Below are 72,089 nucleotides of genomic sequence, written 5' to 3'. Positions count from 1 at the left end.
CACCCTGCACTGGAAGCCATGAAGAAATATCACTTGGGTAGACAAAATCTTCCCCCTCCTCCAGCAAGCACCAAACTTCAGCTTCACTGGTACTCAGGGACCCCTCTCATCCTGACGAGCGTGGCCCCTGGAACACAGGTGATACACCCAAGTGACCCAGACTGTCCAGTGGTCCAACTTTCTGAATTTGGAGGAGGTAAGTCCTTGCCTCCCCTCCCCAGACAGTAATCCTGTGCACCGCGTGACCTGCAGCTACAAGGGCTTCTTTGCACATTTCCAAGAAATCCTGCATGCACATCCGAGCCTAGGTCCCCATCACTCTGTCCTGCGATGCTCAGCTCCCTGAGCTGTCCTCTGGTGTTGTGGGACCTCTCTTTGCACTGTTGAGACGACCGCCATGTTCAGTCTTCTTGAACCTGTGTTCAAAGACTTCTGCTGGTGCTTCCTTCCTGTGCCTGGGCTCTCTATGTTGCTGAGGGCCCCCTCTGTCCCCTCTCCCAAGTGACGACATCCAGGTCCTTCCTGGGCCCAGGCAGCACCCTTTTTCTCTAACCATGACTCTTGCAGCTAGCAAGGCTTGTTTGTGGTATTTTGCCAATGAAACAAATCTGAATCCTCCAGCATGCCGTTGGGCTTCTTTTGCATGAGGAAGAACTTCCTACCTCCTTTCGTTGTTGCAAAACATGCAGCGGCTTCCTGAGGCAGCCATTTTGCACCTTCATCCGCGGTTTAGTGGGCTCCTGCCCCCCCTGGACACTTGAGCGACTCCTGGACTTGGTCCCCTTCCTTTGCATGTCTTCAGGTCCAGGAATCCGTCTTCAGTGCTTTGCAGTCTGTTGTGGTCCTTGCAAAATCCTTTATCATGACTTTAGTGTGTTTTGAGGGAAATAGTAGTACTTTACTCCAACTTTCCAAAGTCTTGGGGTGGGGTCTCCTATACACCCTTAGTGTTTTCTTACACTCCCAGTGACCCTCTACCACACTACACTTGCCTAGGGGTCCATTCGTGGTTCGCATTCCACTTTCTTAGTACATGGTTTGTGTTCCCCCTAGGCCTATTGCATCCTATTGTGTTTTAAAGTGTCTGCACTATTTACTGACTGTTTTACTTACCTGATTTGGTTAGTTGTGTATATTTTGTGTATCTTACTTACCTCCTAAGGGAGTATATCCTCTGAGATATTTTTGGCACATTGTCACTAAAAGAAAGTACCTTTATTTTTAGTAACCATGAGTGTTGTCTTTCTTATGATATATTAACTATATGATATAAGTGGTATTGCATGAGCTTTGCATGTCTCCTAGTTCAGCCTTGGCTGCTCTGCTATAGCTACCTCTATCAGCCTAAGCTGCTAGAACACTACTACACTCTACTAATAATGGATAACTAGACCTGGCACAAGGTGTAAGTACCATTGGTACCCACTACAAGCCATAAATGGAACTATGGCCATGGCGGGCACCGCCAACACATACCGCCACTTTAACACTCCGACCACCAAGGCCGTAGCAACAAACACCGCAGCGGTAACCGCCAACAGCCAGGCAGAAGACATTGTACCGCCCACTGTATTATGACACACCAATCCGCCACCTTTTCCGGGGCTATAGCAACACCATCAAAAGCACAGCAGAAACAGTATACAGAACGGAAACGACTCACCTCTCGACACTCAAGGAAGAACCACAACGCCATGGAGCCTAAACTGCACATATTTCCAATTCTAGTCTACCTCCTCCTACACCAGGAACACAAAAGGTGACGAAGATGACCACAGTGAGTACCGCACCTAGCACACAAGGTGAGGGGGGGGAGAATGACACACAGGCACCCTAGGGGGGCGGGGACCTGCAGTGTCCTGGGGAGTGCAAAGCCACAGTCTCTCTAGTGGATCGCTTCTCCACTGGTTCAGGAGGGGGCCTTGTGCTCAGTGTGCTTTATCCTGGCAAGGAGGGGGTGAGTGGATGCCTTCTTCCACTGGTTCTGGAGGGGGCCTTGTGCCTTTTGATGCTGAGCCTGGATGGTGCAAGGTTACAGTCTCTCACCTGGGTGTCACACCTACAGGCGCCAGGATGCACTACAGCCCATGTAGTCATGACTACACACTGCTCGCTGGCAGTGATGCCTCCTCAGTGGATGGCAGTTGCGGGGCTGGCCGCGGTGTTGAGGTGGGGGGAGGCTGCAGCCCTTCCCCTGTAGCCTCAGATGGCTGCCCACTGGGGCTGCTGCTGCTGGCAGCAGTGCAGGTGGCGGAGTTGGCGGCGGTGCTGGTGGCGGTGCAGGTGGCGGTGTTGTCAGTGGTGGGGGAGGCTGCACCCCTTCCCCTGCAGCCTCGGAAGGCTGAAGTGCCATGGCTGGTGTTGTTAGCCCAGATGCTGCTCCAGCCCCAGGCACCAGATCCATCCTGCCTGCAGCGTCAGTTCCTTTTACATTGGCCTTGGCAGCTGTTGTCCCCTTCCTACCTTTGCCAGATGGAGGTGCCTCCTTGCTTCTGCCAGCTGGTGTTCCCTTCCTGCCCTTGCTGGCTGGTGTTTCCTCCTTCCCCTTGCTGGCTGGTAGTGCCTCCTTCCCTTTGCTGGCTGGTGGTGCCTCCTTCCTCTTGCTGGCTGGTGTCCCCTTCTTGCCCTTGCTAGCTGGCGGCCCCTTCTTGCCCTTGGCAGGTGGTGGAGGCACACTGGCTGTGCTGATGGGTCCCTCCTTGGATCCTCTCACACCTGCAGTAGCTGCAGAAACTACAGTGGCCGTGGACTGGGAGCTGAGGTGCTGGGCTGGGTTCTGGGTTCTGGGTGGCAAGTAAAAGCCTTTTAGGGACACTGGGGCTGGAAGAGGGTGAAGGTTTGAGAGTAGAGGAAGAGGGAGTGGTTGTAGGAGGTGTCTGTCTGTTGTGTGTGAGTGCAGGTGCATGGGCTGGATGCTGTTGTGAGGTGGATGGCTGTTGGGTGTCTGAGTGCTTGTGTTTGTGTACTTTGGGAGGAGGGGGCACAGAAACAGTGGGAGAGGACACAGGGGACAAGTGCAAGTGTGCACACCTAGGTCAGCTATGAAAGGTTGTATAGATATTTAAGACCCCCTAGGTGCTAGCGTGCAGGCACAGGCCTGCTACAACAGTCTGGATAGAGGTTTAAATCACCAAAGGTGCTAGTGCGCACACCCAGGCATCTTATGACAGGCTGGATAAATATTTGAAGACACCATAGTGGCAAGTGCACACCCAGGACTGCCATGACAAGCTCAGCACATGTTTGGTGCACCAGTGAGCACATGTGCTTGCACTGGCCAATACAACTTCATCATATATCTAGGAAGGTGTACCCACTTACACACTGTATTGACAGGGAGAAAGAGCCCAGGGCCCTAAGGCCACCATGTAGGGAATCAGCAAAAATCAATAGTAAGAGCTGATACCCCCAGGAAGGGAGAACCCATGTGGGGTCTCTTTCTTACCAGGCTTGGGACACTCATGATGTGTACCTGCCCAGGCTTCTGTCTACCATATGCCCTTTATATGGTTCTCTAGGGGTAGCGGAGGTTCCCCTCAGGATTGCTACAATGTCAGTAGTGCCAACCTAAACCCAATCCATTGGCAGGCCCACTACCTGATTCACAAGCAATTCTAGTGGGTGGTACACTCAGTGCAACGTCTCAGTAGTAGCCCAGGTTTTTGGTGTACATTTTTACCGGGCATTCCACGGTACAGAAACTGAACCAATCACATATGCACCCCCTCCTAGTAAGTGTCGGCAGAGCACACAAACTTTACACACAAACTTTACAACTGCAGTACAGTGCAAAAGTGCCCAGCGTACTAAGGCCATGCAAAGAGAGTCAGCAAAATGCTGGGAGGAAAAAGGAAAAAAATTAAGGGAAATCCCCATCTCCAACATATATATACTGAAAAAATGTTATACAATTTGCTATGGATAGGACAATAAATGTACATTCAATTATTACATATGGATGTATTATATAGTATGTAGATAACATATATGCATAAGTGTCTGTATATGGATTTTATGCTTTTTTGTATGATGTCACATATAGTAAGAATAGGGGCAAACCCTGTAACTCCTGCACCCAGGTAAGTAAGTGTAATAAAGACAATCCTAAAGGATTACGAATTTCAGTGGTTTCTTTATTAAAATAAAGAATATCCCATCCACACATGCAGGTACACAAGCTCTGATGTCTCCAACCACTTCCTTCTCCAATCTCCTCTAGTCTCTCTGAGGAATGTAGAATCCTCTTACATTCTCACTCTCAAATGATGCACAGCATGCATTTCTCTCCAGATACCACACACCTTCCCTCCCAAAGAGTATGATAAGCAACATACAACCAAAAAACTAAGAGTCTTATTACAAAAAAATATGATGTTAAAAGAACCTCAAAAGAACACAACTAAATGAGAGAATGAACCTTGCAGGTATTAATAAACTTTCTTCCTGAAGAACACAACACGATTGAGATTCCCAAGTAGGATTAGGAAATTTTCTTCCTGGAGATCACAACATGATTGAGATTCCAAAGAAGGATTAGGGCATTTTCTTCCTGGAGATTACAACACAACTGAGATTCCATATCCTCCCATCGTTAATTTTGACAGAATCTTTTAACAGCTTAGTGACTACAAAAGGACCCAAAAATGTACTCCCACTCTTGCTCAGAGTGGGTTTCTTAATCAAAAAATTTGTCTCCTACATTCACTCTGACAGTACTTGCCCCCTTTTTTTTAAATCAAAATACACTTTCCTTTTCTTCATGCAAACTTTTTCACAACCTCTGTCAAACTCCTCATAAGACCAGGAAACTGTTTTGTTCTTGTCTCCAGACACCCATCCTGGAGCTAACATGGTATTTACCTTTCTACCTCTGAACATTTCAAAAGGGACTGCTCCAGTGGTGGAATGCGGGGTAAATCGGTATGCCACTAGAAATGTTTTTAAACCTTCTTTCCAATTTCTCCCAGCAGCTAACTCTAGTTGCACACATTCCTTCACACACTTGTTAAACCTTTCTACAGTTCCATTTCCTTCAGGATGGTACAAGGAACATAATTTATGCTTGATCCCCAATCTCCTAAAATATTCTTCCATTTCATTGGAGACAAATTGCGGACCATTATCTGTCAAAATAGAGTTGGGAAACCCTTATCCTCATTGTTTCAATGCTGCTGACCACACCAATTTCAACCCACCTGGAGAACTGATCCACCAAAACCAAATTGTAATTACTTCCCGCTTGTCCATGAATTGGTCCAACAAAATCCATTGTAACTACATCCCACGGTATGCTTGGTAAACTCCTGACACACATAGACAGTACTCTCGTTTTATAAATCTTGTCACTATTACAGCAATCAGGGCACTCTCTGATTACCCTCTCGATACTCAAATCCATTCCTGGCTACAAATAGTTGAGGCGAATTCTAGATTTTGTTTTGTTCATACCTTGGTGTCCCAACTGAATAATTCCGTCAGTCAAGACACTTGGAACTACCAATCTTGCTCCCCGAAACAATAACTCATCCAACACGGATAATTCATCTCTTACTTTCCAGAATCCTCTAACTGCTTCATTACTCTTCAACTCAGCACCCCAAGAATTTTTGAGAGAATGACACACACGTTGTAACACTGGATCACCAGCAACCGTCTTCACCCACTCGTCCTGTTCAATAATCCCTTCTGTGACACTACACACACTAAATTCATCTTCTTGACAATTGTTCAAGTTTTCCTTGGATTCAGAAGTGAGCCTTGATAAACAATCTGCAGTTTTGTTACAAGCTCCTGGCACATAAAACAATTTGAAGTCAAAATCTTGAATATTAACAACCCATTTACTGATCCTACTCGAGATTTGGTCAAGTCCCTTTTTCATGAAAACTTCCACAAGAGGTTTGTGGTCAGTGTAAACATGGAACTCTCTTCCCCAAACAAAATTCCTGAATTTATTGATAGCCCAAGATACTGCTAAAGCCTCTCTCTTGATAGATGAGTAATTGATCTCTGCTCCTCGTAACGTCCGTGAATTGTACACCACCGGTTTCAACTCCTGACCATTCCCCGCTTGTAACAGAACTGCTCCCAAACCTTTGGTGCTGGTATCCGTCATGATTACACACATTTTTTTTGGATCAAACGACTTCAAACTTCCCACATTGGACAACTCTTTCTTAATACTTCCAAACTACCTTTCACATACTTCATCCCACAAAAACTCAACCCCTTTCCTCAGCAATTTACGCATATGTTCCGTTTTAGAAGCTAAGTTGGGCAAGAATTTGGCATGAAATTCTACCATCCCTAAAAATGACAATAGTTCTTCTTTTTTTCATGGGGCATGCAGATTTAAAATATTTCTAACCAACTCTTGTTTTGGATACAACCCTGTTGAGGTGACTTTATCACCAAGGTATTCTATTTCCTCCTTTCCGAAAGAACATTTCTTCAACTTAAGCGTCAGACCATGATTTCTTAGGATGCTCAAAACCTTCTTAACTCTCTCTACATGTTCCTCCTATGTATGGGCATAAACCAAAATATCATCTTGGAAATATTTAATTCCTGGTTCAGAGCCAAACAAATTGTACATTAAACGTTGGAACACTGAGGCAGCTGACACTAGCCTGAAAGGCATCCTTACAAATCTAAAGGTACCAAAAGGCGTGATAAAAGTGGTGTAGTCCCTCGAATCGGTATGTAATACAACCTGGTGGGATGCTGCAGCTAAGTCTAATGTGCTAAAATATTTTGCATCATGTAATAAAGATACCATCTCCCTTATATTTGGTGAGGGGAACTGGTCACTAATGACCGACTTGTTGAGACTTCTTAGATCTACACATAAACTAATCTCACCGGAGGATCTGCGTGCAACAACTATTGGAGATGCCCACTCAGAGGATTCTACCGGTTCAATTATACCTTCATTACACAGCCTCTGTATCTCTTTTTCTACATCATCTTTCATTGATATAGGAATGGGTCGCACTTTGGAAACTACTGGAACAGCCCCTTCCTTAATCTTAATATGATGCACATATTTTATTAAGCATCCTAATTTGTCACTGAATACATCCCTAAACTCATTGACAAAATCGGGCATAGGTTCAACTTCTTTTTTTTTTCCTTCCCAGAAACTTCACATACCTCCCTCAACTTTTGTATAAAATCATTCTTAATCATAACTGGTGTGGGGCTATTGGGATCTAAAATGACCTTCAGTTCCTTCTGATGTGGCCAACTTAAAACACTGTCATCTTTCACTGGAACATACATTTTCTTACTATGGTATTAGATTTGAAGGTAATTTCTGATTCAAATAGCCCCCTCAGGTCTATGGTTTGTCCCCATAACCCCCAGGAATCACATAAGGATCTTGCAGCACCACACTTTGACTGAAATACTTATCAAATGTATAATTGAACATTAAAGTCAAAACATGCCCCTGAATCAAACAAAACTTCACTGTCAATCCCACCAATGGTTACAATGTCCTTCGGATGTTTCTTTTTCTTTTCCTGTGTATCGACGGTCAAAATGCAATCTTCCACTAGTTTCACCGAAGGAGAGGTTTTGTTGGACCTGCAACACTTTGCAAAATGTCCACGTTTGTTACACAACTTGCAAATTGCATTGACAGCTGGACACTTTTTATAGGAGGCATAATGTCCAAAGTTTCCACACCGGAAACACTTGGTATCTTTGAACTTAGACTTCTGAATTTGATTAAGCTTGCTATCTTCTTTCCCACCTTCACTGTCTTTGTACTCACTTAGTTGCTCATTTTTCTGAACTATTTTATTGACCACCGGACTCCTGTTCCTCTCTAATTCCTCTACACAAGCCAAAGTGTGCTCCACACCTTTAGCTATTGTCACAACTTCCTGTAGAGGAGGATCATCTTTGCTCCAATGCTCCTGTCTGACCTTGTCGCTGGAGCATTTCAACATAAACTGATCTCTTATGCGTTCCTCAAGTGTTACTCTGAACTTGCATGTAGCTGCCAGTTTCCTCCATGCTGTAATATAATCCTCTATAGATTCACCCGGTTTCTGTTCTCTCATACCAAAATGATAACTTTCAAGGATAGTGCTGATTTATGGTAGGTAGTGCAAGTCAAGCTTTTTCAAGCAGAGCTCAAATTCGTTCAAGTCAGCTCCATCATCATCTGGCTCTGGTAATGTTTCAAAAACTTCTTGCCCCTCACTCCGTAAACAATGCATGAGAAGAGAAGTTTTCCTTTCATTGGATAGGTTTGTGCCACACACTCTTGTGTAATGTAGAAAGGATTTTTTCCTCTTAGACCAGATTATTGGTGCTTCACCTGGGATCGTTAAAAAGAAAGGAGGAGGTGGTATGTTCTGCATTGCTAAGATTCTGCTAAGAACCTCTCATCAAATGAATTATTTATTTATTCTAAAAATGTTTTAATGTACATTGCTTCTTTATAATGTTTATGAACATCCTTATTTAATGTGAGAAGCCAAAAGGTGTTTTTTTACAAGAAGTTCTGCTTGTTTTCCTTTTTTTTTCCCTTGGTTTTCCTTCGTGCCTCTACTCAGAGTTCCGGGGACCCAAGAGGCAGTCAGACAAACTCTTGGCAAAGTAAGTCCAGAATTTATGCTCAGAAATACACATGCAGGGGAAGCGCGTCACTGCTGCCGGGGACCAGTTACTGAAGGGCAGGAGCCCTTTAAATTACTCTCGCGCTCTCGCCACCGCGGGAAGCGCGTCACTGCTGCCGGGGAACAGTTTCTGAAGGGCAGGAGCCCTTTAATTTACTCTCGCGCTCCCGCCGCCGCGGGAAGCGCGTCACTGCTGCCGGGGACCAGTTGCTGAAGGGCAGGAGCCCTTTAAATCACTCTCGCGCTCCCGCCGCCGCGGGAAGCGCGTCACTGCTGCCGGGGACCAGTTACTGAAGGGCAGGAGCCCTTTAAATCACTCTCGCGCTCCCGCCGCCGCGGGAAGCACGTCACTGCTGCCGAGGACCAGTTACTGAAGGGCAGGAGCCCTTTAAATTACTCTTGCGCTCCCGCCGCCGCGGGAAGGAAGCGCGTCACTGCTGCCGGGGACCAGTTACTGAAGGGCAGGAGCCCTTTAAATTACTCTCGCGCTCCCGCCGCCGCGGGAAGCGCGTCACTGCTGCCGGGGACCAGTTGCTGAAGGGCAGGAGCCCTTTAAATCACTCTTGCGCTCCCGCCGCCGCGGGAAGCGCGTCACTGCTGCCGGGGACCAGTTACTGAAGGGCAGGAGCCCTTTAAATCACTCTCGCGCTCCCGCCGCCGCAGGACGCGCGCGGGCAGCGCCCGGGCAAAGCCCGGGCCAAGGGCGGGCCCGTCCTTCGCCTGTCAGCGACCGGAAGAGGCCGGGCTGGGCCATATTATTTTCATCTTGACTTCCGAGGTCGGTGACCAGCGGACGAACATATTATAACCACCCGGACACCTCCTTAATATAGGTGAGCTGCATTTCTGGCCCCCCTGGTGTCTCAGTTTTTTTTTCTTTTTTTTTTAACAAAGCCCTAAGTAGAGCCAAAACAGGGTGGGAGCAGGAGAGGAAGGGCACCCACGGAAATAAACTGCTAAACTTTGGGACTGGACTTAAGTGCCTTATTAAAGCAAGATGGGCAGACGGAAGGGGGGGATGCCTTTGGTAAAAGCCGACAATAACAAGACTCTAGATGGCTTCCTTCAAAAAGCGGTTGGGGCATTAGAAAAAGAAATTGAACTGGTGGAGCGCCGTTTGACCGCCCCCCCACCAACCGAGGCTCTGTCGGAAACTCCATTACAATCTTTTGACCCACCAGCTCTCCAGCCTGCCCCGCCAACTCCACCTTCAACTACCCAAACTACCCGAATGCCCGTCGTAGAGCCCCTGGTCAAGATCATATATTCTTCAGAAATTACACAGTCTATGCCAGAAAGGCCTCCACCCTCACCAGAGCACAGCTCAAAGGGCAAAAGGAAACGAGGGGAGGTAAACCTAAAGAACAAACGGGCCCGTGTTTTGAACTCCCCCAATCATGCCGTGCCTACTCGGACCAAGGACTGTACACCTGCCCAAGCTATTAACAACGGCAGCCTAGACATAGCCTTCATAATAGATTTTATAAAAGATGAGCTCTCCAAAAAACGTTACCCTATAACAACTCGCCTATCAGCTATTGAGGAGAAACTTGACGTTCTTACCAAACTTAATCAGCCAAATACCTCTTCCTCATTAGATTTACAATATTCACAACAATATTTTCCCCCTTGCCCTCCAGTCAACAGTGCCAGTAACCCTCCTCCATCACCAAGTACGGCCCACATCTCTCAACCATTTTGCCCTGATTCTTCGCATCAACCAGTGAAGGCTTCTACTGCTAGACTGGCCAACCCCCCTAAAACATGGCACCCAAAGAGAGATTCCCTCCTCCCAAGGCGGACTGATGAAATTGCTCCTTCTACGAATATGGACACAAAACTGCTCAAGGCCCATACAAACTCTCCAGCAGACCGGATGCATAGGGATCTAGGAACCAATATGACAACTTTACACCTACCACCGGAAGCTTGTCCTTATGTGCTTGTTATTACAAATGTTCCTAAGCTTAAGCCTAATATTTCCGAATCATTTACAGAACTGAAAAATAAGGTCATCCACTGGCTTCATAGATATGCTAGATTTGCTTTTCACATGATACCCTCAATATTAATGGTGAGGAGGGTGGGTTGGGTGGGCCCACTCAAAAACCCCGGTACAGGGGACTGTATTGTTATTAATTTCGATGCGCCTTCCCTTGTCCAACAGCTCTCCTTGAACGTGTGTCATTCTAACCCTCTAGGGGGAGTAACCTCACTTTGCAGGCTCCAGGCCTTTTACCCTCACAAAGCTGTACCAGCCATTAAGGGGGCAACAATGTCACACAGAAGTCTCACTAGGGCACAGATGCAGCCCGATTCTCAACCAAGACCCCGCCCTTTTTCGCTCTCGCTTTCTGAAATTGATTGACTAAAAGACAGCACTAAGTACAGTTCATCTCAGCCTCAGGGTTCAAATAATTGGGATAAAAAGTACTCTATAGTCAGAAATAATAAAACTCATGCAATAGGGCAAGGTAATCCCGAGGTTGAACAATCCTCCACTGCAGACACAAGAGACCCTACACCAATCTCTATACTTGCCCAGCCAGATCCTACTAAGATGGAAACTAGCATCTGGCTTTCCCCCTGTGCCCGGAGTTCTGAAATATGTATTGGGGGTGTTAATAAGGAGCGCAAGGCGATTGAGACTAACCCAGCCATAGATTTAGTAGACCCCAGCAAACTTGGATATCCACCACCATTTCAGACACCCGAACTGCTCACGTCATCCCTTGATCTAGACGGGGCAAGAAATATCTTGGGAAATGCTGTTGCGGGAAATCCAAATATGGCTGGTATAAACACAACTGAAAAGGGTACAAAACCTCCCCATGATATTCCATTTGCAAGAGAGAACCCTGCGGTTGAAGCTCCCCAAGACATAATAGATGGCCTAGACACCATCCTTAGTTGGAATATTGCAGGGTTGGAGAATAAAATGAACAACCCTGAATGGGGCAAATTCATAGACAAACATAAAATATGCCTTTTTCAAGAAACATGGGCACTGGAGCCCAAATACAGAATTGGCTACAAAAGTTACTGGGTCCCAGCAACTAAGATGAATTCAGGGAGACCCTCAGGTGGGCTACTTATATGGCTCAGTTGTTCCTTTAAATGTCGGATTGAAACAATTGACTTGGGCTGCCCTGATTTAATGGGGTTATCAATACCATCCCTTAGCGAGAAACCACTCCTAATAATTAATATTTATAATAGGAGCCTGGGTAGTAAATATGAGTCCGACACATTGACTATTTTGGACAGCTTTCTTTCGTGTAAATCACCTTCCCACTTTATTCTTATTGCTGGAGATTTTAATGTCACTTTTGAACCCTACTCGCTGGCCCAGGAGCTATATAAAGATGAAGACGCCTACTGGGGTATCCCTCAACTGGTATCTAGTAAAAGACCAAAAACAAATAGATTAACACATCAGGTTGTGGATATTACACTGGCACATGGCTTGCGGGCTTGCAATGGCCGTTCCCGCTCGGATCCCAATCTTCACCTTACATTTAGGCGCGGGACACAGAAGAGCCAGATAGATTATATTTTGCTTGATATCCGCCTGTGGGGCTATATGGTTGACATGAACATTGTAGAACATGAGGAAAGTGACCACGAACCCTTGATTTTATTTCTTAGGAACCTATTACCCCTACTTGAAGTCTCTTGTTCCAAGACCCATGAACAACTGCTTGTATTGTCCAACAATAGACGAAATGTTAGATGGGAATCCCTGAGCACCGACATAGCCACCTTGGCATCTGTGTTCAGGCAACTGGCTGAGCATATGGATCATATATCTCAGCCTTTAGAAGATAGTGGTGTGCTTATAGCAGCCCACACGCAATTTTTTAACTCTCTAAAAATTCTCTTTACCAAAGAATCTGCAAAAGAAGTTAAAAAAAAGTGCAACGCAAGGTGGTTCAACGCCACATGTAGGGAAGCACAACACAAACTCCTGAGAGCTTTAAGAGGAGACCAATCAGACCATATAAGGGAAGCCAGGAAAGATTATAGACAGGAACAAAGTAGAGCCCGTAGGACATGGGATGAATCTAGATGGGTTTCCCTCCTGGAGTCTGCTAAAACAAACGACACCTCGAAATTTTGGAAAATAGTGGCTGATGCCAGCGAAGAACTTAACTGTTCGCCTGGTGCTTCAATACTCCCTGTAGAGTGGACAGATCACTTTTCCCGATTATATTCTGGGATTACTGGTGTTACTTCTAGGGAACTGACCCATACCATGACTACTGAGAGTCCCAAAATTGAATTTACCCTGGCAGAAACCAAGGCTGCGATCGCGTCACTGAAATGGGGAAAGGCCCCCGACCTTGATAAAATACCTGGCGATCTATATAAGACAAACCCAGATATATGGGCCCCATATTTGAACCTCATTTCTAATGCGGTAACTGCAGGAGCACCTGTCCCGAGCTCCTGGATGGGAGCAGAGATAGTTCCCATCTTTAAGAAAGGTAACCCCTCTAACCCTGTTAACTACTGTCCAATCTCCTTACTTGACAACTTCCAAAAACTTTTTGCCAAGCAAATTTTGTCTCGTTTAGAAGAATGGATTCTGGAAACCAATACCATTTCTGATCTGCAAGCAGGGTTTAGGCCCGCAGTTAGTACCATAGATCAGGTGCTAAGATTTTTAACACTAAAATGGAAGACTGTAGAAGTAGGCGGAGGTAACTTTTTCGTAGTTTTTATTGATCTTAGAGCCGCATTTGATTTGGTCCCCAGAAATCAGCTATGGCTGACACTAGCTAATATGGGTGTCCCACATGGCCTCCTGAAACTCATTATCCGACTACACGAGAATACTTATGCTCAAATCAGGAGTGGCAAGAATGGTGACCTAACAGAAGCAGTGGCTATTGAGAGGGGAGTCAGACAGAGGTGTGTTTTGGCCCCCACCCTTTTTCTTCTATACATAAATAATTGTATTAAGTATTTAGCAAACTGCACTAATGATTCCCCAAAGCTGGCCGGGACCAAAGTACCATGCCTACTTTACGCAGATGACACTATCCTTTTGTCCAAATCATCCATGGGAATTCGGAATCTGGTCATCCAGTTCGGTGTTTTCTGCAGAGATCACGGGTTAGACATAAATCTTAAGAAAACTAAACTCATGATATACAGTGCCCCGAATAAGAAGCTTAGAGCAAATATTAGGATGGATTCAATTCATTTGGAGAGGGTAACGGAATATGACTATTTGGGTATCAGACTATCTGATAAGGGCAGCTGGGATCCAGCTATAAGGAAAGGGTCATTAACAATTAGCCAAAGATGTGGAGTGATAGGACGTAAGGCTAGTACTGCAATAAGTCCCCCTCTGATCCTCATCTCTGAAATCTACAAAGCTCAAATTCGTGCCGCGGCCCTATATGGAGCGGAACTTTGGGGATTTCACAGACAATTGGACACTCTTCAAATTAAAGAAAATAATTTCCTTAGACACATATCCAGACTGGGGAAGGGCACGCCGATGCTCCCCCTAAGACTGGATTTGGGTCTAAATAGTATTAAGGACACAGCATACCTAAGACCACTTCTGTACTGGGTCAGATTATGGAAAACGGAGGAACTTGAACCCTTCAGATTAGCAGTTAAAGAACTTTTGCCACCTTGCTATGGATGGGAAAATGTACGGTGGCTTAGGGAAATGAGGGTGGCTTGGGTTAAACTGAACTTAGCCCAGTATTGGGAGAATCCCGAGATGATCCCTGGTAATGCTAAACGCCTGATCAAAGACCGCTATTGGGAAAAGATCCATGAGGAATCTCTCGGCTCAATTGGGTTGGGTCGGTTGACAGCAGAGTTTCTGCTGGTTAAGCATGAACCTCTGCCTGAAAGCTTCCTGGATCTCCCTATCCCAGCCCGTGCTCGTTCCTTATTACTTCAGTTCAGATACGGAACATTGGCAGTCAACAGCTTTACAGCTTGCTGGACAACCAATAGTTCTTTATCTGACAAATGCATAAATTGCCATCTATGCAAGGAAACTTCTTAGCATGTCCTATTCTTCTGTCCTCTATACAAATGCCCTCGTGGGAAGTGGATTATCCCTCTGTGTAAAACACTGCCATCACAAAACCGAAACAGTGTATATAGAATATGCAAATATGACACTTCCATACTGATAGTGAGTTCTGTTTCCAAATATTTGGCAGCAGCATGGAAAATCCGCAGTAGGATTACTACAGATCTTAACCCATCGGTCGAAGAACGGTCTAGAAGTTAGCAAACTAGTACCCTGTTATATTAATCTGGGATTTTAAATAAAATGATTAGTATGACCCTCCGACGATAAAAGACTGTAGCCCCGCGCATGATGGCTAGAGACTTATAGTTCCTTAGCATATATAATTTTATAAATCGCAAGTTACAATTCACCTGATCAACTTATTTAATAGAACTGAGTAACTTATGGCATTATTTTCCACTGGTTGACCTCTAGCCTCTCCTGATAGGAGCTACTATATGCAGTTTGTATGCCTTATTTTATATATTAAACTGTTTTAGAATGATCTTCATGTTTTTAACAACTGGTTAGCACTATTTTAGCACTTAGCCTTTTGCACAGGGTAAGATCCAGAAATTATTTATTTTGTCTTAATTATTTATGAAACTTTTTATGTAATTTTATGAATTTTTTCTCTCTGTACTAACTGCCAAATGTTTTTTCTACTAAGTGATGGTTTATGGTTTTTATCTTTTTGTATGTATGATCATTTCTAATTTTTCAAATGGTCCAAATTTGGACCGAATAAACTATTGATTGATACACATGCAGGATGGGATTTGAAAAATGTATACGCGAGTGTGGGAATACACGCGTGGGTAAAAAGCCGAAAATTACACGTGTGTGAATGTATACGCCGGTTAGAACACGCGAGGCGCACGAGTTTCTTTCTTGTGCAACTAAGTCTTGCGGTAGAGTTGTGCACGCGCGAAGGAGTCGCACGGACTGAGTCTGTTTGAAAGCGCGTATGGTTTAAAAAATGCCAGCGCGCAGAAATGTACATCCTAGGTGACCGCGCGTATGGTTTAAAAAAAAAAATGTCAGCACGTAGAAATGTAAATCCTGGGTGAACGTTGTTGAATTTTGTTGCTGAGCATAAACGACGATTGAAAAAGTGTCACACAAAGGTTTAGAGAGATAAATGGGAAGAGTTTCTCCTCCTAGCGTATAAATAAAGTATACGACAGACTCACTAGGGAGAACAGTCTCTTTAAAAGCGTTCCTCTTCCTGCAGTATTGATAAAGTATACGACCAGGCTCACCAGGGAAGACAGTCTCTTTTAGAAGGTTCGATATGAAGTTGTAAATGCAGTCCAATTACCATTTCTGTCCAGACGGAGGTAATTTTGATGTGTTGGGATATTCCAAAAGGTCCAGACCCTCGTCGCCAGTGTAATAAAGACAATCCTAAAGGATTACGAATTCTAGTGGTTTCTTTATTAAAATAAAGAATATCCCATCCACACAGGCAGGTACACAAGCTCTGATGTCTCCAACCGCTTCCTTCTCCAATCTCCTCTAGTCTCCCTGAGGAATGTAGAATCATCTTACATTCTAACTCTCAAATGATGCACAGCATGCATTTCTCTCCAGATACCACAGTAAGTCTATATACAAAAAAGTGGGCCACATGGGGAAGTGGTAGCCTTGAATACCATGGCAAAAATACACCCTCCCTGAAGGTAAGGTATTTTTATAACTGTTTTTATTTAGATAATTCTTCTTTTTATTTTGAAAATCACATTTTTATAAATAACTACTAATAAAAACAAAGTTGCATTAGAACATCAGGAATATCAATAAAAAACACTTAAGACTGAAAAAAAGAATGTAGTGCACTTACAAAGTGGTGGTGCAGTGAAAAAGAGAAATGAAAGGGCACCAGTGTGGTAGAACCATTTAGAATTGGAAGCGCTTGCCCAGCGCAACGTTGAGGTAAGAAAATGTTCACTTTGATGAATTAAGTAAGTTTTAGCTGCTTTTCTACAAATGTCCAGCATTGGCGTGTTGCTAGATTCTCAAGCGATTTTGCAACACATGGAACTTTGGCGCTTACATGCCTACCTCTGAGGGAACAACCAGAGCCCTTGAACTATTTATATTTAAAATCTCTTACTTGTTTTACTCCGTTACGGCATTGACGACTAACTAAGCTTTTCAGGACCCACCAACCAATTGGTTGGGAACCATTTGGGTTCTCTTTTAAGTCACATTACATTGAAACAATGCTTGGGGATGATCCAAATACTCTTTGGAATTATAAATTAAGTTTCTAGCTACCTCACTACATGACGCCAGTTTTAGCTTTTTGCTATATGTATAAGCATTTTGTACACATGTGGAACCTCGGCACTTACATGCCTACTTCTGCGTGGAACAGCCCGAGTTCTTAATACTATTCACAAGCTTAGCAACCCTAATTTTGCTTACTCCGTTACTGCTTTGACAATAAATGAGGCTTTCTAGGACCTTGGACACAATATCCAATAAGTACGACCCATTTGGGCTCACATGTGGGGTCACGGTACGTCTTAATACTGTCTGGAAATATTCAAATCAATTTTCTGATACCACAAGTTTATCCTAAATTGAGTGGGTAATCACACTACTTGCTCAGGTTTTTGGTTATACAGTCCGGTACTCAAACTTTTCACCCCCTTTTTTTGTAGGACTTACCAAGGTCCCTTGACTCTTCGCTCATTTATGACTCTTCTCCTTTCTGTACATACGATAAATACTGACCCATGGTGGCCTTATACTATATGATACTGGAACAACGTACTCTCTCACTCACTTAACTAGGATACAGATACAGGTACCTTTACGAGTAATTATTTGCCTTTATCTACCTTATCATAAGGTCTACATACTTGTTTCTCTTATTTTACATTTGGGCTCTTTCTTTTCTCTGTTCCTGCTACAGCTCCCTTATTCTTTTCTTTTTTCTCGTTGTCTACTTGTCTACAGTCTAGGTAGGTTCTTAACTTCAGAATTTTCCTTCACTTTCACGCGTGCCAACTATTTCAACACACTTGGCGTTTTTAAATTGTCCATATGTAACCTATGGAGCTCTTGCTCTCTCTGAACACTTAGGGTGTCCATGACTGCAATACAAGGAGATTTGGTATTAACTTATTCTCTTAGTTTCTCTCACCTTATGACAACTCTTACTGTACTCACAGGTTTGCAACTACATCTGTCTGTGATTATACAATCAGTCACTTTCGTCATGTCTGTAACTTCGCATGTCTGTTATTATATTTACATATGCCATTTCGATGTACCAATGTGAAATCAAAACCTCTGTACAATGACTTTTACAGCCTTGAAAAATTCACTGTGGGACAAAACACATGTTGGCCGTGCTTGATTGGCTGTGTTTGATTTAACACAAAACCGTTAAGAACTATCACTATACATGGCCTATGAACAATCCAACTACTGATCCAAATAAATATCTTTCTGGAATACAAAGAAGAGTATTGTACCATTCATCAACAGATCTGCCATACCAGAGTTTGCACTTATATTGTACTACCATAGATGTTTTGTGTGCTGTGGTCATATCTGTTCATTGTACATTGTGTATACCCATATACACTATTCATGTGCCTTGGGGTAGTAGGGCACCTGACCTCTTGCACCACTTTTTGGACTAGTGTATTAACTTAACTAGAGTAGACACCACAAGGAGGTTCATGATTCTTTGCCATTACTACCTTAGATTATTGGATACATAGGTTTGCAAGTATATACACAAGAACATGTGGATGTCGAAAGTTCTGTGATTTCATAATACAACACCCATTGTTGGAGTGTTATAAATCGTCAACAATATTTTCTTGCAAACAGTCCACATTAACTTTTTTGTGGATGTTTCAACACCAGCAATAATTGAATTACCATTGGGTCATCATCAAGACCAAAAATATGTAGGAAGCACCGACAAGGCACTGTGCAGATTAATCAGGCCAAAATCAATCTAATATTCTGTGCTTGTATCCCCATTATTGCAGGCAATGACTGGAAAATAATTTGTGGGAAAACCAGAGTGCAATTAATATCACTCCCAAGGCCTGTCTCCGACCCTAAACCTCTCGAGGCACAGACGTAGTAAATTCTGCTCTCCATCAATCAGGGATGCTGAAAAGATGTTTCCAGCCATTGCCTGCGTTTATGGGGATACAAGCACTTGATATTAGATTACAAAAACAGTCTATGTATATTGCATACAATAAACACATGTGAGTCTGGCAATGTGTATATTAACACATGTAAGTACATATGTATATGTGTGCACGTGTTTATGCCTTGCATAAAGATATGACTAAGTAGAATTGGAATATGTGTGTCTATGGCTATCTATACAAATATATGTGTGGTTAGATGTAGGTGTGTGTTTGTTTCTATACATTTATATGTTAATTATTTATTTATAAACAAATATGTATATTTACACAAAAAAAAGTCGTTTCCTTTTTCCTCCACTCCCTGGCTCATCCCAAAACACTTTGACTACTATGAACTAACAAACATTCATTCCAAACTCTTCCCTCTTTTCCATCCAATTCATCCAAGTGACAGGCTCACATGTCCACCACTCCCGATACTACCTCGATCCTTACCGTCAGTAGCCCATGTGAATTAATCTATCCCTATTAAGAGCACTTGAGTATGTGCATGAGATTTCAAGAGCACAACGTTGACACAACTAATCCCACAAGGAAAATGAACACACATAACGAATCTACTACCTATTTACCTTGAACCTTGGGTTTGGAGTAGCATGCTACTCTCAGCAACGCGCTTCATCAGTGTGGTAAATACTATATACACACAAATTACAGTTAGTTACAATTACACATGCTTTTTACACCCGTACACTATTTGTATATTTTTTTAATGTTATGTGGAAATATAGAACCAACTAGAATACCGTGGTGGATGCATGGACAAATTATACCACTACACCTATTTAAGCTCTGCAGTTTAAATGCACCTTATAGTGTGTATTAGGTGTACTGACCTTTACAACGCGAATTTTCGTGTTATTCAAACATACATGTTTCTAGGATATGAAATTGTACTGGACAATTTTAAAAATATAAAAACAGAACAATAGAACAGCCAAACATTAACTCTACGCATCTACTCAGACATAGTACGAGCATAAATGAATGACAAGCTTGGAATGTGCTAACCGGTTTGGTATCGATTCCCGAGTTTTCAGTTTTCCGAACACTCACTTCATTCAATTATTCGTTTCTATGGTATATGAGTTTTGCGCATCTCACTTTCCGTCTTCGGGCTATTCATATTTCTGCTCGCTTAAATTGGATTGCTAAGGTTTTTTGTTATGCACAAGAAGATGAGCTGTCGAAATACCGTCATTGAGCGGTGTATACATTGTTTAATGTAATCTTTCCTTAAGAAACACAAGACACGCTTAGGCACCTCACAACTGCCAGCTGTTGCCCTTTCGCGTTTAATGGAATAAAGTTCGCTTTGAGTGTGTTCCTACGAGTTTGGGCCAAAAGCCGTTTGTTAATATTGATGTAGTGAACATGCAGATGGATGGATGAGTGTTAAGGACGCTTTATCTGGTATGTATGTCACCCCATACAGCATCATAAACGCTTTGGGAGGTACTCTGTACATGCATTCCTTGGTCGAGCGTGTTCTTGACTGCGCAGTGGAATTCATTTTCTTCGAATGTAAAATGGTTTCCTTTTCCATAGCATCGTCATCAGCTCATCTGAATGGCAGAGTTGCAACAGCTGGGGCCTCTATGGAGCAAACTACTTTGTATATGAAACAACTATTTTTAGGCATCGATGTGGTAATGGCACTTCTTTGTTATTTAGGACAAGTGCCTTGTCAAGACAGTTTTGAAGTTGCTTTGAACTTTAAATGATTTCCTGGAACTAATGAAGAACATTGTGGAGCCATTGTCTGTTTCCGGACGACATGGAGATGACAACTGCTGCCAGTCTGCCACTTCTCGAAAACCCCTCTTCACCCTCGAGACGTGCTTGGCTTTGGACATGCTCCTGAATTCTCTGGATGTGAGGTACTTATTTTTCTTTTACATTTAGGTGGGACTACAAATGAAAGAGGACACTGTTTCAGTAATTCTCTAGTTAAATCATATACCCTTGATTTACTACTCGGGAAACTTAAATTTCTCAATTCGTGTCAAACTAAAATAATAATAATAAGTGCAATAATAGTAATACTATTTCACCTTTGAACTGCATGCTATTTCCGAGGGTTGTGAAACACAACTTACTACAATCTAATGCATAGGTATCCAAATTCCGAAACTAGGTAATATGGAAAGCCGTATCAGCCTTTCCAGGCTTCAAACTTGTGATCTTACAGATTGTTACTGCATGTTTCTGTACAGGGCTTTCAACTTAAGCCAACCTCTTGCCTAAAGTGATATCAGTTTATTATTCAGCGGAATTCAGCTCTTCAGGAACCTTTACTCACTATTTTCTTGTCACGTGTGTTTGGACGAGATGGATAGGCGATGTTAAGAAAACACTTTTTAATTTCCTAATGGCTCCTTCCTGTGCTTTACTTTGTTCTCTATGAATTGAATAGATTGCTTGGGTACTAACAACCTAACTTTTGCATCTTGCAAAGTGTAATTGTTCCTTTCTTGAGTCTATTTTGCTGTACCCTAATTTCTGGAATATCACGAGTTTATCCACTTATCACGCTTTTCTGCTATACGATTCAAGTCAAGCAAGACGATTCTGTTCTTGAGTAGCGGCATTTTTAATTGCCTAATGTTCAGCTCTTGCTTCAGTATTGTTTCTCCAAACTCTTTAAATAAGACTTCAGCTATAACAATTCATCAATGAATGGTCTCTTCTTTCCTTCTTTTCACTTCCCAGCCATCTCACGCTGTTTTAATTAATTTCTGTTCCATTCCTTTGTCCACTTGCCATAGGCATTTTACTATCAATCTATTTTTTCTGTTTTTCCCAAGGTTTGTTTTATATGATTGATGATTCTGGATAAAAATGTACAGTTAAGAAGAACCTATGAATGCAATTTCACAATGCTGAAACTTGGGGTGAGTACTTACTAGCCTAATCATCTCATTTTGGGGATGGAATAGTATTGTCTCTCTTCTACACGTGTTAAGAATCAGCTTCTCTTTTCTGCTTTTAAATATTGACCTTGCATATTTGCCTCACACAGGGTGATATGTGCTGTCCCCCCAGGTACCTTAAACCAGATGTGCAAAGTCCTTTTGTGTTCACAAACCCTGCAATTCACATAGTTACATAGCTTGCGACCACCCAGAAAAGTTTTTTTCTATATACTAAACGTGAGAAAGTGGATTATTAGCTAAAGTGGATGGTAGTACTGACAAGGTAGGTCTCAATAATTTTAACCTGATCTCAACCCTTGGTAGCTGTAGCACAAAGCAGAAAGGCTTAACTTAGGAAAAATTTATAAAAACTGTCTCTGTACCAAAACAGTTCAATTCAATTCTTCTTTATTCGGTTGTATAATATTCACCATAAAGCACATAAATACATAACATATAAAATACAAAACATTCAAAAAATAATAAACACTCACATATTTAAAATCTTAAAAGCTTCCAATTTCATTTACAGTCAAAGTTCGAAATTAATGTAATAATTAAAAAGAATTCACACTGTCCTGCCAACTTATAGCTACTTTTAAGAAGGACCCCACCCCCTGACACACCAACACATCCGGGACCCTACGCAACCACAAATAGGCTGGGCAGTACTGCACCAAACCCTTTTTTCTCAGTAGGGGGAGTAAAAATCTTTGTCTAAACGGTGCATAAAAATCACAAAACATGGTAAAATTTATTAAAGACTGCAAGGACACCCCATCACATGGGCAATTTTGTGTGGATTTAAAATCGTACTGGCCAAGTGGGAAGCACTAATTACTCCTAATCGGAAGCGAGTAATGAGTGACCTTTCCAACACATTTTGTAGCCTCAAAAGATACAGCTCCGGACCCACCTGCCCCTTTAGCATTAAGAAATCCCTCACCATTGGTTTCCTTAATACCTCTGCCTCCCCTTTTGCGCCCAGAATTTAAAAAAAGTTTTCCTTTGCCCATTGTTTATCGGTACGTATTAAAGATTGTGGGGCATAAAACATTTCCATTCAACCAAGGAATGTGGCAACCTCTTTAATATATGCCAACCAGGGGCATCACATGCCGAACAGTCATGCATCATTTCCCTATTTAGGGAGGCACAATCATTTGACCATATGGAAATTCATAGCATAAGGGACGCAATCGTAATCCTATCCTCCACAAACTCCAAATTCAATTCCTCGTGTAGGTAAAACCCGGAGAAATTTTGTCCCATGCCCAATAACCTTCTGTAGAAGCGATTTTCCTCTATCTGGAGTGCTGTGCTACCCGAATAGCCCCAGAGTGGTGCCCCATACATAAGAACCAGAAGGCATTTACATCTATTCACCTCAAGCAGGGGCTGAATAGGTTTATTTCCCACTCTTACTGCAAACTCAAAAGTAGCTCCTACAGTGGCATTAAAACACACACATCGCCTTGAAATGCAGGGCTTCCATGTTCCTTTTTTCATCTAAAGTTACCCCTACATAAGGAAATTCATGCACATGCTGATGATTTGGTCGTTGATCTTCAATGCACCCATTTTGCTCAGTGGCTTGCCACAGACCATAAAATAGCACTTACTGTTGTTAACCTCTAAGTCTAAATCAGACATAAAATTGCCATACCTCTTAACCATCTTGTGGAGACCGTTCATAGTACGGGCCAAAAGCGCTGCATCATCTGCATATATCAGGGCTGGCAAACTCTTTCCATTTATTATAGGAACATTCTTACATCTTTCCACCAGATAATTGTGCAAACAATTTGTGTATAAAAGAAACTGGGTGGGGGCCAAAACACACCCCTGCCTCACACCTCTTTTAAAATTAAAACATTACGTGCATTCCCCATGAGTCCCCTATCTCACGGTTGCATTTGTCCCCGAGTGTCAGTTTTGTAGTACTTCCACAATTTGGGGCTCACAATCCATCAAGGATAAACTTTCCCATAAGTTGCTGCGGGTTACTTTGATAAAAGCACAGCTAAGTTCCATAAATGCAAGAAACAGGGTACCCTTCTTTGCCTGCGTGTATTTACTGATCAACATGAGCAAATTCAAACATTGCTTCCCTAAAACCATACTGCACATTACTCAGCACATCATGCTCTCTCATCCATTGCTCAATATGCCGTAAAACAATTTGTCCCAATATTTTTACAGGGGAGTCTAAGAGTGAGATCAGGCGGTAGGATTTTTGATCATTCTTGTTTCCCTTTTTGAACACTGGGACGATAAACACAGATTTCCAGGAAGGAGGGATTCCTGCACTCACTGCAGCATTTAAGTAATTTAGCATTATAGGTGCCGACAACTGAGGATCACTTTTATAAAGGTCCATTGGGTTTGCATTAGGGCCCAGCACTTTGTGGCGCTTTAAGGCCCTTTGTGGCGCTTTGTGGCTTGAGCTATCCTGCATATCTGCCAACATCTCATCAAGTGTAAATCTAATGGCCAAATTTGAGGTATGACCTGCCAGCTCATCCATTTCCTTCCCTTAGGTTCCTCCCAGGAAAAGCATGCAAAAATGACTCACCCAGAAGTCAGGGGGAATATTACAGCCCATCCCTTCTGATGTTTCTGTCTCAAAGGTACCCCTGGTAACTATCTTCCAGAACAGGCTTGAGTTTTTAGTGTGTGACGAAGGCTCCAAATCCTCCCAAGCCTGCTCATTGAGCTGCTGTTTTCTTTCCTTCAGAGCAGACTTATACTGAGCCCATACACAACCCACATAGGCCTTATCCCTGGGCTATGCCTTCAATGCCCTCTTCAGGGTTTTCCTTGCCACATAACAGGATTTGCTAAATCATCCTCACTGATGCTTAGGAATGGTCTCTTCATTTTTGGTCATGAATTCCTTGATAGTGTCATTTACTTTACTCACCACACCAATCACTTCCCCAGATGAGGGGGATTCAGCCAAAAGAATCCTTGTCATCAGATTTCAATTTTGGCTCACCACCCTCTTCCCTACCTGTGGGATGCTCACCTGTCTCCAACCAATTCTCCTGCCCTGATCCTCTGTTCTCAAACCTACCGGCCATCAATCATCGATGTGCACATGTTGCATGGAAAGTTTAGGGAGACTGTGAGGGGGTTGTGATCACTAAAGTGCTGCCTTTTCACTTCTCCATGCTGGACCAGATTTCTCACCAAAGGGGATACAACAATATAATCAATTATCCACCAAGCCACTCTCCCCACAAAAGTTGGTACCTGATTTTCACATGCAGATTCTAGGTCAAAAGTATTCTGAAAACCTAGGCTCGGTAACCCCTTAATAAGGGATTTTCCCATCGCATCCTGTATATCCGCAGTTGCAGGGACACCATAATCCAGCTCAAAGGGATTCTCTACAGTATAATAGCTCCCTATCTTTGCATTACAGTCTCCATATATAATTACATAGAATTCCATACCACAGGCCTCCAACCTTCCCTTCAGTATCTGCAACGCCGGGAAAAGGGCCCTGATTTGGCAATCAGAATCCCATATTGCATTGTAGAAATTTACCAAAAGGACAAATACGTATTTGGGAAAACCACTCAAATGATTAGAAGACCCGGATTCCTACAATTAATCTGATACGCTGTAGCAATCTTAGAGATGCGAATCAGGGTGACTAAGCCTCCTTTTGGGGCGACAACCAGGCACCCGTTCTGCCAGAAAGGCAAAGCTTTGCAATCCATCCCATACTGCGGCACCTTCTGACCAAGTTTCCTGAATTAAAATAAAATCATAGCCTGAAATAAACTTTTCCCATTGCCCATCTTGCAGCTTAGAGTCATATCCTGCCACATTCCAAGAGATTAGCTGAGTCTGGGAAGATACCTCACCCAACCCTTCCAAACCTTGGGTTGTAATAGGTGACCTTCATGAAACTACCTTATCTTTTACCTCCTGAGTTAACAGATGCATCCGCTCATACCATCAATCATTCTCCTCCAGGTCTAAGAGTGCAAAAATCTACTTTCTACTGTAAGTGGTTGTCGACCCTCCTGCAGTTTGGGAAGGCCCCTGCCTCGGAAACCATCTAAGGGCCGGGTGTGCCTATAAAGGAAGCCTAAAGGGGCCATACCAATCTTTTCACTTGCCTGGGGATCAGTATATCGTGACAAGAGCAGACGTTGGGGTAGACCTGGGTATCTACAGTTCACTATTATACAGTCCCCTTGTCCTTCCTTTTCCAGGGAGCCCACCCACCTAATCCTTCTACCAAATACAATATCTGTAATGTCCTTGCAGTTAAAATCACAGTTTTAACTCAGCCAATGTCCTGTCTGGTTTTTTAGCTGTTCAGTGGATTCGCTTACATGTGGAGCTAACGGTGGAACATTTGTTAGTATTGCTACATAGGGGGCACAGTCAGTTGGAAGCTCCAAACAGGCACGTGGGAGACCATTTGTGAGAAAGTAGCCTCTTTTCTAGCATGGTTACCCCCACATTTGGCCTGTTTGTGAGTGTGGATCAGTGTGTTTTTGCTGTGTCACTGGGATCCTGCTAGCCAGGACCCCAGTGCTCATAGAAGAAAACCTGTATGTCAGTTTGCTCTGCCTGTCTCACTGGGATCCTGCTAACCAGGGCCCCAGTGCTCATAATTTGTGGCCTAATGTGTGTGCCTGTGTAGTGCCTGTGTCACTGAGGCTCTGCTAATCAGAACCTCAGTGCTTATGCTCTCTCTGCTTTAAAATTTGTCAAAATTGGCCAGTGACTTAATTTACCAATTTCAATTGGCACACTGGACCCCCCCCTTATAAGTCCCTAGAATACGTTACCTAGGTACCCAGGGCATTGGGGTTCGAGGAGATCCATATGGGCTGCAGCAATTCTTTTGCCACCTATAGGGAGCTAAGACAACCCCTTACCCAGGACTGCCATTGCAGCCTGCGTGAAATAGTGCACACACTATTTCATAGCCAATTTCACTGCACTTAAGTAACTTATAAGTCACCTATATGTCTAACCTTCACTGGCTGAAGGTGAGGTGCAAAGTTACTAAGTATGAGGGCATAGTGTCAGGGCCATTTCCCCGTACTTTGTGAGTGCGGGGAAGCCATTAAATGCGTGCACTACATATCGGTCAATAACTATATGTAGCTTCACAATGGTAATGCTGAATATGACCATGTAACATGTCTAAGATCATGGAATTGTCCCCCCATTCCAAATATGGTATTGGGGAGCCAATTCCATGCATCCTGGGGGCTCCACCATGGCCCCAAGTACTGCCAAACCAGCTCTCTGAGGCCTGCACTACAGCTACAGCTGCTGCCACCACACAGACAGGGTTCTGCCCTACTGGGGTCTGGGCAGCCCAGTCCCAGGAAGGCAGAACAAAGCATTCCATCTGAGAGCAGGGTGTTACACCCTCTCCCTTTGGAAATAGGTGTTACAGGCAGGGGAAGGGTGGCCTCCCCAAGCCTCTGGGAATGCTTTGAATGGCACAGATGGTACCCTCCTTGCATAAACCAGTCGAAACTGGTTCACTGACCCCTTGTCCCCTGCTCTGGTGGGAAACTGGACAAAGGAAAGGGGAGTGACTACTCCCCTGTCCACCACCACCTCAGGGGTGGTGCCCAGAGCTCCTCCAGTGGTGTGTCCCAGACTTCTGCCAACTTGCTTTGCAAGGTGTGGGGGCACTCTGAAGGGCTCTGAGTGGCCAGGGCCAGCAGGTGATGTCAGAGGCCCCTCCTGATAGGGACATACCTGATTAGGTAGCCAATCCCCTTCTCAGGTCTATGTAGGGTCTCTCCTGTGGGTTCTCTTCAGATTCTGCTTGCAAGTTTCCTTCAGGAATCCTCTGCAACAACTTCAGCATCCTCTGACCTCGGATCAACCGCAGCCTGTTCCAAGAAACGCTGTAACTGCAACAGAGTGTCTACAAGAGACACTTTTCTTCAGCGACCTCAGCTCCAAATCAGCAACTGCAATGGTTTCCATGGTGTGCATGCTCCTGTGGAGTGATGGAGTCACTCCCCTGCTCCAAGAAGGCACCTTCCAAGGTGACGAGCGGTACCCTTGTACTCCTCCCACAGCAACAAGCGTGCTCTTAAGGACACAGACGGTGGACATCATCAACATAGATTGTCCTGAGGTCCTGCTGACGCAATTTGGAGGAGGTAAGACCTTGCCTTCCCCGAAAATGATGGTACCCCTGTGTTTTGTGTCTTCTTCACCTCCTGAGGCCTCTGTGCACTCTATGCAAAATTCCATTGTGCAAAGACTGGCCCAGGTCCCCGGTACTTCAACCTGTGACACTGAACTTGCTGAGTTATTCTCTGGCTGCGTGAGACCTTCATTTGTTGTGCTGCAACAACCATGTCTTGCACCTCCTTTGAACCCAGATCTTGCGGCTTCTGGGGGTTCTGGCTGGCATCCTAAGGGCTGTCTCAAGTGCTGAGAGCCCTCTATTTCTCCTCTAACAGAGTTGAGGCCCCCAGGTCCCTCTTGGGTCCATCCAGCACCATTTTGATGGAAAACACACTTTTGCCGTAGCCAAGGCTTGTTGGCGCCTTCCAACACGAAATCTCATCTGCAACAATCTTCACGTCCTGGACATCTTTTGCATCATGCAAGAACCCGCTGGCATCTTCCTAGGGTGCATTTCTGCAGTTTTCGACTAACGGGACTGTTCTTTTGCACCCTCTTCTGGGTTGGCAGGGTCTCCTGTCCTTCCTGGAACTTCTTTTGACTTCTGGACTTGGTCCTCTTACTTTGCAGGTCTTCAGGTTCAATAATCCAGCAGTTGTTCTTTGCAGACTTGGTTTACTGCTGCAGCAAAATCCCCAAAACGAGGTGTAGTATGTCCTATGGAAACTTGCAGTACTTTACTCCTGCTTTTTTGGGCTCTGGGGTGGGGTAATTTACTTACCCTCACTGTATTTGTACTCTCCCAGCAATTCTGCACACCCTATACTTGTCTAGGGGGAAATTAGGGATTCACATTCCACTTTCTTAGTATATGGTTTGTGTTCCCCCTTGACCTATTTTCTCCCATTGCATTCTATAGGATTTCCTACTGTTTGCTTTGTTCTATGACTATTTCCGTGTCTAATTTTGGTGTCTAGTGTATATATTCTGTATAATACTTACCTCCAGAAGGAGTATTGTCTCTAAGCTATTTTTTGCACCGTGTCACCCAAATAAATACCTTTATTTTTGGTAGCACTGAGTATTGTCTTTACTTGTGTATAAGTAATGTGTAACTATAAGTGGTATTGCATGAGCTTTGCATGGCTCCTAGTTCAGCCTAAACTGCTCTGCTATTGCTACCTCTATCAGCCTAAGCTGCTAGAACACTACTATGTTTCACTAATAAGGGATAACTGGACCTGGTATAAGGTGTAAGTACCCAAGGTACCCACTACAAACCAGGCCAGCCTCCTACCGTCAATAATGTTATTCACACACTTATGAACTGCATACATGACTCACCTAGGCTAGAAAGACTATCTATGTCAGCTCTGCTCCTCGCTGATGGTACTTTGAATATCTTTAAAGCCCTCACAGACCTTCAGAATGAGCTTGACAAATTTTTTATTATACAAAGGGCCTAGACATTATCATACAAAAGGCACAATATGTGTATGGCCATCCAACTTCTCAAGTCTTTAAGGGGTGGATTGAGGTTGATGGTAATGTTACTAGAAGTTTCCAGAAGAGTTCTCTGAAGTTCCAGTAATTCCCTGCCTCCCCTACCCTGGCTCCTAGCTGGATGCACTGACAAAGCAGAGTTGTTAAGCCTATTATGAGCAGCAGAGCTCAGCCATTTAGGCGTGAGTAGGGCTGTGCTTAGTTCTGCCCCCCTCCCCATCCTGTCTCTGGAAATGCCTTTCAGGCTTTGCTAATCCCCTTATTATGCAACTGTCCGGAGTGAATCCACAAGAACCCAATTGTCAGTTACACGTGGCCTAGGCAGGCTGCAGGTACAGACAACTAAGGGCAGGAAAATTCAAATTTGGAATAATACTTCCGGCTTTACCATTCAAGAGGGTCTATTTTTAAACGTTTATAGGTTTCAAACATGGAATATCTACCACCTCTGGTCTGGGAATTATAACCTATTAATTTTAATTTTAATAGGAAATCCCCTTTGTGACCCTGTGGAATGTGTAGGCCTCTCAGTAGGGGGAAAACAAATTTAGGAGTTTTTCCCTACTAGAAAACTATAAAACTAAAACGTCCATGTCTATCATTTTAATTAAACAGCATCCTGCCCTATGGGCTAGCTAGGGCCTACGTTTGGGGGTGACATGTGTAATAAAAGGGGAGTTTGAGGTTTGACCAGGGGTTTTAAATGCTAAGTTGACATGGTAGTGGGCCACTGCATTCAGGCTGCAATGGCAGGCCTGGGACATTAAGGTGCTAATTAAGTGAGTGACACAATAAGTGCTACAGGCCCACTTGTGGCATTTCATTTTCAGGCCATGGGTATATGTTATCCCACTCAATAAGGGACTCTCATTTAATTTAAATATGCAAATCGGGTGTATACCAGTCAAACCATGTTTAGGGGAGTGACCATATCCCCTTTAGCACTGGTTAGCAGTGGTAAAGTGCACAGAATCCTAAGACCAACAGAGGAAAAATTCCAGACAAAATAGACGCAAACATGCAAATGTTTTGGAGGAGGCTGACAGGTCTAACAAGTACCCATGGAATCGTAATAATAAATCCTCTTTAATGGTAAAGTCAGATTTTTATTACAATTTTGAACATGCCACTTTTAGAGAGTTAAAAGAACAGATGATGGATGGAATGCTGAACAATGCAAACATCCACCCCCAGTTACAAAGATCTGGGTTTAATCCATCTTTCTTTGCCCACCAAACCACCCCAGTTTGGATCCAGCCTTATGTTAATCAGTCTTGATCCTATTGCCCATGGAAACAGTCCAGCCGAACTGCCATGCCAGGCCCTCCTTGACCAAAAACAACCAATCACCCTGCATCATCCGGGTTAGCTAGAATCTAGTGGCGCAGTGAGCACGGGACCCATGTCTTTCCCACATATGGTGACAAAAGCAAAAACAGAATGCTGAACAATGCAAACATTCACTACCAGTCACAAAGATCTGGATTTAATTCATTGTTTTTTTGCCTACCATGTCACCACAGTTTGGACCTAGCTATATATGCAAATCAGTCTTGACCCTGTTCCCCATGGGAACAGTGCAGCCTGAACTACCAAGCCAGGTCCTCCCTGGACTTGAAACAGGCATCCTGGTAATGGTTTTGGGTTATCACCCTTCATCAGCCAAGCTAGCTTGAATCCATCAATGGGACCACAGGGGCGGCCTTTAGGTTTCCCTATGGTCCCAGATAACTCGTAAAGGGTTTTTTCTTAAATAAAAATATATAAATTTAAAAAACCTGTAGGGGCCTCAGGAGAGCCCTTGAGGGTTAGACGCTCATGCACCCACTCACAGCCCCAGTGAGACCCTCAAGCTTCCACTCTCAGACCCACTCAGATAGTTCTGCACCCACTCAGGCACTCCCACTCACAGACCCACTGACAGACTCATATACCCGTGCACAGACCCGTGCACACACTGACGCAACCATTAAAACACTGATGTATGCACTCACACACCCAGACACTCTCACAGCCACTCTCACCCCACATACACCCTCTCAAAGGGCTGTGCACAGCATGGGGTTGGGTGGTTAGGGGTTTGGCCACAGGGTCTGGCTGCAGGCTAGGTCCTGCGGGAAAACTTTGCTTTGCATGGGTGAATGCAGTGCACAGTGCAAGGTTGGGTGCTTACAGGGGGGTTGGCCTCAGGACCTGGCTGTGTGCGGCTGTGGTTGGATTAATGTATAGTAATGAAAATTAATATACATTTTAAAAAAACATAGACATTCACTACGTCCCTGTAACCTTTGTTTTATTTTAAGTAAAAAAATATATATATATTTATGTATCTGTTTACTCAAAAACAAAGGTAAAAGTGATATAGGTGAAAATTTCAGTGAGAACGCAGCATTTAAACTAAAAAAAAAAAAAACACTGCAATTCACCAGCTATAGCTATGTCTTTTAGATATAATTAGTGCCCTAAGGAAACTATAACTCATGGCCAGTCATGCACAGCCTTGTCATCGATGATGTAATTTTAAATGTTGCAATGATGTCATTGAACACATCATGAGCAATGTAATATGTGGAGTAACTAGCAGTGCATTGCGGTGACTCAACTTATCGTTACCCTAGGGCTTTTATACATTTTTCAGATCAGTGGGGTTAGTACTGTGGAAATTCTATGCTTGAAGACTTCACTGTAAAAATATCAAAAGGCTTTGCCACTTTCTACCTTGATATGGATAGTACTGTGCTAATCCTATGCTTAAAAGCTCTGCTAGAAAGTCAGACATTTGAGGTGAGCAGCTTCACATTATCACTGGTGTTGTATGGTGCTTCGTATAAAGGAGCTGGACTCCACCTTAACTTGAGAACTACACAGAGTTCTCTGCTCCCTTTTTGGAATAATTTATGCAGCACTCTAAACCTCAAAGGATACGGTCTTGACTTATACTGGGTGCTGCCTTGTGTCTGGATAATGCTGTTCCTCTCTGAAGAGCTCCAACTAAAGTAAAACACATGTCAGGGGTTCCTTTTATTCTTTACAGATTGGCTTGATTGGTATTTTACCAATTCAAAGTTGTAATACTGTGCCCTCAGAGATAAAAGGCTTTCGACATTTTTCAGCTTGGCATGGATGGCACTGTGCTAATCCTATGCTTAAAAATCTATTTTTGAGGTGAAAAGATTCAAAGTGTTGCTGCTGTTGTAGGGCGCACTGTGTAAAGGAACTGCTCTCTGTTTAAACTTGGGAACTACTCAGAGTTCATTGCTTCCTTCTTTTTCATAAATATTTTTTTTTTAAGATTGCGCATGAGACATATCCCCAGATATGTTATGTTCGGTAGGTTCCTTAAATCTTGTGTGCCAGTATATCTATTTTCTAGATAGTTTGTCCATTATTTTCAATTTATTTACAGAATTTGTGAACAATAATACACATTGTTTTGATAAACTATAACCCAAGTCCATTTTCTTCTGTTACTTTCCATTGCCATAGCTATATACTAAGATTGAAGGCATTTTCTGGGTCAATCAGAATCATTGCCATGGGAGAGCTGTGATTGTTCACTATGTTTATGAGAGAGATTAACCAGTTTATAGTATCTATAGTTCTTCAATCACTGACAAAGCCATTTTTCTACTGTGACACCTCCCTGGCAGTGTTTCCAGCTAGAATTGTACAGATGATTTAGGAGCAAACCTTTAAGTTCCTATTAATTAATGATATTTATTAGACCTGACAGCCTTTGTGTGGTCACCCCTAACTTTTTTCCTGCCTGCCTCCAGTTTTTGTTTTTGCTGGTTTTAGGACTCTGCACACGTTACCACTGATAACCAGTGCTAAAGTACATATGCTCTCTCTCTTAAAACATGGTGACATTGGATTATACCCAATTGGCTGATTTAAGTTACTTAGAAGTCCCTAGTAAAGTGCACTATATGTGCCCAGGGCCTGTAGATTAAATGATACTAGTGGGCCTGCATCACTGAATGTGCCACCCACTTAAGTAGCCCCTTAACCATGTCTCAGTCCTGCCATTACAAGGCCTGTGTGTGCAGTTTCACTTCAAATTCGACTTGGCATTTAAAAGTACTAGCCAAGCCTAAAGCCCCCTTTTTCTAAATATAAGTCACCCCTGAGGTAGGCCCTAGGTAACCCATAAGGCAGGGTGCTGTGTAGACAAAAGGCAGGACATGTACCTGTGTAGTTTACATGTCTTGGTAGTGTAATACTCCTAAATTTGTTTTACACTGCTGTGAGGCCTGCTCCTTCCATGGGCTAACATTAGGGCTACCCTCATATACTGTTTGAGTGTAAGCTGCTGATCTGAAAGGAGTAACAAAGTCATATTTAGTATGGCCAGAATGATAATACAAAATCCTGCTGATTGGTGAAGTTGGATTTAATATTACTATTTTAGAAATGCCATTTTTAGAAGGTGAGCATTTCTCTGTGTTGGAAAATGGGTTATTGATAGGGCAGGTAGGTACCTACACCTAGCAACAAGCCACAAACCTCCACAAAAGTACAGTTAGGTCTCAGTAAATTAATCCCAGCTCTACCCTTGGTAGCTTGGCATCGAGCGTCAAGGCTTAACTTAGGAGACAAAGTGTAAAGCATTCAGATATCACAAAACAGTAATTAAATAAAACACAGGAAACAGTTTAAAAATCCAAAACCAATTTATAAAAATAGCTTATATTTTTATCTTTAAAATGACACAAAAACGATTAAAATCGGTTCAGGGGAACCAGAGATATGAATTTTTAAAGTATTATTATTTTCTAGCGCTTAGAAACAAAAAAGCGCCAATCGGGTCATCTGGTTGCACCAGGACCGGGGCAAAGTCAAACTTTCAGGCCGACCGCGATGGAGCCCTGCTCGGCTGCAGGTCGCGGGAGGCCTCGGTTAAAAAGTTACCTTCTGACTTAGTCTTTATTTTGAAGTTTTTCTTCACCGGGACGAACCTGCCAGTTGGATCCGACCTCCTGGAGCCCTTGTCCGGATACGCGAAGTCGGTTTCCTCGGTGGTGATTTTTACCTTCGGACTTAGTCGTTTTTTCGAGATGAAAATCCTTCGACCGGGGTAAACCTGGATCTTGATCCGACGTCCATGGAGCCCTTCTCGGATACGATGGCTGGAAGGTCCCGGTCAACTTTTTACGTTCGGACTTAGTCTCTTTTTTGGATGTTTTTCTTTACCGGGACGAACCACAAAGTCAGGCCGGGTCGCGGTTGAGGCAAGCCGGCTAGAATTTCCGCGTCGGGTCGGTCACTTTATGGAGCTTTTTTTCAAAAATTCTCCAATCTTTTCCAAACTTCTGGGGCTTCACCCAGATGTTCTTTTAAGGTACTTTTGGGGTCCACAGCTCACCCCAAGGGTCCAGAAGTTCTGTGATGGTCCTTGGGGGTGCGGACTTCAACTCCCAGAATGCACCTGGCGCAAACTCCTTTTTGGCCACTGGACAGTGGTCAGCTGGTCGCTTTCTTCAGGAGTTGGTGCAGGGGACTCTGGTTAGCAATTTTTCACCTGTAGCAAACAGGGAGTCCCTCCTTGAACCAGTTGAAGCCAGGCAAAGTCCTTCTTGTGGTGGAGCCCAAGTGTGCAGCTGGTGCAGTCCTTCTGAGTGCAGGTTCCAGGTGCAGGCCAGGGGTCCAGCAGGGCAGTCCTTCTTCTCCTTAAGTTCCTTTCTTGTTGAATTCTGGAGGGGATCTCAGGCGTGGGTGCAGGTCTGCCAGTTTTATCCTTGCTCCTGGGTGAAAAGCAGGGGGGCCCTGGTTCTCCAATCAGGGACAGGGTCGTCCCCCTGTGATGACCACTTCCTGGGAAGTGTGGCAAAAATCCATCCCAGAAGGCAACAGTCTCTAAAAATCCAAAATGGATGAATCTGATTTTTGGAGGAGAGATCTGGCTGAGCCCACCCACTGGTGTGGCTAAAAATCATAAACACACCCCTCTCCTGCCCTCTCCTAATCTAATCAAGGGGGCACCTAGCTGTCTGGGGTTGCAGGATGTGGGGGTGTTGCTGGGTGCTGCAAATGTCCTTCTCTGCCTTTGAAGACCAGTTTGGCAGCCCTCCCCCTTCCTGCCTCACCATCTGCTGAGGGGAGATTCTCTCCCCCAAGCACATTCCTTTGTGTGAAGCCAGGCCACTTCACACCTCATTAAAGTAGCCTGGCAGAAGCTGCTGCAGGCTGGCCAATCAGAGCACAGCAGCAAAAACAATGCAGAGCTGAAATTGGCAACTTTTTAGGTAAAGTCTAAACTTTTTACCTGAACTGGTTATATTAAATCCAACAACTGGAAGTTGTGGGATTTATTATAACAATCAATTTGATACCAAATTCTTGGTATGTAACATTTAAGGAGACTTTAAAATTTAAAATAAAGTCTGCCCATTCTAGCCTATGAAGGCCATTTACTTCAATGAGGGAAAAACGAATTTGGCTGTTTTTACCTCACCAGGGCTTATAAATCTATTTTTATAAAGTCCCTGCTTATAGTTACATGGCACCCAGCCCTAGGGGCACATAGGGCACACCTTAGGGGTGACTTGTATGTAAAAATAAGGTAGTTTAAGACTTTGGAAGTACCTTTAATTCCAAAGTCGAATTTGCATATAACTTTAATTTAAAAGCAGCCAGCAAGGCAGGCTTGCTTTTAAAATGACACTGGGCACCTCAGCAATGCACCTAGGTGTGCACCACCTATGCTGTGGTCCCTAAACCTACATGCCCTACCATATACTAGGGACTTATAGGTAGGTTAACTTAGCCAATTATAATTAGCCTAATTTGCATATCCATTTTACACAGAGCACAGGCCCTGGGACTGGTTAGCAGTACCCAGGGCACCATCAGAGTCAGGAAAACACCAGCATAAAGTGGAAAATGGGGGCAAAAAGTTATGGGGCCACTGCAATCAGCCCCAGTTTCTCACACTCTGCACTTAAATCCTTCTGTGCCTTACAATGCACATCTGACTGGGTTTAGCTCCCTTGTGCGTTCACTCAGACAAACCCCAAACACAGGATGCTCAATCACACTTGCACACATCTGCATATTGAATGGGTCTTCATGGGCTGGGAGGCTGGAGGTCCTCCTCACACTTACATGTCAAAGGACAGGAGCCTGCCCTCACATAAAGGACTGCCACACCCCCTACTGGGACCCTGGCAGACAGGATGGAACTGAAAGGGGACCTTGTGCACTTCTAAGCCACTCTTTGAAGTCTCCCATACTTCAAAGGCACATTTGGGTATATAAGCAGGGTCTCTGACCCTACCAACTCAGACACTTCCTGGAGAAGAAAACCTGAACCAGAACCTGCAACCTGCCAAGAAGAACTGCCACGCTGCCAAAAGGACTCACCTGGTCTGCTTTTCTGAGAAGGACTGCTGCCTTGCTGCTCTATGGCTGTGCTGAGAAGTGCTCTCCAAGGGCTTGGATAGAGCTTGCCTCCTGTTCCCTGAAGTCTCAGGACCACAAATACTTCATTCCTGCAAAAGAACTCCTTGTGTGGTGAAAATCAACTCACAGCCTGCAAGAAACAACACGCCGCCTGCATCGCAATGAGAAAATCACCGCACGCCGAGCCGGAACAACGCAGCTTCACTTTGCAAGGAGAAGAACGACACAGTGCCAGCGTTATGACCGGAGATTTGATGCACGGCCCACTGGATCAACACAGCCCGACTTCCTGAGAGGAATCGACGCAGTGCCTGCTGTACAGTAGAAATTTCCATGCATCACCCACCAGATCGACGCAGTCCCTGAGACTTTGTTCTGCAAGCGCCAGTTTCAACGCATCGTCCCCGGGGTGTCCGAAAACTCCGCAACCCGAAGAGGATCCAAGTCTGTGTGCCGGAAATCGACACAAAGTCTTCCCTGCATAGAAAATAAACAACACATTGTCTGTGTGCGGCCGGAGAAATTGACACACACCTCCCCGTTTTCCACGCATCTTCTCGTCTGTTGTCCGTTGCAGAGAATTTGAACGCAAACCAGGTACGTTGTGCTTACAAGAGCCACTTGTTGCTTTTTAAGAGACTAAAGACACTTTATATCATTTTTACATTGATATTTCAATGTATACCTACTGCACCTTGATGGTTTTGACCTGCATCTTATCAGATGAATATGATATATTTTTCTAAACACTGTGTGGTGTATTTTGTGGTGTTCTACTATGTTATTGCATGATTTATTCTACAAACACTTTCCACATTGCCTTCTAAGTTAAGCCTGACTGCTCAGTGCCACACTACCAGAGGGTGGGCACAGGATAATTTGGGTTGTGTGTAACTCACCCTGACTAGAGTGAGGGTCCTTGCTTGAACAGGGAGTAACCTGACAGCCAACCAAATACCCCATTTCTAACAATATTGTACTCTGGAACACTGAGGTAGTAGGATCCTTGTCTCTCTCCAGAAATATGATCATGTTTCTGGTCAAGAATGTGGTGCATACAACTCCAGCTGTAAATCTTTCACCAAGGGAAGTGGATACATTTATATAGCAGAACGTTGATAAAACCGGAGAGGAAAGTCATCTGGACAGGCTGATTTTCCACATGGCAAGCCATGTATTGACAGATATTGTCTAATCCATCTTTTGATGTAAGAGTGTTTACAGGATTTTGGAGTATATTTCCCCCTGATAACGCTGTGTAGTTTTTATTTTATTCATATAACAATTAATATCACCACACATGATCAGTGGAGTGGCCTATTGCACCAACTTCAAACTTAAATACTCGTATACCTCAGGGTTTTCTGGACTTAGGGCCTGATTTAGATATTCATGATAACGGTCTCGCCATTTATTTTTTGACTGAAAACCCATCTGCTGCGGTGATGGTCCACCTGCCGTATTTAGATGTTGGCGGTCTCATAGATCAAAAGCCTGAATTCCACCCACAGTCTCTACCAAGGAACACCACCCGCATTGATGGTGGGAGAGGACAAGTGGATGCCAGTGAGACCCAAGCCTCCCTTCCCACCATGCAGATTTGGATGTGCCTTACCAGGAAGAAAAAAGTGGAAGTCCGACTTCCACTTAGGAGATGGGGATTTGTGGGGCAAAAGGGGTAAAAACTCACCTTTTTTCCCATTCTACCTCTGTCTTCAATGGGACATGACTGAACGATACCTGCATTACTGCTGCTACCAACCCCGCAAGAACACACAGCCCTCCATCGCTGGACTCAAAGGTAAGGACACTGCATTGCCAGGGTACGTTGGGTGGGCACTGTATGGGAGGTTTGACCCACTGAATGAATATATATGTCACAGTAATTTTTTAATATCACTGTGACATGCATATGTAGGGGAAAATTTGTATCGCACATGGCTAGGGACACACTGGCACACCACCCATATCTCACAACTGTCAATGTGGTGTCATCATTCATTGCATGATAGTACAGTCACACTGGAGAACAGTGTCCATGTGTGCTCATTGCAAGGGGACCTGTACGGGTAGGTTTGTGCTCTCTGTTGTATTTTGTGAGTCAGTACACTTATGTGGGCATGTTTGTGTGTGTGTGTGTGTGTGTATTGGCTGTTTGAGGTGGAGAGAGCTGGAGTAGTTGGTGCGGTTGTGTCTGTATGTGTGTCACTTGCACGTGACACCAATGTTTTGTATGTTGTGTTGCCATGTGCCATTCAGATGTGTGTTGTTCTGTGGCAGATGTTGTCGTGATGTGTATAGTTGTGCTTTTGTGTGAGTGTGTCTGTGTAGCTGAGTGTGTAGTTGTGTTGTTTGTTGCGGTTGTGTCATGCATAGGTGCAGTGTCAATGTTGCGTGTATTTTTTGTCGTGGATGTATGTCAATTTATGTTTTTGGCATATAAGTGTTGTCTTGTGTTGGAATTGTAATGGATGATGGTGTGTACGTAGTGTGATTTGTGGAACAGGGTACACATATGGCTAAGGGACAGTGTGTGTTTATGTGTCACTTGCCTCTATTCCATAGCCCCTGCCATTGTACGAAGTCCATTGGGTCCCACCGCTGTCTCCCTCGATCAGTAATCTGTGGCCAGTCCACTGCTTTCAGAGATGTAACATCTAACTACGGCAGACAGAGCACCATTGACTTGACATCTTACCAGGTCTGCCGCTGACGCAGCATGGTGGTAACACCACCAATATCTAAATCAGGCCCTTAGACTGAAAATTACACTTGAAGTAAAAAAAATGATTGTAGCTATCAGCAGGCACCCATCTTCCAAACTGATTATCTGCCTTTTTCTACAATCAAAGCAATCCTTTCTCTAGAAAAGTACGGCCCTATGAGTCAAAAATTACTGAGTCGTAAAAATCACAAATTGATAGCCTGCAAAACAGAGCCACTTTTTATTTGCATATGCAGTATGGATTTATTGCACAGAAATAAAATCATAGTTAAAACTCCTAAAATCTTGTAGGAACATTTCCTTTTTCTTTCTATCATAAGCCCCCAAATACTCCAGGAGAGAACCCTCACTTTTTAAAAGCTGTTCTTTATCTATTCCCTTACCAAATGTAGCTGCACCATTGTAATCTGTATTCAAATTCCATTTTTTTTATCGATCCCAACCACCATAGCACCCCAAATCACCTGGCTTCCTCAAACAACACCCCATGATTTAGCACCTTTGACCATCTGTAGAAGGATCCAGTATTTAAAGGGAAAAATGTTGCTCCAGAAATAAGTAGTTGGAATAAGATGTGTGTCCTCTGTATCTGTCCTGACTCTCTCTAAGCCAGGGATCGATCAGACTTGTGAATCTTCACTGTTAATAAAGATGAATCATAGAGAAATTAGGAATAGAGGTCTTTATTCAGAGTCTCCGCTCTCCACTTACATTCAGCTCCCTGTCCCCTGTTTGACAGAATAGAATTCTACCCCTCATAACATTCTAAGGTAGCCTGCATTCCTAAACAGAAGGAATAAATCAACATATGAGTACAGGAAGGGGAAAACAACAGGGAACAAAAGATTGTGCACAGAGTGATTGATGACCCATATATTTAATTACTAAGATAAAACATTCTGATGAATTGCATTAATAGTTTTACATATTATAACATTCACTACAGTACTTCACAATCGTATCCTAAAGTATCAAAAAGCATTTGTGCTTTAGTATTTGAACTAATTTTTAAACCTTTGAATCTTTCACAACTTTGAGAGAGTTAGGGGCCAGAAGAAAAGCTTGACAATTCTACAATTGAAAAATTTTAATCATTTGTTGTTTTCCATCTTTTTGCTACTGTAGAATGACAGAAATCTGCTCATGCGAAAAGGTATGATCACCTATCTTAATTATAGTTCTGTCGGAGCAGTTCAAAAATCATCCGTCTTAATAAAAAGTTGCCAAAAATACAGTATTGCCCTGGGTGTCTGTTCCATTGCAGTATTTTATTAAATTTATTGAGTTTCAGCGGAAAGTGATGAGCTTGTTGTATTTGTCACTCCTAGTCCTAGCTGTCCAAATGAAGGAATGCACGTTTGAATGATCCTCCTTAAAATTCTGAGCATTATTACCTTCTGCTCATTATGCAGTGCCCAAAACCCTGAGGTTATTCCACTTCTGCTGATTTCTGAAATCCATGAGTTTCCACTATCTGTCTGTGGTCCATTCATCTTGATAGGGCACCTGTTAATTAGTGTTTTTAATTGCAATCTCAAGAGCCCACTCCTCACGTTTCTTTTTATGTTCAGCTAAGTCCACAAACCTCTGCCATCGTTCTCATAGCACCTTGAATATTCTTGGTAGCAGAGCAGGTTCTTTGTTCTATTGTGCCTCCTCTATCTGGGCCATAATGCCATTGTATTTCATTTCCACAATGATTAGAGCCCTCTCACTCTGATCTTTTCCTGATTACCGTTAGAGCGAAACAGATCTTGCCTCAAAAATGTAGCTTTGTAACCCCACTTAAAGGCTGTGGGGCTATGTATTTGAAGCAGTTTAGTCAGTTGCTTCTTTTTACACACAGTTTGCTCCCACTTGTCTGGGCTGAAAATACCCTTGTTGGATTGAGAATCTGTTTCTAAATCCTAGGACCCACTGTTTACTCATTGTTCAGATGATGAGTCTGGCAGTGAAAATAACTGCTTTACTTGATTATTTTTCTTGCTCTTGCTAGCACCATCCTTAGTGCCATTCTCCATTCCTGGCTTCTCCCCTATGTTATTTTGAGGATATGACCACCTGGCCAATTCATTTGAATAGTAATCTTATCAGAGCTTTCTAGCACTTGAGTGTAGTAATCCAGTTTTATCTCCTTAGAATCTTCTCCATGTTTGGTTAGAGTGACACTTAGATTTGACATCAGACATTTGATAGCATGTTGTTTGTGCTATTATGAATCGCGCATAATAATGCTTCACTTTCTACATCACATATCCCAGAATGCACCTAGTCAGTAATATCATGTGGTGTGACCCATTGAGCATCAATGTTAGCATTGATGGCATACTTTAGTTTAGAATAAAATAAAATAAATTCTCACCTTGCAGAAGGTTTCCAGAACATTGTCTTTCAGTTAGCTTTCAAAAATCTGCAGGGCTTCCGTTTTACTTGTTGTACCATAATTAAACTGCAAAATCCATCTAAATGAGATGTTGTTTACGTGTAATCTGTTTGACTGTAATCACCTTGCTAGATTATATGCTAAAATAAATTGAAGTTTACAATCAAGAATGGGCATTATAGTGGATCCTAGCAAATTGAAATGCTCATTACCTAATATCCATACCATTGGAACACATGCACATTTTAGCAATAATATGTGTGAAATTTCCCAATTTTGCAGTAGGTAAAGTGCCTGAAATTTTGCATTCCTCTATTATACTTACAAATTTTACCTGAGTGCATACCTCTTCAAAAACTGTTTCACAAGGTACCTGCTAAAGTCTGGTTCATAAATAAAATGTCTTGCAGAGAGAAATGTTCTACTCAACCTAGTTTCCTTTTGTATCTTGTAACAATATTTTATACAAGTGATGTAGTGGGGTAGGGGGCAGTGTCAGCATCCATGGAGTAAGGTGCACCTTGCGAGACACCTCATCTGCCCTGGGAACTTCTGCCTTGTTTTGGCACCAGAACCCCCTTCAAAGATCCCAGGCTGCTGTGTTCCATGCAGAGGAGTGACTGTAACTGCCAGGGACCCTGGAACTTTGGCAGTCACACTCAGAGTAAAGTCTCACAATTGTGCAAGGAGGCAAGATGGTTGGCTTGCGTAGACTGGGTCTCATTAACACTCTGAACCCATCTGAGTAACCTGCCATGGTTTGCTGGCGACTGGGGTTCTGTGGTGATGGGATTGCCGCCCCTCTCATTCACTGAGGAAGACCGACCGTGGCTTGGCCCCAGCAGGGATTGGGGCGGGAGGCTGAGGGGTGTGAGGACAGCCTGGTGCCATCCTACTAAAGTTTCTCCTGGGACACACTGTTGAGGCACTGCCATGCACATCAGTCACCTTGTCCCTCATTCCCTGCCTTCAGCCTATGATATGTGGCTGTGCTGTGCACTGGTGGGGCTGGATTGACCCATCCCACCATGGACTAGAGGATTTCCTGCACTGCTGCTTGGGGGACTCGAGAGAAAGGCTCACCCCAGGTCACTGCCATCACATACTGTACTGCCCCCAGGACCCACACTATCCCCATCACTAGAGATGGGGATACAACAGTAAACCAACCCCCACCTAGAAAATGGAGCAAACTTAGAGACATGACTGAGGGCACAGCAGAAACTCCATGCCCCTCTCTCAACTCTGCTCACCAGACTTCCTTCCACCACACTGCTGCTGTATCTCGGGGCAATGCATCACCCACTGAACTGCACACAGTGAACTATGCCCTTTGCCCTCCACAACCTCTTATCCTCCTGACCACTGGGCAGGGCTCCTTTGGAGGTACATGGCAGAGCAAGATTCACAGGGCACTGAAGGAGTGCCCCCCATACCCATGTGATTCCTGCTCATTACTCTACTGCCCAAAGGGCCACAGTGGGTGTACCTGTTTCTGCTGGCCTGCTCCCCACTGAAGCAAATAGCCACTCTTCCCACATACTACTTTGGAGTACACACACTGGGTGGAAGAGGGTTCAACACCACTGACTGTACCCAAGAGCCATATCTCTCACCCAGAAACCTCCAGCACCAAAAGCGGAACAAATCCAGGTGCTGGATGCAAGCTAGAAACGATCCTGGCAGCCATTTGCTCCATGAATGAAGCCTTTAAATCCAAAATAAATTCATTGGTGGTGGATCTTAGGCTCCTGAGAGACGACCATCACAAATGACCAGGTTCTCACTGTTGAGACCCCGTGGCTCAACTAATATGTGCCACGCAATATAACACATCTCAACTTATCGATATGGCGGGACATGTGAAAAAGCTTGGAACCAGGATTGAGTATGAAGAGGGCGGAGCCAGGTGTAAAACATCGGAGTGAGTGGGCTTCAAGAGATCATCAAGGCGGTAGTCACCCCTAAATACCTTTCAAATTTGTGTGCACTTGAACAAACATAAAGAGTTACTGTCTGCCCTCCACCCCCAGGTGCCCTGCCATGACTAGTGATAACCCGCCTGTTGCATTTTAATGATCAACAGGCCCACCAGTTAAAGAATGCAAAAGTCTGTGCAGTGACAAAGACTTTTTCCTCTCCACAAAGAAGCAGCTATGATATATCTCTATCTAATATTGCTTGCTGTCGACTGCAGATCTGCTTGGATGGCTAAGCTACCTTTTTCAATACCCCTGAGGAGGCCTGGAAGTGGCTCAACACTTATGATGGAGATTGTTGCCCTGTGGACCAATCACCTCCTCACAATAAAACCAGGTACAAATGACCCAGTTTGAGGAGGCATAGATGATCATGTCCCGCACTACATCAAGCATGCAATGGCTGAAACAGGGCTCTCTCTATGCAGCATTGGTGGGGCTTACCACCGAGGATAAGGGGTGGCACTAGTATCTCGACTGTAGCAGACTCCATCTCCTGATCTGTGAGTGTATTAGATCCATTTCTATCATTGACCTTCCTCAGGCCACCCCTGGCATTGCTGATGACATTATATAGACTTGTCCCATCCCCCTGATTGACATTGGGGAGCAGACTGATTACAAGAACTGCTATTCTACTGTTACTACTGCTGATCCAGACAATTGAGTGTTCCTTTACTAACACTTAGGGCCTGATTTAAAAATCTGGCACGACATGCAGTGCAGCGCCACTTTTTCTGCACCCCTTAGAGCCCTCCTAATGCCACCAGCAGTCAGAATTTGTCATGAGTATACATAGCTTGCTATGGGGTGACCATCCTAAGGGGATTTTGTTGGGGAGTTTTCTTGTTTTATCCCTTCTGAGGGTTGTTTGTTTTCACTGTTACTGGTAGTTTATGCTTTTATACTAAGCAGTGACAGTTGAGTGGGCTGGGAGGGTGGCTGGTTCTTTGTGGCCTGGGCTTTGTGTCCTTCCTCATAACCTCGAGTAACCTCTACCCTCAAAGTACTCACTTGGAATGTCTGAGTCCTCGCCTCACCATCTAAGTGTTACAAGGTTCAAATGTACCTTAGGAGGTGAGGGATTCAGGTGGCATTCCTCCAAATGATCCACCTTACAAAGGGAGAAAGCTTGTTGCAAAAAACACAGGAGGGGAAGTTCAATGCCACTACCTACTCTTCTTTTGATAAGACGTTGCTCCTATGGGTATTACCCTGAACCCCCTTTCTCTCCCAGATTGCAATCACTGACCCAGAGGGTCGCTGTGCTGTGTTGGGAGCCAAACATTATGGAAACAACATTGTTTTCAATAATCAATATGACCCAAACACAGAAAACCCCATGTTTCTGTCTTATATCACCAAGGTGTTGCAGTTCCCACTTCTGACGTGAGGCAACTTTATTTGTATAGCTGATATCTCCTTTGACAGAACTCAACCCCCTCTTCTCACCTCCCCAATTCACAAAATCATGGAGCTCTTTAGCACTGGGATTGGGGTCTAGTCAACACCTGGGGAGCTGACAATCCCCAGGCACTTCCTATTACTATTATTCTGTTTTACTTGATACATTTCTATGCACTTCCTCTTTACAAGGCCAGGCTATGTGGGCTGAATACTGTGCTAAAACTCCTTCTGATCACAACCCATTATTAGTGACTTACACCGGGGGCCCTCCCCTGAACATCCTAGCCATGGATGACCCTGATTTCTAGGCAGGTCTAGGTGATGCGGTTTACAATTATTTCACAGAAAACAAGGACACGGTTTACTCTCTCCTTGCACAGTGGGAAGCATGCAAATTGGTCATAAGGGCACACTGTATACTCAATGTGATTAGAATCTGAGCCCAGCAGCCCAAAGAGAACATGCTGGAGAAGGACCTCTTCACAGACAGGGAGTTGCCCCGTTTCAGTAATCCTTCTCCCCAGACCAACTATGCACAGTATGGAGAATAATCCTGGTGTTAATTGAACCCCTCCAGCCCTATGACTACAGAGCCTACACTACCAAAGCCCACAACAAGAGAGACTGTTGGCTTGGCTAGCAATCCCTGGCTGACAAACCTCTCATATGCTTCATCTATATACATGTGAAGATAGGGTAGATTGTACCCAGGCTGAACTCAATAGAGTTTTCATGGAGTACTACACCCAGCTCTCTCGAGGGGATAAGGATCAACTTTGGGTTATGCATAACTATATCGTTGCAACAAAGACACATACAGTCCCCGCTGCAGTGGAGACCTTGCTAAGAGGGGAGATTCTAGTCTAAGAGGCAAGAGAGTCCATTACAGCATTGGTCTGAGGAAAGGTCCCAGGCATGGACTGGCTACTCATACAAATGTTGATGTAGCTGCCCCTTTGCTGACAAAGCTGTTTAATACAGCCAATGATGCAGACTCGCTCTGACTATTCACAAAGCTCAGTTGGTCCCCACTTTTCAGAAGGGTAAGCCCGGGGAGCTGGTCGCTGCCTACAAGCCCCTGTCCATACTAAATTTTGACTATGAAATACTGAAAAAAGTCCTAGTGAATAGAGTGCTTCCCCACATACAAGGCCTCATTCATGAAAAACAATCAAATCAATCAGCATTAATCCCTACCCAGAGTACTATGAACATTATCCACCAGCTAATATAGATGATGCATTCTGCACTGAGCGAACACTCAGAAAGCATTTGATTCCCTGAACTGTGATTACCTGTATGCCGCCATGAAAATCATGGGATTGGATAGCGGATTCCTCAGCTAGACACACCTTTCTTATACAAACCTATTTGCTCGGGTAAAGACTGGCTCCATTATCTCATTACCACATGCAGTTGAGAAAGGTAATTGTCAAAACTGCCAACTATCGCCCCCACTATTTGCCTTGGCAATGGAGACACTCTCTCTTACACTTCACAGTGGCTACCACTATCATGGGACTCCCCTCTCTACATCTTCTTCTATGCAGATGACCTCCTTCTTTATACCTGAAGCCTGTGCACTGACTTTGAGGGAGACATCACTGTGCTAGCAGAGTTTGAGGGGCACTCTGGACTGACGGTTGACTGGGACAAATCCAATGCCTTTCCACGCAACAGGTCCAACCCTCCGTTGAGAACCAATTAGGTTCCGATACCTTAGGATACAGGATTTACCACACTGAAACATAGCTTATTGAGGGCAAGATTTTGTTGACCCATGCAGTTCTGGATCACCCTCCCCTTATCACCTTATCGAAGATGATACTTTACTGAGGTAGACAGCTTGCTAACTAGGTTTGTCTGGGGTAAAGCGAAGAGAACCTATGCATAGCCCTGGGTAAATTATGCCTCCCTGCTGATGAGAGGCACTATTGGGCTATATTGTCATGCTACACAATGAAAATGGGAAGGTACGTAGTCCAATATGCACTGGAGTGGTGGCACCAAGGGACTACAGCTTTCCCACTCATGGACCTCCCTGGCAGCATTATTCCTCATTCTACGACCCCAACACTATGCAGGAACGAAGGGACCTGTGATGTCCTCCCTTCAGTTTGCATGGACTTGGGTGCTACAATGCACTAGGACAAAACTTCCTTATGCTAAGGACCTCTCCCTGTATCAGGTGACTGGACAGGGCTCCACAACTGGGAGCACATGGTCATTAGGAGTACTGTGGACTGGTTTTCAAATGGCCATCTAGGTGACTTCCATGACCCGGAGACCAAGCTTGATATTCTCCCACATCAGTTCCTTGTACATGGCATGGTGGTGGCAGCTATTAGACGGACATGAAGTGGTCACATACTTTCTGATGAGGATATATCAGATGAGGTCTGAGCCACTTTCCATCCTCGCTGGGGTCACCTCCTACATGTTTACCACACACTGACCTGCAGCCAGCTTGATGGAGATCCATGGGTTTCCCCCTCCTGCCTTTAGTTAACAAACACAACCCAGTAACATAGCTATGCTTTGTTCACCGTGTTGGATTTTCCATTTGTTTATCGCTCCTTGCATTTTCTCCCATCTCTTTCTGCAACTGTTCCTTTCCCTTTGTGGGACTCAATCACATCATTGCTTTAGCTGGTTTTGGAAGATAAAGTGGTCGATATACATGTATGTTGTCTTTTTGATCACAAGTACAACTCTTTGTACACATGTGCCATGTTACTGTGAGGTTTTCACTTACTCTCAAAGGTAACTGAGTTGATGAAAACTCATTGCTCCGATCTGTGACTGTGCCCCTTGTACTAAAAGTACTGATGAAGTTTTTTCACAACAAAGTTGTGTAGTGGTTAAAAGAAAGGGATGCATGATACTAGAAAACCATGTTTCACCACAATAACTGTAATTTTATCAAATGTTTATGGAATTTCGCAAAGTTTCTCAAGAAAGAATTATGCAATATCACACCCCCTGGTATGTATAGAGAGTAATTTTTCCTATTAAAGATGGCAGGGTCGTTTTGAGGCCGTGCCCCTTTTTTGTTGCTAACTTGTCTTCAGACTTTCATGAAGCTCAAAAGGTGGTTCCTTACAGGTTTAAAAAAAAAAAAATCACATTCATTTTTACTGCATTAAAATCAGACACAGCATCTACACCTTGGCAGCAAATTAACATTACAAATAGCATGACCGGTATTATCTTGTGTACCCATGGTCTATATTATGGTAACCACATGTAGCTTCCTTCCCCATACATTTGGATTACATACCAGACTGTACTCTGCATTTTAGATCACCAGGGACCTTCCCAACCAAGACAAAAGCACCTTCTGTCCCTTCAGTGTCACCACATATTCTCCCAAAAGCATGGAAATCCCACCATTTGGTCCAGATTTTATCAACTTTCTGTGGGAAGCCCCTGACCTTGTATACCATGAAATTGGCCAACATGCACCAGTCTAAGTTACAGAACCATGTTACCAGTGTGGGTTGTGTTGCTACTCCCCATGAACATACTATGTTGTGTTTGGCCACTGTTAGGGCCAAGATAAAGTACAGAGGTATGTACCTGGAGGAGGGTACATCTTCTTATTCCCTCTGTGTGGCCAGTGGGGGCATGAGTGTAACTCTCTTAATAGCAGAAAAACACATTGCTCGCCCTCTTTCCATAAGGGTTGAAGGTGAGCACAGTTCTAAAATGTATGCAATACAGGTTCCCCCCAACAGCATTTCAAACACCTTTCATTTTAGGTTTTTTGTAGCCTGGTTCTTGAGTAGTAGTCATAGTGTTGAAGTTGAAGTTGTAGCAGGTATAATGCAGCTATTATGACCACTTCTCTTGTGTGGTTGCATGCAGGCCTTAATATGTAAAAGAATAAGTGCTATTGCCCAAGGTTTTTCTCAGACGCCTGCAGCAAAAGTACATGAGTACATAGCCTTTATTACACCTCATTCCCCGTTTATCCACCATCAGACACTCCTTGCCCCTTTATCTCACTCTTGCAAGTACTTTTTCATCCTTGCTTTCTTCTTCTTCCTTTGTCACTGTTTTTCTGCACTTTTATTCATCCTTATTTCCTCCTTTTATGTTTTTCTTTTCATTTGCTCTTGGTCAAAATCTGATGAGGAAAATAAGTACTGATCACCAAAGATGACTCACTGTGGGGTGGGGGGGCACCTGCAATCACAGTCTCAGCTTAAGCACTGCCTGCACACATCTCTTCAGTCATCATCCTCTAGTGTGCTGAGGTCTTACTTCCATTAGGCTTTCAATACCTCATGCACGGGGTAGCTGTTCTTGATTAGTGTTCTGTAGCTCAAGAAGTTGGCATGTTTATTCATTTGGGCCAATGGTACTACTTCCAGTATTCTTCAAATGTTTCATTCTCTGCACAGGAAGGGAACTGACGACTTTTAGATTCATAAACTTATTTTTTAAACAACTCAAGTTTTAAAGCTGCATAGAATCTATTTCTTGCCTTTGGGGCAGCATGGTAAGGCTCAAAAGTATCCTTAGTTTTCATTGTTAGATAGGCAAGATATATAATTTAATTATCTTATTAATTGTTGGGGGCCTCTTCCTTCTGGAGGTCAAGGTGTGTTTACCAGGGTAAAGCAGATGTGTGATATGAGGTTAGGGTGTTCCCTTATTTGAGATTGGTCAGGCAGACAAATACTTCTTGAAATACATTTGTTAGCATTACATACTCCACAAGTTGATGAATGATAGAAATAATTTTCTTGTTGGAGGTTCCAAGTTCAATGTTGCCATTATCATTAATTATTTTCAATTGTAATTAAAGCATCATTGTGGTGGAGCATGATTAATCATTTTGAGACATTTTTAGTTGAGTTGACTGGAATGAGGACTAGCAGGACTAGGAGTAATGAGGATTACCACTAACAAATTGAAATACTCCTTTTTGCTACAAGGGGCAAGTAGACTAAATGTGTTGGCAAATAGTTGGAGGTAAGAACACTTAAGGGTCTGTTACAGGATTGCTCCTTCTGTAGAAATAACTAATACATTTGTGAAAGTTGGCTTAACAAATCTTGCACATATTTTGCAAAGGGGTCAAGTTAGTCTGAAATCCTGCTTAGGTCCCTGTCAGCAGCAAGCAGTCATGAATGATTGGTAGTTTACTTTTCTTAGTTCTTCTTAAATTAAATCTTTCACAATTCATGTTATTAGATTTTTTGTTTTAGTGTCATTTTACTGATTACATTTTTTATAGATTCCATTAACTTTTTCACAGTTTTTGTAAATTGTGTGTGAAATGTTTGCTATGTTTTGGCTTTTTAACTGTTTTGATACTTCTAAGTACTGGGGGTTGAGGCTAGGTTGAAATTATTAAAACAATATGTTCCCTCAACATGTTTGTGGCCTTATTCCTTGTAGTGGTCTCCGAACCACTTTAATAACCCACTTTCTTACAGGATGGCTCTATTGTTTATGCTAGATATGCTTTAATCAGGAGAGAGGTTTGCTCCTCATGTGATTCTTGACATTCATTTCAACAATTTCTTTTTTTAAACACTATGCCAATAGTTCCAATAGTTCCAACAAAACATAATTGCATTCTGGCTCTTTAAAAAAGCGGTAGCCAGGGTAAATATTTGATTTCATGTGTTACCACAGTGTAGGAATGTGGAGTATTATGCAGGGATGCTAGTTAATTTGCACTATGTATTATTCTCACAGTACCCTAAAGATGGTCCTTCGGATTCACAATAATAAACCCTCAGCTCAATTCTGGTAGTGCAGCAAAGAACAGTCAGGCTCTACTAGAGGAACATGTGTTAAGCATATCAAAGTATCAACGTGGATGATAAGTAATTGATATGACTGAAAAGATATCTGGCACCAATTTATAAAAAAAGAGTAGATTTGTATATAATTTTAGACACCAAAGAAAGCAGATTGGATTACCAGAGTTATGGATTTTGAAGCATAAATATAATCAGTGAATTTACAAGCAGTCAATGGGAAAAGTCAATAGTGACACTCGGTCACTTTTGGGGTGAGTTCAAAGTAATCCATCCTTAGTTAAGGTTGTGCATGCCCCAAGACCAAGCTGCAACAGTCAGACCAATTGTACCTTGTGGGGCCCGGGAGCAGAGGTGTCCTGGCTTTCCTTGGTGTTAAACGTGGGAGCCGCAGGTGCTGAAAAAAGATACTTGTGACACTCAGTCAGTTACAGGTTGAGTTTTTGGTAGCCCACTGTGGACGAAGCTTGTGTGGGCCCATGGATCAGGATTTAACAGGCAGAACAACTCCAGCTAGTCTTGGGTGCAGAGGTGTATTTGGCTATCCTTGGTGCTGAATGAGAGCTGCAGATGCTGGTTTTACCACTGAGATGGTGCAGGCAAGGAAAAAAGGTGCAAAAACTCAACAATGGAGCCACAGGTGACATCGGCTGAAGGTGTTGTGGTGATCTCTCACATTGCAGCATCAGGTAAAGATGGTCATGACTGGACTGGCCACCAAGATGCCTTGGTAGTGGGAAGGTGGAGGAGAAGCTATCTCCTCTTCTGGAGGTCCTTTGGAAAATGGTAACCGACTGTAACTTGGCAGGGAACTACACTTCCAATAATGCACTGGACCACCTGTTGTTAGCTGATCCCTTAAAGGGCCGGGTGGCCAGCGCTTCTTTGCATCCTGTGAGTACCTTTTACGTGTGGTGGGCAGGAATCTAGTGCCACTAGTCATAGGTAGTCTGGACTTGCCTATAGCTTGTCAAGGGTTCCCTTTTGCCCTCTTGTCCCAAGTAATTGCAGATCTGTGGTTCTGGTGCCAGTTGCGCCCCTTAGATCTTAGATTTAGGAGTGTTACAGGTGTGGATGCAATTAGCCAATGGGCTACTAGCCCAGCGGCTAATCCACCCCATCCGTGTGTTGTGACACATTTTCTACCCAGAACCCTCTATTTTCCCTCTTTTCAAGACGGCAGAAGCCTTCCTCAGCTGACCAGGCTGCCAGCCCTAGAGGTATGGCTAGCCTTCTGAGGGTGTTCACCTTTTGGGAGACAGCCTGCGTGCATTTCAAAGGTGGTGTGCCTTTTCAAGTTCACCGCCTTGATGTGCTACTTCAATAGCCTTCCTGGGATGGAGAAAGGTGTGACTGCCTTCCCATTCAGGCCAATGTGCTGACTTCTGGGAGTGTTTGCACCCCTGCCCAGTGGGTCAGAATCCTGGCTTGCTGGCAACAGCTGCAGGCTGGCAGCGAGAGCACAGAAAACTTGGGTAACTTGGTGGACAAATTCTAAGGTTGCTTTCTGGGTCCATGCTACATCGCCCTTGGCACAAGATTCATCTCTAGGGTGAGAAGACATGTAATTTAATAGCAAACATGCCCAACTTTCGAGGTACCACAATGGAGCTGGTGACTTCGGATTTGCTTGAGTGCCATTCCATGTTATCTTATGGACAGTTGTTCCTTATAGTAGCCTTTAATGGAAAATGCCACTAAGAGACATGTAAGCTTACACTTATATGTCAGCAGGTTTAATATAATGCACCCTGCCTCTTGGACTCAGGAGGACTTTGTTAGAAATGGGGTCCCTAGGTGGCAGAGGTATATACCCATGTCCAAGTAGGAACCACAATCCTAGTCAGGGTAAGTCATAACACAATCCAAATTATCCTGTGCCCACCCTCTGGTAGCTTGACACTGGGCAGTCAGGCTTAACTTAGAATGCAATGAGTAAAGTATTTGTGCAATAAATCATACAGTAGCATAGTGAAAACACCACAAAAATACATCTCACAGGTTAAGAAAAATAGATAATATTAATTTGAATAAAATACGATCAAAACAAACAAAGATCAAATAAGAACAAGTTGAAATACCACTTTAAAAAGGTTTATAAGAGTGTCAGTCCTTAGAAATTAACAGTTGTTTCTCTGTCACACACAGTACCTGGGATGCGTCAAAAATAACAACGCACGGAGACCCCAGAAGAGGAGATGTGTGGAAAAATAAGATGTTGTGTCAGATTTTCCGGCACGACACAGATAAAGCATCCTTTCTTTCGATGTTGCAAGAGTTTGTGTTGTTTTTCGGTGCACAGTCTTGGTTCCTCACTGTAATGAGGGGATATTTTGACACCCAGGGTTGATGTGTTGAAAATCTTTTACAGGCTGGAAGAAAGAGGAGGTGCTGCATTGTTCTGGTAGGTGATGCATAACATTTTCCCTCGCAAGGCAAGAGGGAATTTGATGCTGCGTCATTCCCCATTGACAGACTAAGTGGACCCGGGCGGGAAAATTCAGCACTTCTCAGCTCCTCATGGGGTCCTGCCTAGTCAATGTGGGCCACAGCAGTAAATGCCCCAGCAGACAAAAAGAGTGCCGCCTCCCTCAGAGCTCTGACAAGTGGAGTGAGTGCCTGCTTGTGCCCAGGGGGTATCAACTTGTGTGCACGTCTACCATACTTTAGCAAAGGCTGTAGTGAACTCAGCTGCACTCCTCCTTCCCATGGTCCTCCTGAAAGGGGGGGCAGCCTAGACAAGGGCCCACGGCTACAGGAACAACAAAGGCGCTCTCCTCACACTCCCACTATTCCAGAACAGCGTTCCCTTGCGCTGAGTGTAGGAAACAAGGGGAAAGGAGGGCACAACATCGAGCCCCCTGGAAAACAACTGAGGCACAGTGCAGGGAACAGCAGCGGACCAGTTCATCAGGGTCCTGGCAGTCATGTAGCAGTCTTTTGATGACATAGCATGTCACAGGTACAGACCATCAGCAGGTTAGTCCTAATACCAGTTCCTTTTAGCAGCATAAAAGGTTCCTCTGGCATGTCCACGCAATGTCTGTCAACATGGGGAACAACCCCTATACTCCTACTCAGTTGGTCTAGTTTCTAGAAGTGGAGAGAAGGTTCCAGCCAGCTCTAACGAGTTCCAGGAATGCCTCTTCTCCTCCAAACTGATTCCGGACATCAGTAGGGGATAAACCAGCCCTTTGTCTCAGGGCAGAACACAGCCTACATAAATGTAAGTGCACCCCACCTCTACCTCTCCTAGCCCAGGAAGACCACTCATTATGCAGATGTACTCCCATTACACCTCCACCATGTGTGATTGCTGTCTGGAAAGCATGCACAAAGTCCAGGTGTCACTCTACCCCAGACGTGGATTGGAGTCAAGCTGCAAAAGCACCAGAATTATACGCAGAATGTTTAACAGAGAAAAGGTGAATAATAATCTAAATGCGGAAAATAAATGCTGGCAGCAATAAACTAGGTTAATGGTAAGCAATGTTGGCAATTGGTGAATAATATATTTATTGATAGTCCCACTACACTGGAATTTTAGAGTTTTTCAGTGTAGAACACATAGATTCACTAATCAGCAAAATGAAAACGTTGAACTCTGGTGGTCCTGACAATATTCCAGCAGTCATTTTAAGTGTCAAATCTTCATGGCTGGGTTCTATGTCATGTCCTTTCTTTCGAGGGGTGGTATTCAATAAATTTCTTACTGATTATTGGAAAGGAGTTATAATTACCCCAATCCATGTAGATTGTAATAACATTGCTTATTATTGGCTTACATTATTCTTAGACACCATAACACAAGTTTTTACAGGCTCAATTTAAATCATGTGGAACTCTAACTCACAGTTGAAGGAATTATGCCTAATGAGTAGGGGTGTTTTTGAGAAAATCATGCCTTGGCTGACCACTTATTTGTCTTATTGCCAAAGGACTGACTGTTCATTGAAGTCATATGGAGAATATTCTGCTGCATCATGGATTTATGGGGCAGCATTTGTTCTGGTGGATGTCTCTGTGCAGTGGAATACATTTCTGAGCTTTAGTATGTCAAAGGTGGTCATTATGAACATGGCAGTAAACACCGCCCTTCCGGCGGTGGCGGTAACTACCGCCAACAGGCTGGCGGGCCGGACCGTCAAATAATGAAGCAAATGAGAAACAAGTAGTGCTCCATCCACACACCGCCATCTTTGTAGTCCTGACGTGGACGGAGGAGGCCACCTAAAGGCCGGAGGAAAGGTCCTACCCGCCCACCAAATAATGAACTACCAGATTGCCAGCAGTTCCAGGGCGGGAACCACCACCATGCAATGTGTGGCAGAAACAAACAATTTAAAAGGAAACACTCACCGGAGGCACACACAACACGGCGACTCAGACATGGGAGAGAATTGGAAATAAGGCCAGTGCTGCTCCTTACCATACACCTCCACGACAGTGACCGTCGACGACGGTAAGTACCGCAACCTAGTACACATGGGAAGAAAAGGCACATGTACACACCCACCACACTCACTCTGCAACGCACTCCCAAACCCTCCCACATCCCAAGCCATACGCACCATAACAAGATCTACTTACCAGACACAAGGCAACAAATACCTGCACCAAAGTACACATATGTGAACACCCCCAGTGAAACGCTGAAACAACGTCACCATAATTTGCCAACAGCACTACTGGGCACTGTAAATGTGTTAACTGGAGAATATGTAATGTTCGAATAAGGCCATTGGCCAGTCCATGTGGAAGACCCTGAAGGGCCAAAATAGCCCGAACTTGACTCCTGCATGTGCAAAAGGTACTCCACTTGAAGGGGGCATCAATGGGGCAGCCAGGCACCCCAGGGAACAGGGGCAGGGTGGGGACTTACGTCTGGAGGGGGGGACTTCGTCTTAGGTTTGGGAGGTGGAAGGGTTTTGAGCTTGCCCTTGGAAGGAGGGCGAGTAGTTTTGGACCGGGGGTGGCAGAGGGCCCTGGGGCAATACAGGGCTTCTTCCTCCCAGGGGAAGAGGCATGGGATTGGGAAGGACAGACTGTGGCGGACTTGGATGTGGAAGGGGTGGACTGGGCAAGGAGATAGGTCCGTTTAGGGACGAGAAATGGTGGGCCATTTGGTTTGAATAGGTCACTACGGAAAAGGAAAAGCTTCTTAGGGGCAGTTGGAGGGGATTTGGAGCCAGATCTGGGAGTGGAGGTTGTGGGAGTGCTTGTATGAGGTGTAGATGTGCCTGACATAGATGCAGGTGCCTGTAAAGTATGCTGATGTTTGGTGGATGTGTGTGGTGTGGATGTCTGCTAATGTTTGAGTGTTTTGAGAAGGAGGGTGGACACAGTGGGACAAGACAGGCTGCCAGTGTACATGTATGTTGTCTGGGTGTCTGCAGCTCTGGTGAGTGTGCTGCAAGTGTCTGTAAATGTACTTGTGGTGAGTGCAGCGGTGCATGTCTGGTTGTCCGATGTTGTGATGACTGCATGAATGGGGGCAGCAGATGTGACTGAGAGTGCAGTGCGTGTGGGAGTGCATGGTGAGGTGACAGACAGGATGGCTGGGGAGGTTGACAAACTGGGGAAAGTGGTTGTTGTTGTGTGTGCATTGGTATGTGGGGTGTGTGCATGCTTGTGGTGGGAAGTTTGGTGCTTGTGTTTCTCTGTGTGCTTCTTGTGTGTTGATCTGTGTGCATGGCTGTCTGTACATGTGCTTGGGATGGGTGAAGGGAGTGGGGTGTTGGGTGTTGGAAGGAGTAAAGGTGGTGGGAGGGGGGGGCAGAAAGACCAGGGACACTGGCTGCTGTCAAAGAGGAGGCCAGAGCCTGAAAAGATCTCTGTAGGCCAGACATGGCACTGTGAATGCCTTCCAGCTTGACATTGCATTGCTGTTTCTGGGATGCTAGTCCCTGGATGGCATTCACGATGGTTGCCTGCCCTGCAGAGATGGTCCTCTGGAGGTCAATAGCCTTCTCCATGAGGGCAGCAGGGCTGACTGGGGCAGGGGATGAGGTGCCTAAGGCGAAGGAGACGCCCACCCTCCTGGGTAAGCGGGCACAAATGTATATCTGGTACATCTGCTCCGGTGTTGGTAGCACAAGCTTTAGTTCCATGTGGCCATTGGTAGATGTTGTGATGGCAGTGACAAGTGAACAAGGGAGCACAATGGCACACAAGGGAGTCATTTCAGGGCACATTCACTTCCTAGTGGTGGGCTTTGTCTTGGCTGGTGTTTCTGTGGCATGTCTGGGTCTAAGGGCACGTTTGCATTGCTGGAGCTGGGCTGCAGGGGTGAGGGTGCTGGTTTCCTGTGTGTCCCTGGCAGTGCCACCAGTCCAGTAGCTGCTGCAGATGTAATGGGCAGGACAGTGTCCTGGCTTGTGGTGTGGGCTTGCAGGTGGGTGGAGGTCTCAGACTGTCAGTGGTACTGGTGCTGCAGCACCCCTGCAATGGTGGCCATTGTGGCATTGAGCTGTTTCCATTGCTCCATGGCCTCCTGGTGGTGTGCTACCTGCAGCATCTGATTCTGCTCAAAGGTGTCCAGGATCTGGCCCATCCTGTTCTGGGTATGGTGCTATGCTCCTAGGAACTCTGAAATCACCTCCTGGGTTGCTGCATCCATGGTTTGGCCACCCTCTGGGCCACTGATGTCCTCCCACTGGGCCTAGCCCCCTGTGCATGTGTCCCCTGCACAGGCCTGACAGTCCCACTTGCACTGGGCCCTTGATCACCCAGCCAGTTGGTGGGTGATGACTCTGGCCTCTGTACATGTGTTTTTCCAGTCTGTGGCTGGGAGACACTAGTGTGGGGATGTTTGGCCAGAGCTGATGATGGTGGCTGGGTGGTAGGGCTGTCTGTGGTATCCTGGGTGGGGCTGCTGGAGGGTGACAGTCCAGGACTGTGTAATGGACCTGGGTATTCCTCAAGTTCCATATGTCACTCAGCACTCTCCTGACTGAGGCCTCTGTCTTTGTGTGGGGCACTGGAAATCCTTGGTGTTTCCATCTGGGTGGCATAGGTGGTGGTGCCTGTGGGGGGGAATTGACATGTGGGTGTCAGGTACTTTTTGGGCAATTGATGGACTGCTTTGCCCTATTTTGTGCTGTTGTGCTGTTGTGCTGTTGTGGCATGCAATGCACTTTCTTTGCATTTTATGTGGGGGTGGAGGTGCATTATGGGTCCTGTAGTGCCATTGGTATTCCATGCTGGGGTAGGTGACTGTGCACAGGGGGCAGGATGCAGGTCTGTTTGTGGGATAGTGGGCATGCAGGGTAGTTGGATGTGGGTGATGTGGACATGCTGGGGATGGAGCCCTGGTGGTAGTGTGAGTGGTGGGGTGATGCATGCATTATATGTGGGGTGGATGTTTTGATGTAGTGGTTGACTTACCCGAATCCAATCCTCCAGCGAGCGAGGTGAGGCCCTCTGGGTGCAGGATATTCAGGACCTTCCCCTCCCAGTCGGTGTATTCGGGGGTGAAGGTGGGGGACCGCCACCAGTCTTCTGTAAGGCGATGTTGTGCCTGGATGCCATTGTCCTAATCTTCCTGTGCAAGTCATTCCATCTCTTCCGGATGTCCTCCCTTGTGCATGGATGGTTTCCCACTTCGTTGACCTTGTTGACAATCGTCTGCCATAGCTCTATCTTACTGGCCATGGGTGTCTGCTCGACCTTAAGTATTTCGCCCACCATGATCCTTAGCTCCCTGTCTGTGAAGCGGGGGTGCTTAGGGGGTGCTATGGTGTGTGTTGTGGGTTGTGTTGTGGGGGTATTGGTGAGGGTGTTGTCATGTGGCTGTGTGTGTGGCTGATGAAGGGGTTTGTATGTGTTTTGGTGGTGTAATTGTGTATGTGACTTGTGTTATGTTGTGTTCAGTGTATACATGTTGTGTAGTCTGTCTCTGTAGTGCTATTGGTCAAAGCAAAGGATTGGGGTGTGTGTATGTGAGTGTTTTATAGTGTTTTGGATTTGTGTTAGGTGTGTGGGTTTCCAAGTTTCCAATGTGTGCATTTGTTGCTGGTGGGTCCCATTGTTGGCCATGGTGGTCCGTACCGCCAATTGTCGTTCGGTCACCACTATCCGCCACGCTGATTTGTACATAATTATTTGGTGGACAGAGGATTTGTCTGCTTGGCGGGGTGAAGTGTGCTGCCTTTCTGCTGTCGTGGGCCCTGGCAGTGGGTAGAGGTTGTAGGATTTTTGGGAGGTTTAACTTTTTGGCATCATAATTCCGCGGTGTGCAGTCTACCGCCACTGGCGGTCTTCTGTTCACCGTTGCCGGGGCGGTCGGCGGTGATTGCCGCCAAGTTCATAATGAGGGCCTAAATGTCTTCTTGCTCTCCTCCAGATCTTACACAAAGAAACATAGGGACAGGTGGATTGTGAGGTCACCTTGATCAGCACCTTGAGACCCTCACAGTTGAGTAGTGCGCTTTACAAATTCCTGATTGATTGATTGATTGAGGGCAGAGGAAAACTAACAGATAAGAATGCAACTGAAAGTGGGTTGAAAAAGCGGTTGCTCTTGTGTCTGATTTTATTTGTTTTATTTCTTTTGGATCTCCCAAAGTTTATTTCTGAGGAACACGCTTTGTCTTCTAAAATAAAGTCAAAAATCGTGGGGCCCGATTATGAGTTTGGCTGTCGGATTGCCAGACCATCAAGGCGGAAGTCCCAAAAAAACTGGTGCGCCAGCAGTCTCCAGACAACTGTATTTCAATGTATGAAGGCTGAACCACCGACTGCCAACACAAATGTCTGCTCACCAACTACACTGCAGTCTGCAATTTAAAAAATATATATATTTTTATTGCAAGTAACACTCATTATCAAACATTGACTGTAAGCAGCACCTATTACAACATCAGAACAATGATACAGGACCATATTTCCACCCTCTACTCCACCGCCCCTCATTCAACCCCACCCTTTCTTGTACATCAAGGTATAGGGTCACAAACTGAATGCATTCGACATAGAATAGCCTAGCTGGTGCCTACAATTGGCACAATCAGTTCTCCCCGATAGGTGTTTCGCTTTCCCAGATTTTGAACCATTTGTTTAGGCAGCCTCGACTTTCATATACCTCTCATTCTACCACCATGCATCAGTCAAATTCACGCTTCTAGTCAGCAAGGAGAGGTGCCAGTTCTGTTCTCCACATCCGGGCTATGTTACGCTTAGCTACCATTATTCCTAGTGTCACCCAGTGCTCGTTCATGCGGTTGAGGTCCCCAGCATCCCAGATGTTAAACATGCACCACTTCGTGGAGACCTCCATGTTGGTACCACAAATATTGCTTAAACAGGTCACTACTGAGTCCCAGTACTGCTGAAGTCGTGGGCAGCTCCAAATCATATGAAAAAATGACCCCTTCTTATTCCATTTCCTAGGGCAATTAGTTGTTTCTGCTTTTCCTATCTTGGCTAGGATAGCACAGCAGTAGAAAGATTGATGTAGGATTTTCAGTTGTGTAAGACTCAACTTCAATCTCATAGTGACTTATCTTGGTGATGCCAAAGCCTCAGGCCATTTCTCATCTTCAATAGCACCAATGTCTTGCGTCCGACATTCTCGAAGGTGACTCAGTGTGTCTGGAGAGTTATGGAATAGCTTACAATAGGCTAGGGAAATTGACTTTTCAGCCAGACGGTCATCAAGCAGTCCATCCTCGAGCAGGAATGAGTAAGGGAGGACTGCTCTGTTGGGCAGTGTCTTCTGTAAGTCATGTTATATTTGTAAATATCTGTAGAGTTCTGGAGGTGCCAGCAGATACTTGTTCTGTAGCACAGTGAAGAGGAACCCTCTACCCTGGGTCCATAGGTCTCCTACCATTCCCACCCAAGTCCCATTTATTGAAGCCTTGTTGTGTAGAAAGAGTACCTAGTTGTGTGGAATCCCACAGGGGAGTAGCTTGGGTCATCTTACCCCACTAACCTAGAGGTTGTAGTGTGTTGTGCCAGAGAGTGAATGTAACTGCGGTGGGGCTGGGGAGGGTTGTCACATGGCCAGTACCATAGATAGCCCTAAAATAATCCTAGGAGCCATGTTTGGTCTTCCAATCCTGTAGGCTGATTCATCTTTAGGAGGGTAGGCCCAGTACTGGCACAGCTACACCAACTTCATACCAGCTGTTTGTAAGTTTTTTGAAGGTGATACAAGGGGTGTCTCTGTTCCAGAGCGGTGACCGAATTATGCTGTTGATTGCTAGGAATTATGACTGAGCGACAGGATAAGGGATGTTTTGGAGTATGTATAGAAATCAGGGCAGGGCCATCATTTTGAAAAGGGCTGCTCTCCGCTGGAGGCTCAGTGGCCATGAAAATGTTCACTTCATAGACTTGTAAGTGGGGGCTTCAGATTGCGAGTGAAGATTGTGTCTGGGCCTTTAGATATATAGAAGCCGAAGTATCGGAATCCAACTGTGGCAATCCAGGCTGTGCAGCCCCTAGGTAACCTCGGATCAGAGCTGTGGAGGAGGCAAGTCAGAGACTTACTCCAGTTGATGGTGTAACCCAAATAATATCAGAATAGAGCCAGTATATGCTTTACTCTATCTAAAGTTTATCCTGGGTCAGCAATGTACAGCGGTGTATCATCCACATATAAGGAGTTTCTCTCTTCCCAGCCTGCGGTCTATCTCAAACCTCTAACGAGGGGGTAGCCCCTGATCCATGCTGGCAACAGCTCCGGAACCGAGGCAAAATCGGGGAAGTAAGGGTGCAACACTGCCTTGTGCCTCTCAGCCACCTAAAAATGGAGGATGTTTCTCCGTTGACTATCACCTGCGCTAATGAAAGCATATATTAGAGCTGTTTTCAGGATATAAAACTGGGGCCTCAAACATGAATGGCCACTCAGTGGTGTCAAATGCCGTCTGGGGATCTAAGGAGAACACAAGGGCATCTTCTTGCAGTGTGGTTGCATGGCCCAGGACTCTGTGTGGAAGTCTCAGGTTAACTTATATATTTCTCCCTGGCATGAAGCCAGATTGGTCAGGATGGACCAATGTCTGGATTGCATTTATTAGTCTTGTAGCCAGTGGCTTGGCCAGAATTTTGACTTCTGCATTTAGCAATTAAATCAGCTGGTAAGAGGTGCGTTCATCACGCGACCTACCCTCTTTAGGGATGACCACTATGGTGGCCAATCTCTGGTCTGGGGAAAAATCCAGACAGTGCGGCATTCTGAGAACATCCACAGGAGATGGGGGATTATTCTCTGGGCCATGAGCTGGTATAGTTCGATTAGCAAGCCCTTAGGACCCAACTCCCTGCCAGAGCTGAAGACTCGGATGACATGGGTCACGTCCTCCTCTGTCAGTTCCTGCTCAATGAGTTCCCTGTCCATATCAGAGAGCCTAGGCAGAGATCTGCAAGCAATTTACCGGCTTCAGCAGCTGTGGCCATAAGCATTGAGAAATATAGCAGTGTATAATAGGTTGCAAAAACATTTGCCACACCCATATTGTCTCTGATGCTGTTACTCTTATCACTTTTTAACTCTGGGACCAAGTGATTAGCCTGTTCTTCTCTCTGGAACCAGGTCAGAAGTTTCCCGGTCCTGTCTCCTTTTTCATAGAGGCAACTCTGAGTGCCATGATGGATGGGCCTGGCTGCTTCTGGTGCAGTGCCTCTGTATTCTTTTTGTTTCATATAGAGTTTGTGTTGAATGTCGTCCTCCTTGAAGAATGTGCCCTAAGTTTCAAGCTCTAAAGTTTCTTGCTCAAGGGTGTCAAGCCAGGCTCTTTTCTCTTTCTTATGTTCCATTATTAATTGTAGGCCCAGTCCCCAAACTACCATGTTATACACCTCCCACAGAGTTCTGAATGAGGAAACTGAACCCTCATTTCCCTCAAACTACATGTCCGTGCCATACTGGAGGCCCTCTTTAATGCAAGGAATCTTGAGATACCAAGGGGCATATTTATACTCCGTTTGCGCCGGAATTGCGTCGTTTTTTTTGACGCAATTTCGACGCAAAACTATCTCCATATTTATACTTTGGCGTTAGACGCGTCTAGCGCCAAAGTCCATGGAGTTAGCGTCATTTTTTAGCGTGGACACCTACTTTGCGTTAATTATATGCAAGGTAGGCATTCCCGTCTAAAAAATCGACTCCGAGGCATGTGCGTCGGATTTATACTCCCGGGCAAAAATCACGCCCGGGAGTGGGCGGGTCAAAAAAAATGACGTACGGCCGCTTTTGCGCCGTTTTTTAGCACCTGCAAAAGGCAGGCGTTAAGGGACCTGTGGGCTCTGAAGGAGCCCAGAGGTGCCCTCCCATGCCCCCAGGGACACCCCCTGTCACCCTTGCCCACCCCAGGAGGACACCCAAGGCTGGAGGGACCCATCCCAGGGACATTTAGGTAAGTTCAGGTAAGTGTTTTTTTTTTTTTTTTTTTGTGGCATAGGGGGGCCTGATTTGTGCCCCCCTACATGCCACTATGCCCAATGACCATGCCCAGGGGACAGAAGTCCCCTGGGAATGGCCATTGGGCAAGGGGGCATGACTCCTGTATTTGCTAAGACAGGAGTCATTTCTATGGGGGTTGGGAGTGAAAAAAAATGGCGCAAATCGGGTTGAGGCGAAAAAATTGCCTCAACCTGACTTGCCCCATTTCTTGACGCCCAAGCCCCATATCCCCCTACGCCGGTGCTGCCTGGTGTACGTCGCTTTTTTTAACGCACACCAGACGGCGCTGGCGGCTAACGCCGGCTAACGTCATTCAATAAATACGGCGCCCGCATGGCGCTTCAGAATGGCGTTAGCCGGTGCTAATTTTTTTGACGCAAAACTGCGTTGGCGCAGTTTTGCGTCAAAAAGTATAAATATGGGCCCAAGTGTTTAGAATGAGTCTCTGATGGGCATTGAGGGCCCTAGGGCCATAGATTGTCCAGAGTGGTGAATATTCAGATGTGTCAGAGCAAGGTGACACCTCACGAAACTGAGGGAGTTGATGCTTTAAAGTAAGAAAGACTGCCATGGGCCCCAGAGAGAAATGTGTATTGAAGGTCAGCGGGTTGAAGTGCTCGCCATGTGTTGACCAGTCCGAAGGCCCACAGGAAGTCAGCCAATGGTTGGTGAGAAGAGATCAGTTGACAGGGGGGCCATACGGTCATCAGGTCTACATTGAAATCAGCCCAAGCAACAGTTTTCCATCTGACATTTGTAAGAGAAGTGTTCCTAGGTCAGTGAGTGTAGCGCCTTGAAGTTGTGTGGTGTGTATAGCGAGACAATGTTGAGTGTGGTTCCCTCCCATTGTCCTGCGCGAGCAGCATACATCATATGGGTGTCAGTCCAGGTGTTTCGTATGGAAAGATGCAATGTCTTTCGCATAAGGATGCCAACCCCCAAGGATCCTCTAGTGAAGGCAGCATGTACGATCAGTCTGTAAACCCACCAGTCCAATGCGTAATAGGTGTCTCCCTGCAGGTGTGTCTCCTGGAGGAGAACTATATTTAGTACCACTTCCATTTTAATCTTTTAACTCAGGCCGTTAACATTCCAAGAGAGAATTTTAATGCTGGGAGGTTGCATTATAGTAGTCATGGAAACTGGTTTATAGTAAGGGCCCTTGTTTGGGGCATTGCCATGGCAGCACACAGGGCAGGGCGGTGAACAAAGCAGTAGCTGAACCAGTGTGGGGCCAAGTAAGCATATGTGGCCGGCCTGTTCCAGTTTCTTCCATGGAGTGGGGTCATTGAAGGGTCTGGCGTGGAGCATAAGAAACCAATTTGGAGCCTGCGTCAGTGCTGAATTATCACAGTCAAATCAAAGAAATAAAAAAGTAACACAAAAATGTTCCCCAAACTTCCCTCCCTGACACCCTGCATCACAGACTTACAATTGTTAGCCCCCTCCTGCCAACTTTGAAGAGCACCTGTCACCTCAAAACATAATACCAACTGTGGGGGAACACAGAATCTGCCAAAATGGCACACCATCATACCCCTCTGCTACAGGAGGTTATGTCAGTCCCTGTAGGTACTTATTACTTTTTCCAAGAGTATCGTCCAACAGAGGTTGCCAAGGGGTGGTCAAGTGGCCCAGCAGCTGCCAATGCATCAGACCAGAGTTCATGGGGTGGCATGTGCATAAACATAGTTAACCAGACATGTTCATATTATTCAGGCGATCCTCCACAATGGATTCTAGTCAGCTGCAACTCACACCTGAGTCTTTAGTCTCACGATTCTTATTGCCTCACCAAGGGGTCTAGTTTGTTTCTTTTGTGCCATGGATATGAGTGGGACCCAGTTTCCCGACGTTGTCTCGAACCCTCCAGCTACTCCAAGACCTCATCAAGGGCTTTGAAGAACCATGTCTTATCCTCCAAGACCACACGTAATGCAGCACGAAAAATCATATTGTATTTTATTTCACATTCTCTAAGGGCTTTTTTGACTTTCAAAAATGTCCAGTATAGTCTTTGGACACACAGTGTAAAGTCTGGAAAAAGGCGATAGTGGTGTTATCACACTTAACAGGTAGAGCACTTCGTGCATCCTGCAGGATGACATCCCCATCTTTACGTAATGTAATTAGAGGAGCACGCTATTATCGAATGTGGGGTTGTACCTGGATTTGGTACAATGGCTGGGATGTGGTGGGCACGTTCCACAGAGAAGTACTTTGAGAGGCCACAAGGTTGTAGTTGCTTGAGAAAGAGGTCCTCTCCTAATTAGGTCAACTACTGGGCCCTCTGTTTTTTTTGGGACCCCAATTATTCTCATGTTATTCCTTCTAGAACGATCCACAAAGTCTTCCGGCTTACCTTCTGGCAGTGTTGTAGTGGCCTGTAGCTCTTGAGTGTTTAGGTTTTGTTGTCTTTCGTTAGGATGAGGAGAGTATCCGCTGCTTCTTTCACCCAGGCCCACAGGCTTTGCAGGTCCACTCTCACAAGGGTGACATCCATGGAGACTGAGGGGGTGATTATGACATTGGCGGACGGCGGAGGCCGTCCGCCAAGGTACCGCCGCCAAATGACCGCACCGCGGTCAAAAGACCGCGGCGGCCATTCAGACATTTCCTCTGGGCCGGCGGGCGCTCTCCAAAAGAGCGCCCGCCGGCCCAGAGGAAATGCCCCTGCAACGAGGACGCCGGCTCAGAATTGAGCCGGCGTAGTTGCAGGGGTGCGACGGGTGCAGTTTGCACCCGTTGCGTATTTCAGTGTCTGCATTGCAGACACTGAAATACACAGTGGGGCCCTCTTACGGGGGCCCCTGCAGTGCCCATGCCATTGGCATGGGCACTGCAGGGGCCCCCAGGGGCCCCGCGGCACCCCCTACCGCCATCCTGTTCCTGGCGGGAGACCCGCCAAGAACAGGATGGCGGTAGGGGGTGTCAGAATCCCCATGGCGGCGGAGCGCGCTCCGCCACCATGGAGGATTCCCCCGAGCAGCGGGAAGTCGGCGGGAGACCGCCGACTTTCCGCTTCTGACCGCGGCTGAACCGCTGCGGTCAGAATGCTCGTGGGAGCACCGCCAGCCTGTTGGCGGTGCTCCCGTGGTCGGTGGCCCCCTGAGTCTATATTGTAGTGGAAACCTTGAATCATAGCTATGATATCAACAAGGGTGGGTGTTTCTGCCCCTAGAGAGGTTTGTCCTGCATGGGTCTGAGGTGCTTCAGCCATCGCTGTGGACATGGGCCCCTTAGGTTTTACAAAGTGGTCCAGCTTGGTCTGGTGTGCTCTGGGGGGGTCCTTTCCCACCGGTCATAGTGTGGTCCACAACTAGGGCATCAGCATGGTTGAGGTCTGCTACAACAAGCAAGGCGATGGTGCACTGTAGCAGAAACCACTGTCCGTCAAGGGGAAGGAAGTGGACTCCCCTGCACCCTGTCATCCATCCCGGAGCGGGTCTCCCAGAGCCCATTCTGGTATGATAACATTCCTGCTAGATAAGCGTGGCCCCGGGACCCGGACAGCCCTGAAGAGGAATTTCACTCCCAGGATATCATCTCTGTCTTCCCACCCACCTCGTCTCTATTGTCATGTAAGGGCTCCCGGGATCCAGGACACACCCGGGCTCTTCAGGGGGGTCAGAAGTAGTTCAGCATCTCAGTGGTCCAGGATGGAAGCCCAAGTATGGAGGCCAGAGATAGTGGAGGATGTATGGTGTTGGACCAATGGGCGCTATTGTAACTTTAGAGGCCAAAATCAGTGCCTCCACTGATAGTTCTGAGCGCAAACCCATAATCAGTTGTACCAGTCTCCAGATGTTGAGTGTTCACCATGTGGCCTGCGATTCATCACCTGTCCAGGTCACAGGCCTGAGTGGTAGACGTTGCTGCCCCTAGGCAGAGAAGCAGGTACCAGAGAATCCAGCAGAGGGGCCGCTGGTTAAAATATGTTTCAGGTGCATACTCATCGCTGCTCCAAGGGCCCACAGACATGTGAAATTGTGTGGCGTTTGTAAGTGCTACTCTCGCACTGCAGGTCTCAGCAGAAGTCGCACCCAAATTTCGGACTGTTGTCAGTGCCGGGGAGCTCCCAAGCGCAGTACTCTGCTGCTGGTTTGTGTTGTCCACTCTTCAGTTGCAGCAGGCCACCAGGGAAGCACTGCTCGATTGGTAGGTCACGACGCGAGGGACCCAATCAATCTCCGGGACATTGCTCATGAGAGGCCACCATCCCACCACACTGCGTAGACTCCACTCAGACCTGTGACGCCACTCATAGACCGCTCTGGAGCACAATTTCAATGCCGCTGGTACCACCAACCATGGAGGTACTATGATCGCTGAGTTTCTCATTCTGGCTATCTGATGAATGTCGGATGTTTAGGGGAGAAGGTGGCGGGTAGCGGTAGCTACTTTACAAAGCGGTCATCTCGTTTGTCAAAAGCAACGCCCGCCAGGGTCTGCAACCTTGGCAATGCACACTTCATCACTGTCATGGCATATGGAACCGCCGAGCCCATTATAAAAACAGAGTTGACATAGTGGTCTTTTTGTGGCGGTCAGATGATGGCATTTGGCCGCCGCAGTACCCATTCAGAAAAGGAACAACAAATGCCCATTGGATGGATTCAAAAACAACACAGCTGACATATATTGGCCCAGTGGGCACACCTGCAAAACACAATACAAAACACACCCCTTCCAAGACGATAATCTTTTGCCTCTCCACTGCAAGAAAGAGATCAGAGTCCACCGCTTCTCCCATCCCTGACTGATAAGGCACCCCTTTTTTCACAATCCCATTCAACACCTTTCACACACTTTCGTCCATTTACTCCTTCAATTAATTTTTTTTAACTAAGTCCCTGCTACTCACTTCATTTTACACCTATGTCATGTTCCAAAAATCCCCGTTTAGCAGAAGATGAGTTGAGAGTCGTGGTGGTTGAAATCATAACTGTAGAGCCACAATTGTTTGGAGCCTTGGTCCAGCATACTCCTCTCAGTAGGAAAATGGAAATGTGGTAAAAGATAATCAATGGAGTAACTGCTGTAGGCACCACCATGCACACAAAGGAGGACATCAGGAAGAAGTGGAATGATACGAGGGGGAAGGTGCATTCCCTGACCTATAGGCAATACACAGAGGCCAAAAAGACTGATGGTAGTCTTCCCAGTGCCCCATTACAGATCTTTCCCTGGGAGGAGAAGGTCTTAGCCATCCTCCATCCTGAGGGCTCGACAGGAATAGCTGGGGGAGTGGAGCTTAGTAAGTTACAACACAAAAACTGTCACACATCTTCAATGTCCTGCATGCTCAGATCTCATATTTTGCCACTGTGTTGTTCATCTACTTTCCCAACATGCAATACCCAGAGTTGCAGAGATGTAAGCTTGTCAATGTGCATTGTTGTACATGACAGAACATGAATCAATCCCCATTATATGCCATATATTGGAATGGGGTTTATAAGTGTATCGACATCAATAGATCATCCTCGCCCCCATGGTATGTGTCAACATGTAAATGTGTGGGCCAACCTAACTGCAGTGTGGCAACAGATATGTAAGACAAAACATTTGTCAAGTGTTGGGAAGTACACAGTGACATGACCATAACTACCAGGTGGCCCTGTTTCTGTATCTCTAACCACCAGGCCTTCCTGCACTTATCCAAATATACAAGTGTACCATCTCTCAAATGAGGTACCCTTTCCTGAGAGTTAGCAAGCTACAAATCATGCTAAACTCAGAGATGTGCCCAGCTTGCTCTTTTCCTGGTATCCCAAAATGAAACTATTCAGGACAGGAATTACACCTTACCAAGTGTGTACATCAAATATTCCTAAGGCATTAAGCAGCTCCATTAAATTGGTAGTGTCAGTTAACACATTGACTCAGCACTGCTCCTACAAGTGCTACACACACACATATACAACAAAGTTGTGTGTTTGTCTGTATCTCACACAACTAGGCCTTGGAATGGTCAAATACATGTCCACTGTGTTGGCTGAACTGTTTCTAAGATGCCATGTTTATTCCCTCATTCCCTTAAAGTGCAACTATTCACCACATTTAATGAGCTGCTTGAGTTTAATAGTTTCTGCAAGCTTCACACATGCCATTTCAACAACTTCAATACCATGATAACATTGCACAATCAGCAAATCTACTACTTAGGAGTATTCAAGGTCTTTACTTTCTGTCACACAAAAGCTTTGGATGTAGATTCCACACTTCAACCAATAACATTGTACTCTATTTCTCAACAGGTCAAGCTGCCACAGCACCTGGAAAGACATTGTCCATCAAAAAGACTCCCAACCCATCTCTGGTTGAAACCCTCAGTGATGACACTCCTGGACATGTGGTTGTGGATGACAGTCCTGGTCCATCTGGGCAGCCTTGTCAGACAGCAACAATGAGTCTATCTGTGCTCACTGTGCCTCCCAACACGTGTATCTAGCACATTTGTAATCATCTGGAGCCTCATAGTCCTTGATCCTGAGGCGCAAACCAACTATCATGACAGTATAGTTCCAGGACCCAGTTAAAGAGGACATCCTGTGCCAAGGACACAGGCTGGTAGGAGTAGGGTCTGTGGGAAGATGCTGTGGGATGCCACATTGAGGCCACTGAGGCCACTCACGACCAGGATACCATCAGCCAAGTTTTGGGGGTCTATCATGAGTCCCAGGGCGTGTTGGGCCAGGTGCTAACCGGACCTTGATAAATCAAGCAGCTAAACAGGGACATGATCCAACATATGGAGGCCCATAACTCCAACATGAGCACCCTACCAGGGGTGCTGAGGGACATCCATACAACCCTGAGCAAGTTTTTTTCCCCTGCATCTACCCCTTCCTCTGGGTCAAATATTTCAAGCCCAAGTACATCTGCAGTAGACACAGGAAGGGAGGCCCTGTCAGAGGACCCATTACCCTGAGATACCCCTGCCTCTGCAGCAGCTGAATCCCTCTCCGTACCCTCACAAGCAGCGATATCCATGTAAGAATCCGGGAAGTGTGGATGGCAAAAGACACCCACCACTGCCAGTAACAAACCTCATCCTCAATGTCCTCCTTTGTGTGTCACACATTCACTCTGTGACCTGATCCTGAACCTCATTCCATTTCAGATGGAAGAAGTAATATGGACTTTGGACTTCTGATGGTGTGGCATCTTCTCCTATGATTTCATTCACCATGACTGACACCTTCACTTTTCATTCATGTTACTTATTGCCACAACTTTGTTTTCACAGTTACCACTGCAATAAACTCACAAGTCACCAACTCATTGTTTGCTGTCTTAGATTTCATATGTTGCAATGTAGATATGTAAGAACATGTGAACCATCCAATGAAAAGCAAGCTATTTGTGGAAACAGGGATATATTCCATGTGCACAATGTCCAGCTCATGATTACAACCATTCCACACAAACACATACATACAAGTGTCTTGTCATAGGCTGTCAATATATCCAAAACTTTGCAAATCACACATGATTGAATCACATAGGGTAAATGTTCACAATTACAGCTACAGACCTCCAGACCATGGAAGGAAGGGATATATCAGTCATTGTTCTATAGTATAGGCAGACATGAAATTGGTTGATGTCATCTGCTGGAGCCACATCACCTACCTCACAAAAGGAATCCAACATCATGTGATGCAAGAGTCAGACAGGTGGCTGTACAATAGTTTCTGATCAAAGGGTCATTACAGACCAGTGCTTCTGCAACTGGGGTATGACACAAACAAATGTCAGTAATGCGTCACAGGCACTTTGAATTTGGCTTGGGACTACATATTTTCTGACCACATGATGACACACATGCGGCATCAGGGCATCCACGTGACTAGGAACACGTTCGATAGAGTCTTCCAAACTTCTATCTTATCACTGTGCAAATTGTATTGACACAGGTATTGTACACCATCAAAGTCAGTGACCTACATTCCCAGGAACAATCCATGTCCACTTTGTATGTCCAAACAGAATAATATGCCTGCCAATGTCACAACTTATAAATGTCCCAATGAAGATATTATGGTGAAGGTACCTAAACAGACGCAAAAACAAGCAGTATTGTTATGAAACCATATATATGACACAATTCACATAGCAAACATCTGCAGAATGCAGTCCATTTTATAAATCTCACACAAGCAAAGCAACATCTCCATAATGTCATTGTGTTAAAATCTCATCAGACACACATTACCAGTATTTGCAAGAGCTTCAACTTCAGAACTGTTAAAAAATATACTCACATCATCACAACAAGAGTTCATTGTACAGTCAAAGTCATGACATCTCTTGACATACTTACACTCATGATAAGAAGCTGTTGATGAGATCTTGTCACAAGTCAGCTTCTTCCTTATCACCACTATCATCTTCATTTGGCATTCCCGGATTCTCACTCAGAGGCACTGCAGGCTCCCCCTCCTCTGGGATGTGAGTTATGTTCCTTCATAGGGCAATGTTATGGAGCATGCAGCACATTACTGTGATTTGACACACTTTCCTAGGTGAGTAGAGGAGGGCTCCCTCAGTCTTGTCCAGACAGCGAAATCTAGCCTCCAGGAGCCC

General features: G+C 44.9%; 1 long non-coding RNA gene across 1 annotated transcript; it reads left to right on the top strand.

Moving 5' to 3' along the window:
* Window positions 1-20,701: 20,701 nt before the first annotated feature.
* LOC138258881 (uncharacterized) lies at window positions 20,702-70,770 on the top strand. Its single transcript, XR_011198596.1, has 3 exons — window positions 20,702-20,746; window positions 21,674-21,760; window positions 69,758-70,770. It is a non-coding gene; the product is annotated as an uncharacterized lncRNA (long non-coding RNA).
* Window positions 70,771-72,089: the final 1,319 nt, after the last annotated feature.

Source organism: Pleurodeles waltl, chromosome 2_1, assembly GCF_031143425.1.
Source record: "Pleurodeles waltl isolate 20211129_DDA chromosome 2_1, aPleWal1.hap1.20221129, whole genome shotgun sequence".
Taxonomy (NCBI): domain Eukaryota; kingdom Metazoa; phylum Chordata; class Amphibia; order Caudata; family Salamandridae; genus Pleurodeles; species Pleurodeles waltl.
Note: the sequence above shows the minus strand (reverse complement) of the source record. Positions and strands in the feature narration are given on the sequence as shown.